At 43.9% G+C, this 72,089-nt stretch overlaps 1 protein-coding gene and 1 pseudogene across 1 annotated transcript; both read left to right on the top strand.

The window, feature by feature from the left end:
• Window positions 1-27,239: 27,239 nt before the first annotated feature.
• On the top strand, window positions 27,240-28,424 carry LOC140065268 (protein BTG4-like). The gene is made up of 3 exons (XM_072112866.1): window positions 27,240-27,412; window positions 27,926-28,060; window positions 28,154-28,424. The coding sequence occupies exons 1-3, from the start codon at window positions 27,240-27,242 to the stop codon at window positions 28,422-28,424; spliced, it is 579 nt and encodes a 192-aa protein (XP_071968967.1).
• Window positions 28,425-36,524: 8,100 nt separating this feature from the next.
• Window positions 36,525-43,447, top strand: LOC140065267 (protein BTG4-like; annotated as a pseudogene).
• Window positions 43,448-72,089: the final 28,642 nt, after the last annotated feature.

Raw genomic sequence — 72,089 nt, 5'->3', positions numbered from 1 at the left:
TATTGTTTCCATAGGATTAGGTTTTACCTGCGGTTCGGTTTTGTACAACTGAGGAAGACACCAAATAATTTGTAACATCTACAACATTTTACACCAATTGTCTTTATACAATTCCAGTAACTTTATCCGGCGCATCGGCTCTGAACACTGAGATTTTATTTCATTTACAGCCACAAACCGGGTCAGTCTAGTTTTATACTAGATCACTCATTGTCACATTTGTTCCACCCCATGAGAGCCGCTTACTTATACTTATACTAATAATTCCTTTATACAGGGCGGCACAGAGTTTGCCAGATCGGTCCCAGTTCCCAATGGGGCTCACAATCGAATCACCTACCAGTATGTTTTGGAGTGTGGGAGGAAACCGGAGAAGAAAACCCACACAAACACGGAGAGAACATACAAACTGAGATTTAGCCAAGATGAGATGTGTGTATATGATAGATCTCATACCATCTAAGAAATTTCTATCCCTTGCCTATATTTTTAGCCCCTTTGTTTAGACATGAATGTAAATATTTCATTCCCAAAAACGAGTTGTCCGCCTACAACTTCAATAAAGCCAAATATGCACCAAATACAACGTTGCCGTCTCAATCAGGAGGAGCGCACCAAACCACCGGGTTATTTTACTTTCTCCTGCATCAGATTTTGCTGCTGTTCTTTCCATATTTTAACCTAAATCCCCCCCCCCTCCGCCAGTATGTTAATCTTTACTTTTTAAAACTTGAAATGTTCTGGTTTTCTCCAGTAGATAAGATGGCCGCTTACAGCTTTAACCCCCCCCCCCTTCCCAGTGAAGGTCAAAATATTCGGAGACAAAATCTTAGAAATACTCTCCAAAAAATTCACCAGACACTGGTCCCCCGAGAAGCCAATGAGAGGCCGGGCCTACAGGTAACTGCTCTGGATTATATGGGGTAAAATAATTCATCAGCTTCTCCAAACATTCCTGGATAAGTCATTTCCTGATCATTTCTGTAGCGATACTTGGATCTAATTGGGAATTTATAAATAGTTTGCCCAATGGTTTCCTTCACTTGTCTCAAAAATTAGATTTCCTTTTGCTCCATTGACAACCAATAGACACAACTACAAATCTTTTCATAAGTGACCTCAGATGAAGGCAAAGGAGCAGTGTGACATTAGACTAAGCTCTTGTGATCAGGGCCCTCACTCCTGTTATCTCCATAGGATTAGGTTTTACTTGCATTGTGTTATTTGGATACGCCCCCCGATATGTAAAGCGCTATGGACTATGATGGTGCCAAGTCACTGTAGTTTACCCAAAAGTTTCTTACTTGGTCATTCTTGAAATTCTGTATATTTGTCCCTCCTAGATAAAAAAAAAAATAAACATTTTTGGTGGCAGCTTATTGGTTTGATAATAAGGGTTGCGATTTATTATTTCGCCATATCCGAAAGGTTCTGTGGACACAGGTAGGCGTCTGTGCGATCTCGCTGATCGGGCCGGGCTAAAGGTCACACAAATACAAAGAAAATCAGCAGCTCTCCTCCAGAAAAACCTTCTAAGAAACCATCCTCTTTATTCCACGCCGGTAACAACTGGTTCTGGAATAAAGAGGATGGATTCTATGAAGCTTTTCTGGAGGCGGCTGCTGGTTGGATGAAATCTGGATCGATCGATATCCATCTATAGGCAAGGGATAAAAATGAGATCTGTTTATTCTTTATGCATCCAATAAACACTTGTTTTTATAGCACCTTTGTTTAGACCTGAAGGGAATATTCCCTTCCCGAAATGACTTGTCCCCCTACAACTTCAATAAAGCCAAATATCCACCAGATACAACTGTTCCGTCTCATCAGGAGAAGCACCAAACCCCCCGGTTATTTGTCTACATTTTACTTCCTCCTGTATCAGGCCTCGCTGCTGCTCTCCTTACCACATCTTATCCTTTCTAAATCCATCCCCTCCCCCTTTAACAGATTCTAAAATTTAAAAAAAAAAAAAAAAAAAAAAAGATCTTTTTTTAGTTCTCCCATAGATGTAATGGCCTCATACACATTCGTCCCCCTGGAGATGAGAGGAGCTGTTGGCCGGGGTTAGTTATATTAAAACTCTGGACAACAGATTCCAAAAACTGGACCCAATGAAGGTCAAAATATTCAGAGACAAGGTCTTAGAAATACTCTCCAAAAAATACACCGGACACTGGTCCCCGGAGAAGCCAATGAGAGGCCGGGCCTACAGGTAACGCACTGCTCTGATATGTGGTAACATCATTCCAACATCCATCAGCATCTCCAAACATTCCTGCATCAGGGACTTTCTGATAATTTCTGCAGCGATACTTTGGTCTAATTGGGAATTTATAAAAAAAAAAAATTCCACCAATAGTTTGCCCAAAGGTTTCCTTCACTTGTGTCTATTGGTTGTCAATATAGCAAAAGGAAATCTGATTTTTGAGACTACAAATCTTTCATAAGTGACCTCTGATGAAGGCAAAGGAGCAGTGTGACAGACTGTAAGCTCTTGTGATCAGGGCCCTCACTCCTGTTATCTCCATAGGATTAGGTTTTACTTGCATTGTGTTATTTGAATACGCCCCCCCCCCCCTGATATGTAAAGTGCCACCACCAGCTCTTTTGTCAACATTTTACTTTCTCCTGCATCAGGTCTCGCTGCTGTTCTCCTTAATCTTAACCTTTATAAATCCGCCCCCTCCCCTTTCAAAGATTAAATTTATAAAAAAAAAAAAAAAAAAAAAAAAAAAAAAAAAAAAAAAAATTAACCTTTTCTAGTTCTCCCGTAGATATAATGGCCTCTTACACCTTCGTCCCCCTGGAGATGAGAGGAGTTGTAGTCCGGGGTAAGTTATATAAAGACTCTGCACAACAGATTCCAAAAACTGGACCCGGTGAAGGTCAAAATATTCAGTGACAAAATCTTGGAAATTCTTATGAAAAAATACACCGGACACTGGTCCCCGGAGAAGCCAATGAGAGGCCGGGCCTACAGGTAACGCACTGCTCTGATATGTGGTCCAATAATTCCTACATCCATCAGCATCTCCAAACATTCCTGCATCAGGGACTTTCTGATAATTTCTATATTCATCCTTGGATTTAGTTGGGAATTTATATAAAGGTCATTCAATTTAAGAATTTTGGTAACCAAGTCGTTTGCCCAAAAGTTTCCTTCTCTTGCTCATTGGCCACTTCCAAAACTCCCTGTATTTCCCCTCCCAGTTAGTATAAATCTCTATATCCCCATTGCTCCAGTGACGGCTCCATCACTACAGACGTCTTCATGAATGGTCTCCGGTCATATTGCTCCAGGGTCAGTCCTAGAGAATTTCCTACATGGGGTATTGGCATCTTCCAAAAACCCAAATGCTTTTATATTGTGCGATTATAATTCTTTAATAAATCGGTTTTGTCCATCGGCAAAAGTGAAAAGAAATCTCCAATATTGTTCCATAACTTCTCAGATACGACTATTCTAAAAGAATATGAAAAACCTTCACGTTTTCTATGTATTGGCCAAAATAGCAGAATAATAATCCCCCCCCCCCCCCTGGACTATTATACATGGTCTCATCCCTTGTTTGGGTTTGTAAAACTGAGGAAAACACCAAATACTTTGACATCTACAACATTTTACACCAATTGTCTTCATACAACTCCAGTAACTTTATCCGGCGCATCGGCTCTGAACACTGAGATTTGTAATTTCATTTACACCCACAAACCGGGTCAGTCTAGTTTTATACTATATCACTCATTGTCACATTTGTTCCACCCCATGAGAGAACCTTACTAATACTTATACTAAGAATTCCTTTATATAGCGCACACAGATTCCGCAGCGCTGCACAGAGCTTGTCACATCAGTCCCTGCCCCCATGAGGCTCACAATCTAATCACCTACCAGTATGTTTTGGAGTGTGGGAGGAAACCCGAGGACCCGGAGATAACCCACACAAACACGGAGAGAACATACAAATTTAGCCAAGATGGGATGTGTGTATATGATAGATCTCATACAATCTCAGAAATTTTTATCCCTGGCTTATATTTTTTTATGCATAGAATTAGGCCCGGTAACCCATCACTGCTTGCTGTTACATCCCTGCAATTTTCATCTGTGTGTCCTGATCTGCTGTCTTTAATGGTAACCCAAATTCTTCTTCCTAAAGTTTACAATCCTGTTTGATCTTTATATCTAGAAACTTTGTTTTTCTTTGGAAGAGAAACTGTCCCTCATGTGTCCTGCATTTGGGGCTAATGATTTTACAACCCAAGTAAGGCTCTGCCCCTTCCCTTTACATTTAGTTTCCTCTAGGCTGCAGACCGTCCTATAGATTGAGTGTCCTATAGCTCGAGTGTCACACAATACTTTGGGAATGGCAATTATAAAAGCGGCAATTAGAAAGGGCAAGAGAAAGGTAAACTTGCAAACAAATCATCGATGTTCATATCTGTTATGTCCGTCTACCTCTTCAATGGCTTTGTACTATTGCTACCTGTTCTCCTCTCCTTTCGTCCGTCTATCCCATCAGTGTCTTCCGTTCACATCTGTTCCTCAATCCTTCCTTCACCATCGTTCTCCTCCCATGTTCTCTATACTTTATCCAACCCCCCATACTCCATCTGGTTCTGCCGTGACGCAGAGTTCACCTTCTCATAAATCACTTAATCATCTTCTTTCCTTGTCTATTCTCTTCCTACGTGTAGCAGGTGATCTCTCTCCAAACCCTGGTCCTCCCTCCAGCTCAAAACTTTCCACCCCTCACAGGAACCCTACTAACCTCATCAATATCCAATGCATCCCCTCTACTATCTCCCCTTCCCGTCTTACAACTCCTTTCACATGTGCCCTCTGGAACGCCCGCTCTGTGTGCAATAAACTGGAGTCCATTCACAACCTGTTTCTTTCCAAGTCCTTTGACTTGCTGGCCATCACCGAAACATGGATCCAGCAGGATCTGCTGCACTGGGCTATGATGGTTTGCACTTCTCTCACTCCTCCAGACCTGAGAATAGGCAGGGAGCAGGGGTAGGCATACTCTCTCCATGATGCACTTTCCAGGTCATTCCTCCTGTCCCCTCTCTTACTTTCCAATCTTTTGAGGTCCACACCCTCAGACTTTTCCGCCCATTCTCTCCGTGTAGCTGTAGTATACCGTCCTCCCGGCTCACCCTTCCAGTTCCTTGATCACTTAGCTTCCTGGCTCCCTCACTTTTTATCTTGTGACATCCAACATTCATCATGGGAGACTTTAACATCCCTATGAACACCCCCATCTCCTCTTCAGCATCAGCTTTTATCACTTACTACCTCTCTGGAATTTGTACAACTGATTCTCCTACCCACCAAGAGGGAAACATCCTTGACTTGGTCTTCGCCGGACCCTTCTGTCTCTGACTTTACTAACAATAACTTTCCACTTTCAGACCATAACCTTCTCTCCATCACTGTAAATAGTCCATTTATCACACATACCGGAACCCACGTGCCAGTGTTCCCCACCTCGCAGAGACTGTGCAGCCATCGCTGTCCCCCATCTCCTCTCCTGTCCTAACCTTGCCACTAATCATTATAATGATGTTCTCAAAAGTGCCCTAGATAAGATGGCACCACCATCCGTTCGAGCCTTTCAACACAAAATGTAGGCAACCTTGGCACACGGCACAAACCCGTTTCCTGCGTAAGTGCTACAGGAGTGCCGAACGCCTGGAGAAAAATCGGGCACTTCCTCCGACTTTCTTCACTTTAAATTTATGCTCCAATCCTATAACTCTGCCCTTCACCTCGCTAAACAGGTCTATTTTACTAATCTATCAGCTATCAGGGTTTGAGTAAGAAGAGATATCTTCAGATCTGTGGTTACATAGTGCCCAGAAATGGTAAAAACTGATTCCAAACATTTCTACTAATACAATTCCCAGTCCCGTTAGTCCCCGTCCCCCCCATAAAGAGCATCACAGGGGACTAATGCCATAAGTCTATCACAAGCTGTTAGAAGGGGAAACTATACAATACTAGGATTTTACTAGTCTTTGTTTTGTTATCACAGGGATAAAGCTCCGTCCTGTGGGTCATCCGCTCATCATTTATGGCAATTTTAGTTACATCAAAAGTTACTTTGGCATTTCTATAGTTATGGTTCATCCACCAAGAGACTTGTTCTTCTGAACCGTTTTAGTAAGTCTTTCTACCGTACTCAGAGTTACATTTTATTGATAACAGTGACTCAACTTGAAACCCACCAAGGATCACACAGTAAATAAAAACATTTTTTGTAGCTGCTTTACAGCCGCCTGCACCAGACTACAAGTGCACAAGCTTCTGGATAGACTGCAGGAGAGAGGCCTTTATGATACAGATTCGGTCATTTTTGTGCACCGAGAGGGTGATTGGATCCTGCCTTTAGGCGATTACCTGGGGGAATTAACAAGAGATTCCTGACGACACGTACAACACTGTTTATATCCAAAAACTTACATATAAAAACTGAACACAGGCAAAACAGTCTTAAGGGTTAAGGGCAAACACTTAGTTCCATTAACACCCAGATTATTCATTTTGATAGCCTTAAGGACTTGGTTTTGGATTACCCCCACAACTCCACCTCAAACCCAAAAATGAATAAAAGTGACACATCGGGCATTGTATGAAATAAGAAGTCCTGGAATATTGAAACGAGACGCCTGCAAAAGACACAAAGGTGCGTTATACAAAGACAATTGTTAGAAGATTTTACAACGTTGCCTTTTGGATTCTAATATTCTGGACACTCGGCTACAAAACCCTTTATCCTGTATTTAGCAGGACCGTCCAATTCTGGGAAAAGTTATTATGTAAAACAGTTACAGAACGCGGCTCCTCATTTATCACACAAACCCCAGAACATTGTTTGGTTTTATGCATTGGCAGAAGTTATACGATGACGTCTCATTCTTTTCCTGACATCAGGGTTATTGAGGGGCGGCCGCAGACATTCATAGAGGAATTATTTCCACCTGACAAGGTAAATGTGACTATTGCTGACCTCATGGAGAGCGCTGGTGACAATAGTGACATAGAGAAAGCATTTACCAGGTGCGTCCATCATAGAAATCCAAGTATATTAATATTTTGTCAGGGTAAAAAGAGTCGAACATAAAACTGCAAATTCTAACATTAGTGCGACAAATGTACCCAGGAAAACACGTTTCTACTTAGACAAGATGTCAGAGATTAAGACGTAAGTGGCCTCGAAAAACACTGGTGGTAAAGGAAAATCTATACTGCGCCAGGCGAGTGATGACTTAGACTCAGCCATAGGGGAAACACCTCTAAAGGAAAGGCAGAAAAACCAAACTAAAAGAAGTGGCGTGAAGCCATCAGGAAACAATCCGTATATACTTAAATTTATATCTCTGCACATTACATCCTCTGCACCCCCATGCATTACATTCATGTCACCCCAAAAAAACAGGGGAGGGAAGGGGAAATAGTGCAGAATCAAAAGGGGCGTGGCATCTGTCACTGTACAGGAAGTGGGCATGGCATCTGTTACTTTACAGGAAGTGGGCGGTTTGACGAAAGGTATGTATTCATCACTACTTGTATCATGTGGACCTGGTCCTGTCACTTCCTCCACGTCCCCACCACAAGATGGCGGCTCCACAGTCCCATCATCACCCAAGTCTAAACGGGGAAGACAGCGGTATAGAGGATTGGACTACTACCCCCACCAGACCATGAAGCTGCAATGTGGAGAAAATATGGGAGAACTCATACTGATAAGAAATTATTTACCTTCACTACTCTACAGTGAGATGCTTGGGGGTGCAGGGTGATGGTGCTCTTAATGTCCTATGATCAAATTCCCATTCAAGCCTTGTAAAAAGACCAAGATGGGAAGTTTATGGATATCCTTAGATCTAAACGGAGTTCTGGATATGTAGAAAAAACCATCATTAATCATCTCTAGACGACCTCCTGCAGGTCCATCAGGATCTTCTCTCTAACCTGTAATATTTGCCTATTTCAGGTGTATCCGGGTGAACAGGAATGACCGGGAGGAGACCATCCTGGAGGCCTGTGCCCATAGTGGCCTCAGCTACCAGGACCTGTCCCTCCCCAAGGAGATGACCCTGTGGATCGAACCCTATGAGGTCTCCTGCCAGCAAGCTGTCCCTTTTCCTACAATGTTCAGTATGGTTTGTGGATGGTTTCCAGTGGCAGTGTGCCAAATTTTATGGTCAGATTGGGAGAAGAGAATTCTATTATCTAGAAGACTCCATCATGGATCCTCGTCTCTAGACGACCTCATGCAGGTCCATCAGGATCTTCTCTCTAACCTGTAATATTTGCCTATTTCAGGTGTATCCGGGTGAACAGGAATGACTGGGAGGAGACCATCCTGGAGGCCTGTGCCCATAATGGCCTAAGCTACCAGGACCTGGCCCTATCCAAGGAGATGACCCAATGGATCGATCCCTATGAAGTCTGACAATAGTCCCTTTTCTTATAGGACCCAAAAGGGTTGGCGGATGGTTTCCGGTACTAATGACTGTCTCACATTTCTTTCTATGGACAGATTGGGTGAGGATAATTATCCTTATATGGTAGCGAGCTTCCATCCAAAGAAGCCGCGTCTTCCGGATCGAGTAGAAGAGGAGCAAATGTCATCTGGATCTAGTCCCATCACCAAGTCTGAGTGGAGAAGAAACAGACAGGTATAGATGGCAACAGTGATGGGACTACTATCCCCACAAGACCATGGAGCCGGAGTGGAGAGGAAATATGGGAGAACCCTGTACTAATACAGGTGAGGAATGCTTTACCCTCCCTCTGCTACATAGTGACCCTCTGGGGTGCTCTTAATGTCCTATGATTAAATGTAAATTTTTCCTCTTAAAGATCACACCCCCCTCTGGACCCCCAGGTGGAGGGCCCACTATTCTATGACAATTTTCCTGATGACCCCCAGCAAGGCTTCTGCACTACTCTAGGGTGCAGATCTAGGGCTGATTATTAGTTTGGTTTTTTAAAAACTAATTGTAAATATTTATATTATAATAAAGATAAAGATATTTGCGCCTGGTCTTACACATGAGCCCAGCCCCTTGTATACATAACAGGGTGCTGAGGGCAGGAGGTCAAATGTCACCAAATTGGGCAATTACCATAACTACTCAGATCAAGTCACTTACCATTTGTGCAATGAGAAATTGTTAGAAGTCTGAAGGACCTTCCGACAGGATCATTTCACCATCGTTCACAGAATGAATTTTGTTAGCGTGTGTACGGTGATATGAAGAGCTTAAAGAATGACATAATCCGCTTTATATAATTGTGAGGAAGTTTTGGGTTCATTGACTAGGGACAGGCTGCAGCTATATGGAAAGAGGTGGGGGGGGGGGGCAGATTTAGCCGGGTAGGTTCGGTATTTCACATGAAAGTGTGACCAGCTTTAACCCAGGAATCAATCATTTTTAGATCTCTTCTAGATTCTTACTACAAGTACCCAGCTCCAGGCTGGTCAGCTACTCCACCAGAAGTAGTCAACATCTTCATACCAGACTACCACTTCCATCATCTGATAAGACCCTGACCAGGTGGTATGTGCCAGCTGGGGGTCTACATCCCCCACCACCAGTATCATGGGATACGGCTTCAATACAGCTTTGTAATACTGCAACTTCCATTCTGTGGTCTAAAGCAGGACCCCAAAACACTAGGGGCACAGGAGGAGGCTTAGAATTTTTTTAGGTTTGGAAGGTACAAAGAAGCAGAAGGAAGAACATAGTCTGGTATTTCTGAAGCCTCCAACAGCTACAGACGCGGCCTCTTCCAGCACTAGGATTAGGTTTGTTTGATGCCTAAACTGACCTACATGGGTAATCCCGAGTCGGACCTCAGCCCTAGGAGGGATAATTGCTCCTTAATTCAGTATATTTCACCTCTACAGGAGCCTTTCCCCGGCACAGACACATTAGTGGCCCCAGCACATGCCGCCTTGTCAGGTTCCTCGTACAATATCACCAAAATAAATCTGAATCACAGGAAAGTTATTGAGCATCAAGAGTTGGATACAATGCCCTCACCTGGGGGTCTCCAAGCAAAAGGGAAAAATAACTTGTCCAAAATGACCAAGGCCTCAACCAAAAATAAAGCTTAAAATATACCCCAGAGAGGAGGAACCTCACCCCTCCAGACACACTATTGGATAGAGACTCGGGTAAATTTGCTGTAGGTTTCATTATGGACAAAAAAAAAAAAAAAAAAAAGAAGAGGTGCTGTTCCCCTGTTTCTGCAGCAGTACACATCACCACCTGAACCAGAAACTGCACCTGACTGAACGATGCATCTGTGGCCTCCATACTAGTGTAGGGTGATGTTCTGTTGTGCTAGGAGTGAAAGTGAGCCCTGAGCTTCCCACAACCCCTCTCCCTACCTACTTGCCAGGCCCTGCGCTAAATCACAGGCGGCAACTGGGCGACAGTCCCTACACTGGTAAGTGCACAGCAAAAGAGGAATACAGACACACAAGACAAACAGCTAAAGGAGAGGTCATACTAACTGGGTCAGAACCAAGATGGCCGTAAAGTACAATTACTGCCAGTCACCGACACAGGGACTCAATATAGATACCCAGCTATATACTGCTGCACTAGGACAGGGGTGAGGAGTGCAGAACATCAGTGATGGTCCCTGCCATCTCCAACCTAAAGCACCAAAAACTTAATCCAAAAGACTGAACTTGTCAAAAAAGGAAAAAAAAAAAAAAAATATCCAAAGCTCCAGCTCCAAATAGTAGGTAAAGATCAAAAAGATAAAAATACAGACTGGAGCAGAGTTTAGAACTGACAACCCTAATCTTTCCATCCATCTGTGGAAACGCCATAACCCTCAGGCAGAAGACAACTCCCCCCCCCCCCCCCCCCGCAACGTGCGGTTCTGCTGGACATCTCCTTTGCTCTTCCTGCATCTCATAAGCATTTCTAGAAACCAACAATTTCCTACAAAATTTCATTTTAAAAATTCCAATTTATATTAGTTTCCAAATTGTCTAAATTGGCCTAATTAGTAGTTTGCCCCAGAGTTCAACATTTGACAACTTGCCCCATATTTTCCCTCCCATCTGGAATCAAATTCCTATATGTGACCAGCAGCAGCTCCAAAAAAAATTAGCAAAATTTCCCATTGCTCCATTAACCAGTAAACTACTAGAAACAATTTCCCAAGTGATCTCTAAAAACTTTGTATTGGCATCTGCAAACATTTGTATTTTATTTTATTTTATATTGTTCCATTATTCGGAAACAATTTAAAAAAATTCTAACATGGATTTATCAGCATCTCAGATGACTACATTGTTCTATAAGGATCTGAAAACCTTCACCATTGGTTCTATTGGGCCTATAGAAACCAAAATATTTCAGGTGCACGAAATGCAAATTGAAAAATCCCATCAGAACACATTACGGATATCACATCCAAACAAGAACTCGCCCTCTGCCAGGATTTATCCAAACGCTTCAGATTTGTACATCACGGAGATGTATCTAGCTTACGAGTTCTGCCCATTGAGCGAGTGCCCCGCCCACAGAGAGGCGGAGATTGGACCAGAAGCCTCCGTATGAGAGATGCTTTCAGGAAGCCATGTACCGGTTGGTATGAATTATAGAAGAGACTTGTAATGATATCTTGTGTGTATGGTAATACTAATAACCAGTACACGTCACCATTTCTTTATAGCGAGGATGTATATGGCTTTGTATTAGTTATTTATGCTACAGGAGGCGATAGCCCCATTCCCATAATCCCTAGCTCTTACCCTCCATATACTTTGCAATTAGTCTTTGCTTTTAGGCTACGACTAAGGACACATGGCGTCCGAAACGCGTCAGTTTATGGATATATATCGTATTTAACATTTGTTTGTTTTGCATACAGAATTTTATATACATCTCTCTGACCATTGTTGCTGGAGTTTCAGAGGAATCTCAGATGGGAATAGTTCAGGAGTTATGTAATTTGTTTCCATTAAAATCTTCATGCATAGTATGTGGAGACAGGAGGGAAAAGCTGGAATTACAACCAAGTGTATAGGATGTCCACAGGGCAAGATATCAGCCAAGAAGAGTGAGGTTTACACCTAGTGACAAGGCAATTATCCTCAGCCCGGCCTCCTGGCGTCACCACAAGCAGGGGGCGCTAAGGGGATATTACCACTTTTAAGATTAAAGTCTCAATCTCCATAGCTTCTTATTCTTTGGGGGTCCCAGGTGGACAGTGTCATCAGGCCTTTCCGCTTCCCGGGCACCAGAATAAAAACATCAAATAATGTATTAAGCTCTGTTTTCAATATTTTTGATTTTAACAAACTGTTACTTTTTGCATTGTAGGTTTGTGTTTATTGTGTGACCCTTTTTGTACAATAACCCTTATTAAATGGACATTTAATATAAAAAGGACAGTGCATACAATTAAAAAAGCTTCTTGTGTTCTAATGATTCCATAACTTGGAGATGTTACCTACATTGATTAATTTGTGACTAATCCAATATTGGTGCATAAATGTATCTTAGGAGTCTTGTCAGCCGATATATGACTAGTGGTGGCAGCTGCATCACTCAGGTTATTAGAGGGTGGAAAGCTGTCAGAGCACAGTCCAGAGAGACCCAACAGGCTCCTTCCTGAACCTACATCCAGTCATTGAGCAGCCAGGTTCATGACAATCCCTATGAAGTCTCCTGCAGGTGAGTAGTCCCTCTAATACTCCAGGTCAGTAGTGGATGGTTTTCAGCACTAATGACCGTGTCTCATATCTTTCTATGGACAGATTGGGAGAAGACAACTATCCATACACGGTGGTGAGCTTCGACCCAAGGAAGCCGCATCCAGACCCTATAGTAGAGCAGCAAGTGTCATCTGGTTCCAGTCCCATCACTTGCTCCACAGTCCCGGCCATCACTGGGGGCAGACAGCAGTATAGATATTAATAGTCCTGGGACTACTACCCCCACAAGACCATGGAGCCGCAATGTATAGGACATATGGGAGAACCCTGTACCAATTCAGGTGAGGAATCATTTACCCTCCCTTTACAGTCTGATGCTCAGGGTGCAGGGTGATGGTGCTCTTAAGGACCTACGAGCAATTTAGATTTTTTTCTTCCTTTATCTCTTCAGGCCGCCCCAGCAGTTTTCAGGGCTGTGTCCCCCATTTCTCAGACAATGACCACCAGCGAGGCTTCTGGCTACAGACACTGAGGTGGTTGGTCAATTAATATTTCCCAGCTCCCCAATGTATTGTGGGACCATGAGAAGTTCCATCTGTGATAAATCCATCTAAATAACAGCCCAGAATGTGGTGAATATAATGATCATGAACAGAACTGGACTTTGAGGAACAGTGTCCAATGCCTTTGCATTTGTAATTGGATTGAGAACCGACTGAAGGATCCGGAGTTGTGGTCAATGATCCCTACTCGGAATGGTCACCAGTTATTAGTGGTGTCCCCCAGGGTTCCAGCTTAAAGTTAAAAATGTATTGAATCTGATCAAAGAGGTTCCCACAGAATGTAAAAATCCATGTGCGCAGGAATCAGGAAATCTGAGAGTTTTGTGGAGAAATTTGATTTATCTAATGAACAGAAAAATCAGTTTAAAATTTAGCAAGGGAGGGGAAGATTTTGCTTTACACACACCAAGCTCACACTCACAGGCTTACACAGATTGAGGAGACTTAGGCTTCATTCACACACAGTATGCCTGCCGTGCGGACATACCGCCATGTGCTGGAGAGGAGGTGACCCCTCCTCCCTCCATAGGAAATAGCTGCGCACGGCCGCACTCAGGAAAAGAGCATGTTCTATCCTTTCCTGGTGTGCGGTGGGTACCGCGCAGGGTGGCCATTGCTGTCTGTGGGGATGCCTCGCCGACGGCTGTGGAAATTGTGAATTAGATTACTCACCGGTAATTCTATTTCCGTTAGTCCACCATGACGGCCCAACCTGGAGGATGCCCCTTGACCTCTGCAGGGACAGGAAGAAGAGAGGTTAAATGCTCCCCCCCTTGCATCCTCCCGCCAGTGATTACAAAATAACCATGCTGAGGAAGATACAACCAGATTTATTTAGTATGTTTGCTCCACATACAAAGGAAAATTATCTGGAAATAACAACACAAAGAAAGGAATAAATCCAGCTGGGAGGGAAAATATATAGGCCGTCATGGTGGACTAACGGAAATAGAATTACCGGTGAGTAATCTAATTCACAATTTCCGCTTCGTCCCCCATGACGGCCCAACCTGGAGACTTACAAAATTAGTAAGCTTTTTTAGGGAGGGATTACAGCCTGTAACACCTTGCGTCCAAATGATAGGTCTTTTGACAAGTGCAAGTCCAGCCTATAATGCTTGGAGAATGTCGTGGATGAAGACCACGTTGCAGCTCTGCAAATCTGATCTAGTGACGCTCCTCTTCTTTCCGCCCAAGAAGTGGACATAGCCCTGGTCGAGTGAGCTCGGATTCCTGCTGGTATCGGGCTTTTCTGTAGGTCGTAACATGAGGCAATTGCCAGTCTCAGCCATCTTGCAATAGTCGCCTTCGACGCCTTCCTCCCCTTATTTTTCCCCTGAAATTGGATGAAAAGGTTAGAGTCAATACGCCAGGCCTCTAATCTGTAGGTATTTTAGGACAGAACGTCTTACATCCAAAGAACTCCATTCGCGTTCTCTTGCCGAAGAAGGGTTCTCACAGAAGGAGGGTAGGATAATCTCCTGATTCCTATGAAAATCGGAAACCACCTTGGGAACAAAATTTGGATCCAACATCAAAACAATTCTATCATCTAGAATTTTCATGTAGGGTTCCCTAATTGATATAGCCTGAAGTTCACCTAACCTTCTAGCAGAAGTGATGGCTATCAGGAAAACTGTCTTAAGTGTCAGGTTTTTAACACTGGAGGAATCAATAGGTTCAAATGGTTCCTTCATTAAGGCATTCAAAACTATAGTTAAGTCCCATGCTGATGATTTTTTGACAGTCTGAGGCTTTAACCTAGAGGCAGCTTTAATAAATCTCTTGACCCACCTGTGCTCGATGAGAGGCTGGTCGAAGAAGACACTAAGCGCCGACACCTGGACCTTCAGGGTGCTGGTAGACAAACTCAACTCCAAACCCTTCTGAAGAAATTCAAGCACCTGCAAAATATTAAGGTTAGCTTGGGAAGGTGGACTGTCCTTACAGAAGGAACAGAACCTCTTCCATATCTTATGATAGATGGCAAAGGTGACTGGTTTTCTACTTGCCTTCAGGGTCTTGATGACTTCGGATGAGAGTCCCTGAGAGCTTAAGAAGCTGGATTCAGGATCCAGGCAGACAGCTGTAATTTCCCTGGGTTTGGATGATGGATTGGACCCTGATGTAGAAGGTCCTCTGATGGCGGAAGAATGACTGGATTCTCTGGTGACATCTTCTTCAAGAGTGGGTACCAGCTTTTCTTCGGCCAGTTCGGGCAGATGAAGATGGCTCTGGTATTTTCCTGAAATATTTTCCTCAGGACCCTGGCGATCAGGGGAATTGGGGGGAAGGCGTAGACTAGTGGAATGTCCCAGGAGTGAGAGAAGGCGTCCAGCCGTTCCCTGTTCTCCCCTTTTTCCAGAGAAAAATAATGCAGGCATTTGGTATTCTCCCTTGTTGCGAACAAGTCCACTAGAGGATAACCCCACAAAGATGTTAGCCCCTGGAAGATCTCCTCCTTGAGGCTCCACTCGTTTGGTAGGATCTTTCTTCTGCTTAGAAAGTCTGCCCTTGAATTCTCCGTGCCCTTTAGATGAGTGGCAGAAATTGACAGAGTGTGTTGTTCTGCCCACGAAAATATTTTCCGAGCTAGGGTACTCAGGAGAGGAGACCTGGTTCCTCCTTGTCTTTTTATGTAGGAGACCGTAGTTGTATTGTCTGATAGAATTAGGAGGTGTTGGTGGGCAAGAAGATGAGTGTTCGCGCTGAGTGCTTCCCATACTGCTTGCAACTCTCGGAAATTTGAGGATCTTCTTGTAATCTCCTCTGTCCAGGTACCCTGGGAAAATTGCTGAGGCATCACTGCCCCCCAGCCCCTCTGGCTCGCGTCTGTCTGGATTGGGATGTAAGGGCTGTTTGACCAGAAGATCCCTTTCCTCAGATTTCCGTCTTCCAACCACCATAGCAGGTCCTCCTTGACGGCAGGTGGGATTGGGATTTTCCTGTCCAGATCCTCCTGTTTTCTGTTCCAGGATCTTAAGATCCATCCCTGGAGTATTCTGGAATGGGCCTGACACCAGGCTACCGAGGAGATGCAGGCTGTTAGGGAGCCCAGAATCTTCATAGCTTCTCTGATAGAGATCACTGACTTTCTCCTGAACCTTGTTATCAGATCCTTGATGTGGTCTCCCTTGTCCTGTGGAAGGAACGACATTTGGTAAACTGAGTTCAGGTTTACACCCAGGAATTTCCTCACAGTAGCTGGGGAAAGTTCTGACTTCTGGTAGTTTACTATCCATCCCAGTCTTTTTAAGTTTTCTAGGGTGAGATCTCTGGAGAAGAGTAAGCTCCCCCTGTCTTGGCCAACAATAAGCAGGTCGTCTAGGTACGGGACGATCAGTACGTCCTGTAGTCTGAGAGACGCCACCACCTCTGCCATCACCTTTGTAAAGGTCCTTGGTGCAGAAGATATTCCGAAGGGGAGTGCACAGAATTGAAAGTGTAGTGTAGCACCCTCTGGAGACAAGACAGAAAACCTTAAAAACCTTTGTGAGAAATGGTGTATAGGGATGTGATAATATGCATCCTTTAAGTCTATAGTGCACATTAATGCATCTTGGTGAATAATGTGTATGGCTGATCTTACCGACTCCATCCTGAATTTCCGGTAGATGATGAACTCGTTGAGACCTCTCAGGTTGATGATTAGTCGGTTTGTGCCATTCGGTTTCTTTACCAAAAAAAGAGAAGAGTAAAAACCGGATTTCTCTTGATCCTGTGGAACAGGTATAATCACTCCAGAAGACAAAAGAGAAGCTACTTCTTGCCATATTAAGCTGTGGGATGTAAGTGACATGGAAGGTGAAGGTGGCATATATTTCGTAGGGGGAAGTCTGAGGAATTCGATGTTGTAACCATGCAGTAATATATCTAAGACCCAGGGATTTGAAGTGACCTTTGTCCATTCTCCTCTGAATCTTAGCAACCTTCCCCCTACTATGGCATCATTGTTTTTTGTTTCTATTAGGGTCTGTTGGGGTGGAGAACAGAAACCCTCTCCCTTTACCTCCTTTCGGGTAGCTCCAGCGTCCCCTTTTCCCTTTATCCTTGTAGGAATCCTTTTTGAAGTCCCGAAAGGGCTGCTTCTTGGGTAACGATCTCTCAGGGAAGCCCTTTTTCTTATCTGATGCTCTCTCAAGTATAGCATCCAACTCTGGGCCAAACACAAACTCCCCTGAGAAGGGAAGACTGCACAGCTTTGCCTTGGATCTGATGTCCCCGTTCCACTGTTTTAGCCACAGCGCCCGTCGGGTAGAGTTAGTAAGTGCTCCCTCCTTTGAAGCGAAACGAATTCCCTCGGCGGCAGAATCTGCGAGGAAGGCTGTTGCAGATTTCAGCAAAGGAAAGTTCTCCAAGATAGTTGATCTCGGAGTCCCCTCCTTGATGTGGGATTCCAACTCATTCAGCCAGTACAGCAAGTTCCTTGCGACTGAGGTGGAAGCTAAGTTAGTTTTCAGACTGAGCATAGAGGTCTCCCAGGCCTTTCTTAAAAGGGAGTCAGACTTCCTGTCCATAGGGTCCTTTAATTGGGCCGCGTCCTCAAAAGGAAGGTCAGTCTTCTTTACTATTTTGGTAACTTGCACATCCATCTTTGGACAAGTGTCCCATACTTTAGACTCCTCGGGCTCGAAAACAAGTCTCTTTTTAAAGTTTTTGGACACGATAACCCTTTTTTCTGGCTCTTGCCACTCCTCAGAAACCAGCTCCTTTAACGTGTCATTCAGGGGAAACACCCTCTGGCGTTTTGCCTTCAGTCCCCCAAATAGTTCCTCCTCTTTAGATCTAGGGGGAAGAATCTCCTCGATTTCCAAGGTCTGTCTAATTGCTTTTAAGAGACCATCGAGTTCCTCAAACTGAAACAGATGACGTGAATCTTCTGTTTTTTGTGAATCCGTAGGATCATCATCTTCTACGTATGAGCAAGAGGGAGCTTCAGAATCATCCCCCCCCTCAGATATAGAAGAATCCGGCTCCACTCTAGGTTTCTTACTCGGTGGAGGCCTGGACGTAGCAGCGGCCACTGAAGAGCTTATTTTCTCCTCGATAAACCCCTTTAATTCATCTAAGAATGATGTCTTTTCCTCTCTCATAAAATTGTCGATGCAAGACTTGCAAATCGGCTTTTTGTATGAGTCGGACATAGAGTGGGCACACATGTTACACTTTCTAAGCCGGCTTTTCTCGGGTTTTTCAGACCTGCTCGTCTTATCCCCTTTATCCTCCTTGCCTTTCGCTTTAGACCCTTGGTCTTTCTCCTGAAAGGGCAAGCGGAGGATAATAAATGACCCACTATTTTACACACAGTAAAAAACCCAAACCTGCACAAGAATCCCACTTACAGAAACCGGAGGATGCAGGAGGGTAGGGTCTGCCTCGTCAGCCATCATAAGAGCCGTGGAAGCGCACAGGAAAATTTCAGAAATACACAGCACAGGAAACCAGCACCGCAGCGTCACGCACAGATCTTAGACCTGAGATCAGCGTGACTACCTGCTCCAGGTGACGTTAAATACCTTAATGGGGAGCCCATCCCCCTGTAGAATTCGTCTGCGCCGCGCTCCCGTTCCCAGGGATGCATTGCGGTCCTGTGAGCCGCCACTTCCGGTCGCGACCGGAAGTCGTCATCGGACCTCGGGGGACGCCGGGAAATGTAGTTTTTTCGGCCGCCGCGCGCTCACACACGGATCGCGGAGCGGCGGCCAGGACGAACGGACTGGAAGGGCGGCGAAAGGGAGGACACAAGGTCGACCGAACGCCCCAGCCCGCCGGGATTTAGCCAGCCAGGACTACCCGTAAGTTTACTTCGTCCCCCCCCCCCCCCCTGGAGGAGAGAGGGCACCTCTCTTGTCCTGCCTCGGCAGGGACAGGAAGAACACTGGCGGGAGGATGCAAGGGGGGGAGCATTTAACCTCTCTTCTTCCTGTCCCTGCAGAGGTCAAGGGGCATCCTCCAGGTTGGGCCGTCATGGGGGACGAAGCGGAAATGAGCCCTTAAGGACACGAGATGTGGATGAATGGATGGAAGAAGAATCAACATAAGATGATGAAACCTTCACCAGAACATCATTTCAAGGACTGACTAACACAGGACTAATAATCTGCACAAGTTTTCTGTATTCTACAACCTGGACGACAGCAATAAACATAAAACTATTTATAATAATTACCCCGAGTCCTTCTGATGTCACCCAAGTAAGGAATGTTTGGAAGAACATATTAAAGGACACGGAAATGAATTAATATGCGATCATAAAATATTTCATAGTTTTCTACCCGTTAGACCCAGTACATTTATAGAATTTATAATTCTGGTGTCTAAGAAATGTATGTGACACTTATTCTTGTCTAGAAGCAGCGAGAGATTTTATCTGGTGTTCCTTCATTATTCTATAACCCAGATTGGCTGAGGACATCTATCCCTACACGGTGGGGAGCTTCTACCCAAGGAAACCTCATCATCCAGATCCCACAGAAGAGCAGCAAGTGTCATCTGGCTCCAGTCCGATCACTTGCTCCACAGTCCCATCATCTGAGACGGAGCGGTATAGATTATGAGACTACTACCCCCACCAGACCATGGAGCCGCAATGTGGAGAAAATCCGGGAGAACCCAGTACCATTACACATGAGGAATGATTTACCTTCCCTCTGCACTGACACTCGGGGGTGCAGGGCGATGGCGCTCTTAATGTCCCATGATCAAAATTTACATATGTAATTGCACCTGATGAAGGTTCCCGTTCGGAGCCGAAACGCGTTGTGTTGTACCCATCTGTCGTTTTGCATGATGGTCAAGTGTCTTCAGCCGTATAAACTAAAACTGATATGATCATATATAAAGTATATGCAGAGATCTATACATTCAAGAGCATCACACGGGATTTCATGTGCAGTACAAGAGTGGCCGGCTTCAACCCAAGAAAGGAACATTTTCACCTTCTCAGTAGAAGCAGCGAGCTCCAAGCCCGTCTACTACTCCAGCAGAAGAAGTAGTCATCATCCTCACACCAGACTTACCACTCCCATCTGTGGAGACACTGACCAGGGGATAGGTGGCATCTAAACACTAGACCACCCCCCAGCACCAGTATCATGGGATATGGCTTCAGTACAGCTTTGTACTACTACAACTCCTATTATGTACATAAAGCAGGACACTAACACTTGGGGCACAGGATGAGGGCTTAGGATTTTTTTTTGGAGTGGAAGGTACAAAATGAGGAAGAGAGGATAGTCTGGCTGTTGGATGAGGCTTCAAAAAATCCCAGAGACGCTGCCTCTTCCAGCACTAGGATTAAGATTATGGATTTACATCAGTTAGGGCAACAAACTAATATGAACTGCGCCCTAGGAGTGATAATTGCACCCAAATTCAGTACATTAATCCTGTACAGGAGCCTTTCCCCGGCACAGACACATTCGTGGCCTCGGCACGTGCCGCCTTGTCAGGGTCCTTATACAATATCCCCAAAATCAAAGGTTTAACATCAGAAATTGTTGAGGGTGTCCAAGAAAAAAAAAAAAAAGTTGATAAAATGACTGGGGCCCAAACCAAAAATATAAAGCTCAATTTCTCTAAAGGGGAAGGAACAAAAGACAACCTGCTTTCTGTCAAAAACTCTGGTAAATTAGCTGTAGGTTAATGTGCACCATACAGAACGATGCATCTGTGGCCTCCATACTAGTGTAGGGTTTGATGTTCTGTTGTGCTAGGAGTGGAAAAGTGACCCCCTGAGCTTCCCACAACCCCTGTCCCTACCTACTTGCCAGACCCTACGCTAAGTCACAGGCGGCAACTGGGCGGCGGTCTCTACACTGGTAAGTGCACAGCAAAAGAGAGAAATACAGACAAGACAAAGACAAACAGCTAAAGGCAAAGTCATACTAACTGGGTCAGAACCAAGATGGCCATGAAATACAAAACCTTCCAGACACTGACACAGGAACTTAATGTAAATACTGAGCTATATACTTCTGCAGTAGGAGAGGGGTGAAGTGTGCAGACCACCAGTGATCATCACTGCCATCTCCATAAAGTTCTCTCAGTCTTTGATTAAGTTTTTGGTAGAACTTCTTGCTAAAGCAAAAATAAAATATCCAAAACTCCAGCTCTGAATAGTAGGTAAAAGATCAAAATTAAATATATAAACCCCTACGATAGAAGTGGAAGAGGGTTGAGAACTGACCCAACCCTGAGGGAGTGTCCCAACCCTGGGGGTGACCCCCCCCCCCCCACACACACACACACACACACACACCTTGGGGTTCTGCTGGACATGTCCTTTACTCTCCTTGCATCTGATAAGCATTTCTAGAAAACAGACATTTCCTACAATGGAAACCTTTAATTCCTTGGAGCAACTATGGAGAATGAATATAAAAATTTATCAATCCCTGAATATGACCCGTAAATTACCAGTAAATTACTACAAACGACTTCCTGGTGATCTCCACTGATGTTGTACTGGTCCGTGGTCAGTTGTAATCGTATTGTGTTCCAACATACAATGCAGGAAATTCTCTACAAGTGTTGCAGATGCCATTATAATCAGAATTTTTAGAATTTCCAATAGACAGAACTAACATGGATTCATCAGCATCTCAGATGACTATATTGTTCTATAAGGAGCTGAAAACCTTCACCATTTGTTCTATTGGCCCTAAAGAAACCTAGGAGTCTTGTCAGCCTATATATGACATATGGTGGCAGCTCTATCACTTTGGACCGTGCTCTGGTTCATGGAGGACGGAAAACAGACCCGGCAGGCTCCTTCCTGAACCTACATCCAGTCATTGAGCAGCAAAGTCCATGACAATCCCTATGAAGTCTCCTGCAGGTGAGTAGTCCCTCCAATAGTCAAAAGCTAGTGGACATTTTTCAGCACTGATAACCGTGTCTATCTTTCAATGGACAGATTGGGTGAAGACCACTATCCATACACGGTAGTGAGCTTCGACCTAAGGAACCCGCATCATCCAGATCCTATAGAAGAGAAAGAATGATCAGGTTCCAGTCCAATCACCAAGTCCGACAATGGTAGAGATACTAACAGTGATGGGACCACTACCCCCCTAAGACCATGGAGCCGGAGTGTGGAGGAAATATGGGAGAACCCTGAAGCAATATAGGTGAGGGACGCTTTACCCAATGGTGGGGATACTTTGTAAGAAAAAAATAAAAATGCCTGATATCTTAGTGATTACAATCAGTTGACTTGTTTTCTCCAGTAGATAAGATGGCCGCTTACGCCTTGGTTACTGTTTTGTCTATTGGAAACCATTCTAAAAATTCCAACATTGATTCATCAGCTTCTCAAATCACTATATTCTATAAGGAAGCTGAAAACATTCACCATTTGTTCTATTGGATCTATAGAAACCAAAATAAATCTCCCACTGATCCACGTCCAGTTCTAAAATATTTCTACATTAGTTGATAGGCAATTCGCCATTTTCATGCGTTGTCCATAAGTTTCCCCATCTTGGTCCTCCACATAATTAGATATCATGATAGAAATATATGGAGATTCTTGAAAACCCATCATGGATCCTCATCTCTAGACGAACCCATGCAGGTTCATCCTCTCCAACTTGTAATATTTGCCCAATCCAGGCGTATAAGGATCAACAGGAATGACCGGGAGGAGACCATCCTGGAGGCCTGTGTCCATAGTGGCCTCAGCTACCAGGACCTGTCCCTCCCCAATGAGATGACCCTGTGGATCGATCCCTACGAGGTCTCCTGCCGGTGAGTAGTCCCTCCTCCTGTAATACTCAGTAGGGCTGGTGGTGGATGTTTCCGGTACTAATGGCCGTGTCTCACATTTGTTTCTATGGACAGATTGGGTGAGGATAATTATCCTTATACGGTAGCGAGCTTCCATCCAAAGAAGCCGCGTCTTCCGGATCCAGTAGAAGAGGAGAAGGTGTCATCTGGTTCCAGTCCCATCACTTGCTCCACATCGAGCTTCACAGTCCCATTATCAGCGAGTGGGGAAGAAACAGACAGCGGTAGAGATACTAATAGTGATGGGACTACAACCCCCACAAGACCATGGAGCCAGAGTGTGGAGGAAATATGGGAGAACCCGGTAGCAGCACAGATGTATCAGGATCGACAGGCATGAGCGGGAGGAGACCATCCTGGAGGCCTGTGTCCATAGTGGCCTAAGCTACCAGGACCTGTCCCTCCCCAAGGAGATGACCCTGTGGATTAATCCTCATGATATCTGCCAGTAAGGAATCCCTCTTCCTATAATACTCCATATGGTTACTGGTGGATGGTTTGCAGGACTAATGACCCGGTCCCACATATCTTTCTATGAACAGGTTGAGTGAGGACTGCGGTGCAGTACCTGAGGTATCCAACATGTGGGGGAACACTGAAGTACCCCTGAGTAGGAAGCTCCTACCGGAGGAGGTGGCCTTTGCCTCCACAATAACAGTATGTCAGACCATTCTCAGGGCCTTACTGAAACTGCAGCTGCTGAGGGGGGGGGGGGGGGGGGGGGGGGGGGAGTCTTGCCCTACAGGAGTATAGCTTCACCATCCAGCACAATTGTGCCATCTACCAATAAAAAGTTATGGGGTTCTAACAAACCCCAGACCCAAAAGTACCTCACTGATGGGAGGGGGATGGAAAACCCCCCAAGTATAGCCATTCAGGTAAAGTAGGAAGAGCGGGAGGAAATTTGCTTTTAAACCCAAAATTATGGCAACTATAGATCCATCAAATCTTCCTATTACAGGAAGAGATCATGAAGACTGGGAATCAAATTAACCGGTTCCCTTAAAATTTAGGTAGTCCAGAGTTGACATTTCCATAAGCTTTACAGTCACAAATACCATTAACCCTCAAGTTAAGATTCCCTCGTATGATAAATATGGAGAAAACAGAGCCACTAGTTTTAGAAGGCAACACAAGGTTAGATCTTCCATTAGATTCCACCTTAACATGGACAAAAGGAGAGATATTTTGGGGAAGTTTTAACAAATAGTCTAAAGAGATTCTCAAAGGACAATATGGGAACGTGATTCTGCCAACTTGGTGAAAATCTTCCATATTCGCATACACTCTGATATTGAGACCCGAACCCTGGAAAAAGGTTTAGCTTTTGTCCCTCAGACAACTTCGATCTCCTTGTCGAATTAAATAGGTTCATCCACAAATTAACACTCGAGACTTTTTAATATTTTGAATTTAAATAAAAACTCCAGTAATAGTGAACTGACAGCTCCAGAACCAGCGGACCCAAAATCACTCTACTAGCACATCCATACCAATAACCCATACTAACCTCAACCCAAATCAGTCTTACCCAACCCAGCACAAAGGGATTTACATTGAAACATTTTATACGTTATTATGCTCCGATTTTCAAAATCTTAGAAGTGATTCCAAACACGTAAATAGGAACAATCTGCGAGATTGAGAGGAAAGCTCAAACTACTAAGCCACAACGACATAGTAATAAAGTCCATGGACAGAGGTGGAGGAATAGTCATCTTCAACAAAGCAGACTATTACAGAATCTCTGCGACTGCTATCCGACACTACTTTTTACTCCAAATTAGATAAAAATTCTACCCTTTAGTTAAATCCAAACTCTATACCCTCCTGGACCAGGGTCACAAATCCGGAAAAATTTAAAACGAATTACATTCCCTCAAAATAGAAGAAGAAGAACTGGCCACTGCAATCTTCTATTACTTACCCAAAATACACAAGAACAGCAATAACCCTCCTAGACGCAAGGCCGGCTCCAGGTTTCAGTGGGCCCCTGGGCGATCGAGCCTCAGTGGGCCCCTTAACAGTGAGGTGGACAGCCCTGTGAGGCGGGCGGACGGGCCACGACGGACATGAGGCACACAGGCCGGCCAGACACGAGTTGTGCAAGCCGGACGCGAGGTGTGCAGCCCGGTAAAACTCGAAGCGCAAAGACCGGGCCTGACGCGAGGCGCGGAATGCGCCGCTTCTCAGGAGAGGTGGGTAGGGCAGGGAGCCTGTCCCACCTCTCCAGCCACCTGCTATGCGGCCTGCATTCAGGGGAGGTAGTGGGACGGCCGTGGGCAAGTAATAGATAGTGGTTGGGCCCCTTTGGAGCTCTGGGGCCCCGGCACTTGCCCGGGTCAGCCGGGTGCTGATGCCGGGCCTGCCTGGACGCCCTACAATTTCCGGTATCAACTCCCTTTACTGCAGATTTATCCCATTACGTAGATGTCTGCCTACAGAAAATGTCAGAAAACTTCCATCTTTCACCCTGGACACTTCCGCATTGATTAAACATATTTTACCACTCACATAGGAAATGTCCATGGTCAGAAACGAGTGTGAATCATCCTCTTTATACTGTGACCCCTCATGACCTCGGTATTCATGCAACAGTACAATATCCAAGACAAGATCCCACAATGTCCGATACGCAAACCACGTTCATCCTCGCAGCCGTCTCCTTCATATTGAACCATTATTTTTCCTTTCAAGAACGGATTTTTATCCAGAGAAGAGGCACGGCCATGGGCAGGAAATTTGCCCCGAGCTACGCAAACCTCTATGTGGGCTGATTTGAAGAACAAAACATCTTTACACATCCATCCTCCAACAAATGCCTCACCGACAAACGTTACATAGATGATTTTATTATTTGTAGAGGGACAAAAGATGAGGCCATCAATTTCATTCAAGATATTAATAACAACTGGGGCCTGGAATTCACTTCCAACATTACTAAAGAAGAAATTGAATTCCTAGATAACGATTCCCCGTTTCAATGACAAAATCCTCACCAAAACCTACTTCAAGGCGGTAGATAGTAATGGTTACCTCGATTTTACTAGTAGTCACTATGAAAATAAAAAAAAAAAAAGGGGAAGACCAACATCACGTTTGGGCAATTTAAGAGAATTAGGCGTAATTGCACGGCGGATGAAGATTACACCACCCAAAGCAAGCTTCTGTGCAACAGGCACCTCCTGTCTCTTCGGCATGTGCCAGGGCCGGGGCCACCAGTCAAGCTGATTGCCCTCTTTTGGGTTCAAAGCAAAGTACCCTCCCGAAAAACTAATATTAATTTCATTACCACATATTCCAATGATGGCAGTCAGATTGGAATCTCCTCTTGCACGACCCCACATCTCAGGAGCTCCGTTCCCTGTGCCCCCCCCCAGTCACCTTCAAGAGGTCTCGTACCCTTAAGAATCCGTCAGCCTCGAGCGGTTTACTTGCGCCCAAAACCAATAAACCGATGTCAAATATACTGTTATGTTACATACAATATTAGTAGTCTCTTCATTCGATTTATTTGCTCAACCAGTCACTTTGAAAATGTTCTATATATAATTTACTCTATTTTATTATCCCATTTATAACATTGCATCCACTTATTTATGGTTTTAATCATGGCGGCGATATGTACTCGTCTCTTATGTGCCCTCCTCAAAAGGGATTCACTAGCTTATTAAGCCATAGTATTCACTATACTTGGTGATATACTTCTCTCATATAGCGCCCCCTGTCTATTGCCGAGGGAGTGCCGTTCTTTTTACGGACCCCTCAGCGCGATACATCTTTTTTCAGTAGAATTGTTGCCCACTCCTTAATGCGCAGGCGCCGACTCCCCCAGACCTTCTGCGCATGCGCGCCAATAACCTCCTTACTCCTCGGGCACATCACATCAGCATTTATCTATCCATCTCCTATCTCTCCATTTCTCTCTCTGTATCTCAGTCTTGGTGCGGCTCTAGTATCGGGTTTGGGCTCTCGCTCTCTGGCTGCCTATTTCTCTTTGTACAGAGGAGCTCGGGGTCTTTCCTGTATCCGGTCTTGTTGCTGCTCTTCCCATATCTCCTCCATCTTTCTACCCCAACACCCCCCAATATCTTATAGAGATTTATTTTTACAAAAAGTTGACCTGTTCTTGTTTCCTCCCATAGATATAATGGCCTCTTACACCTTCGTCCCCCTGGAGATGAGAGAGGAGCTGTTGGCCGGGGTTAGTTATATAAAGACTCTGGCCAACAGATTCCAAAAACTGGACCTGGTGAAGGTCAAACTATTTGGAGACAAGGTCTTAGAAATACTTTCCAAAAAACACACCGGACACTGGTCCCCGGAGAAGCCAATGAGAGGCCGGGCCTACAGGTAACGCACTGCTCTGATATGTGGTAACATCCCAACATCCATCAGCATCTCCAAACATTCCTGCATCAGGGACTTTCTATCAGTTACCAAAATTAAATCAGTAATTTGCCTAAAAGTTTCCCGCACTTATTGAATAAATGGAATAATTCCCATGTCATCCTGCTCCATAGTCGGTTCTAAAGAATTTCCTACATCCCAGTTTTGTCTTCTGGCAATAATTTTAAATATTCCAACATTGATCCATCAGCTTCTCACATAAATGACTCCATTGTTCTATTGGGAGATGTTTTATATCCATGTCCAGGTGTAGAATATTTCTGTATTTCAGCATTTTGCCATTTATTTTCCTTATTACTTTGTATGTCCATAAATTTCCCACCATCACATCTTTAGATAACTCCATATAGATGTATCCGGATATCTAGAAAACCCATCCTGGATCCTCATCTCTAGACGACCTCATGCAGGTCCATCAGGATCTTCTCTCTAACGTGTAATATTTGCCTATTTCAGGTGTATCCGGGTGAACAGGAATGACCGGGAGGAGACCATCCTGGAGGCCTGTGCCCATAGTGGCCTCAGCTTCCAGGACCTGTCCCTCCCCAAGGAGATGACCCTGTGGATCGATCCCTACGAGGTCTCCTGCCGGTGAGTTGTCCCTCCTCCTGTAATACTCAGTAGGGCTGGTGGTGGATGTTTCCGGTACTAATGACCGTGTCTCACATTTCTTTCTATGGACAGATTGGGTGAGGATAATTATCCTTATACGGTAGCGAGCTTCCATCCAAAGAAGCCGCGTCTTCCGGATCCAGTAGAAGAGGAGAAGGTGCCATCTGGACCCGGTCCCGTCACTTCCTCCACCCCACCACCAGAAGATGGCGGCTCCACAGTCCCATCATCCCCGAGTCTGAGTGGGGGAGACAGCGGTATAGAGGATGGGACTACTACCCCCACCAGACCAGGGAGCCGCAATGTGGAGGACCCAGTCCCTATACCGGTGAGGAATGATTAACCTGACACTTGTAGCTGAGGGGTGATGATGCTCGGGGGAGTGCAGGGTGATGATGCTGTGGGGGTGCAGAGTGATGACACTCAAGGGTAATGACCGGGAGGTGGGGTGTGGGGTGATGACGATCTTGGGGGTGCAGGGTGATGACTGTCTCCTCAGGCCTCCCCGAGCTGTCTTCAGGACCGTGGTCCCCCCTGGATCCCCGGGTGGAGGGCCCCACAGTTTTATCAAAATTCCACAGAAAACCATCAGCAAGGATTCTGGGTACAGGCCCAGTGGGGGGCAGATCCTCTTGTCTGAAGATTGGGGGTCCAGGAGATTTATTTTAATTGTATTTATTTTTTTTTATTGAAAACAAGAAATTGTAAATATTTATATTGTAATAAAGATCTGGAGATAAATCGGCTGCTATGTCTTTAATGAAGGTGAGACCACACCCCCTGGGTCTGGGGAGACCACACCCCCTCATATACATACACAAGGGGGCGCTGTGGTCAGTGGGTCTAGGGACCCAGCTTTGCCCAATGCACGTGTGTACCTGGATTGGGGGAGTGGTAACGGATAACCTTCCCAAAGTTTTGGAGACTGATTTAGGATAATTAGTGTCTAGATATGTGCCCATGGGTGCCAAGGAGCACTTGGCACCCATTGGTGCCACGTATGAGTTGGAGACTGCCCGATATGAACGGTGATAGTTATAGGTCCAATGATAAGAGAACTGTCTACTGATTATCTGCATAATCCTAGTGTAACTTTTACCAGCCGTGCTAGATGTCTGCATGCATAGTCCTGATATAACTATAGCCAGCGGTGATGTATCAGCAGGCTCTGTGGACTGTAATGTGTTATCCAATGCTGTAGATAGTAAGCACCTACCTAGTGATAGCATGATCGTCACTTCATGTGCTGTAGGGATTTCATGTATAACTGATGTGGGAACTACAGATACCATAGCGTCAGACACGGCTGTTACACCGGTTTCATTTCTTCACAGAGGGGAGGAATACGTCCTTTCCAGACTTCCATAAGGGGTTCATTTAAGGCCATTAATATTCCATTGGGCGTCCTAACATTTTCCAGACCCGATTGCCTGCTCCAATATGTCGATTTATGATTGGCTACTGAAGACAAGGACCTCCATCTTTGTTAGCAGAACTGTTCACATTGCTGCATGAAGCAGGTTTGAAACTGAACATCGAAAAGGTCAAGTCATTGCAAACTGAGGTCAAACGGTATTTCATAGAGGGCTTTGCAGAAATAGCCAATGATCCAATTGGACCATGGGGAGAGGAACAGGAAGCTTTTTTAAAAGAGAAACTTGCAAACCAAACCAGGAGGATGAGACTGTGGAACATTCAGGTTCTTGCCTCTGAACCTCTGCAGTGTCAGCAGTACTGTTGCCGGTGGGAGAGTGGAGAATTTGGGGAGATTTTCCAAGCTTCCGACGTTCCGGGTTTGAAATTTGTGCAACATCTTGTGGGGGCGCATTTTACAGTTAAATCAACTGAACAGGGGAAGTCTGCAAAATGATTTTGTTGAAATCCAATTTCACACCTAAACTTCACCTCCGGGGGTCCCAGGTGTCGCATCAGATTTGCACATTGGTTGTTTGTCACCAAAGGAAATTTAAATTTATCAAAGCCAAGTCTGTGCTTCCTCAGTTGATGCAGTATGAGGGAGAAATGTCTGGACACATTTCAGGAGCCTTGTCCATCTCTTTAGGAGAGAGGACGAGAAAACAGAGGAGGCAGTTTATATAGACTGGTCCAGATATCATTCAGAAGGACCACACTACACAGGCTTTGGTACCCAGAAGGGGGATGTGCAGTTCAGTGCAGACTACCAGGACATTACAGGTTCAATCTCTGCCCTTTGTGCTGAGTAGAGATGGAATTGGATGAGGAAGAGAACAGGAGCCACTGGTTATTTATAGTGACAGCTCATAAGTTGTGAGATCTTACAGATCACTTGGAAGTGTGGAAGATGAGGTTATATAGACTTCCCAACAAAGTCCTGATGCACAGCGAGACAAATATATCTAAGTAACCATCCAAAAATGCCAACATCCATGTAGTAGTGAAGGTCTCAGCACATCAGAAAGGTGCACATCAGCCAACCGTAGGAACCACTGCCGCAGAGGAATTAGCAAAAGCAGCTAGAAGTGGAGAATTGCTGGAAAACATTGAGTCTTTGGAGGCATCTCCAGTCAAGAAAACCGACACATTGCCTTTTGCAGAGGATCCACCCATTGCTGCGCCTCAGGTTGATCCAAAACCTCCCTTTGTTTGTGATAACAGGGTTGTGTGTCATGACTCCAATGGGCGAGCTCAATTTGCAAATGATTTGGTAGAAGATCCCAAGTACAACCATAAAAGTTTGTCATTTGGTAAAAAAAAAAAAAAAAAGTTAAGTCCGTCCAAGATGCAGGTCAGTCAGGTCTCATCTGTGCTCAAGTAAATCCACGACCTACAGGACAGACGCCTCCACTCTTACGAATTGCACCTGCCTGCAAGATTACATAGGTCCTTTACCTACGAGTAAATATGGACTCCGGCACTTGGGTGGTTGACACATTTTCAAGATGGCTGTGGAGAGAGCATCATCTCTTACAGTGAAGATTTCGACTTCAGGCATTAAGGAATCATGTGTCTGTACTTGGGGAATTCCAAAAATGATCACTTCAGACAGAGGAAGTCACTTAATTTTCCCAATAAAGTAAAATCTAGGGATACAACAGTTCCATGTACCCTACAATCCATAATCTGCAGGGATGGTGGAAAGGATGAACAGAACCATAAAGACAAGAATTACCAAACTGTTGCTTGACAAAAGGAAATACCTGGGTAGATTCAGTCCCTTTTGTTCTGATGAGTATAAGGATCAGATTCCTCAATAACACAATTTACTCCTTTTGAACGAAGGACAGAAGAAAAATGCCATTGTTTCTCCAACTGAGCCATTGTCCACTCCTCATAAGGACGCTATAGTCAGGTCATAGATACTGCAGGAGAAGGCAAGTACAATTCTTCCACATGCAGAATCTAATATGCAACATATGATATCACATCACTCTCCAGGTTTGTGAAGGAAGCTTCAGTGATTAACACGTTGAGGATTAGATCTTGAAGATTTCTTGGAGGAACGTATCCAGGATTATTCTCTTGACATCTCAGGAGCCTTTGCATGGACCATGGTGCCAAATGTTGTATTGAAATGCACGATACACATATTGAACTTGTTGCAAAAGCAGAACCCAAAAAAAGATCCACACAAGGAACATTCAATAATAGGACTGGTACCTGGGAGTGTAAATTACAAGATGCATTATCCTGGGGTGTAACTATAAGGAAAGGAGAGCCACTGGGTCTGGAGAAGTCACAAATCACATGATATCTTCAGGAAAAGTAGGAAATCAGGTGTTAAACCCAAAATGCTGTTAACTATAGATCCGTCAATTCTTCCCATTACAGGAAGAGATCATGAAGATTGGGAATCAAATTTACCGGTTCCCTTAAAATTTAGTTAGTCCAGAGTTGACATTTCCATAAGCTTTACAGTCACAAATACCATTAACCCTCAAGTTAAGATTCCCTCGTATGATAAATATGGAGAAAACAGAGCCACTAGTTTTAGAAGGCAACACAAGGTTAGATCTTCCGTTAGATTCCACCTTCACATGGACAGAAGGAGAGAGATTTTTAGGAAGTTTTACAAATAGTCTAAAGAGATTCTTAAAGGACAATATGGGAATGTGAAATGGTTAAATAAGAAATTAGGGTTTAATCAACACCAACCATCCCCCAAAGCCTCAGGAATATATCTAATAACCAAGAGAAATTATAAACTGGGAATCTGAAGGTCACTATGGTCACCCATACACAGGGCTTGTGCTGGGGTTACATTTAGTCCATCTAATCCCTTTCAGGTTAATAATTTCCAGTCTAAACCTCTATTAAGAAATGGTAAATTTGTTACTATAATGTGGACATAAAATATTTATGATTGGAAAGTATCCACTGGATGTGCTCAGTGTAGGCAATATCTACCCAACATGGAGGAAGGGTTAGAGTTGGGTTAGAAAAAGCCTTTCAAACAAGGACCAAGAGAAGAATAATGAAATATCTTGGAGGATTGGGGACAATTGGGAGTGTAGTTACTGCAATGGATATTAACACAGCACTCAGACCTAAAGTCCATAGGTTATCTGGGAGAAAGGAGTCTGAACCAACTTCTAGAGACAATGATTGTCTACTCTGGTCGTATTGGGGTCATCTGTAAGACAGGACATTAGAATGGAGATCACTGAAGAGATGGAGGTAGCCAGAGCTTGTATGGAGACGTAGAAGATTCCACTCATCTATAAGGTTCCAGGTATTACTCTGCTTGGAATATTATAAAATATAATTATACTACCAAATAAGTGGCTGGGATGAAAACACGAGTCTAGACACTTCATGGATTCCAATAGCTGGAGGAGGACAAATGATTGTTCCTGTAACCGTGTGAGGGGGTTGTGGTCAGTAACGTGATAAATCAGAGTATAGAGTGCACCGAATCTGCATATGATGGTTCTCACCTGGAACAATTGGATCTTTCAGGTTTGTATTTTCCGTGTAAGATCACATGCTTGTCCGATCAAGATGCAGTAATTTTGCCAGGCACAGATTGAAGTGTCCACTCAATCCATGACGTGGTGGTCACAATAAGACTTCAGATGGATGAAAAGGAAAATGTGTTGACCGTCTTTCCTTCTTACATTCAGAAAGCTTAAGGACCGTATTGTATGGAAGGAAATATGGAAGCCATTTCTAGGGCTATGGGAAGGCCAAATATCTTTCCCATAAGCACCAATCAATTAAGATCCTTCCTAGACAAGAACCTCAAAGATTAATACATTTCCTTGGGATATTTGGACAGAAGTGATGATGTATAAAAGATCTTTTGAAAACTGAACAATTAAGGAGCAGAAGTTGTATTTAGAGATGAACAAGGTCAATTATCAGAAATGGAACATGAATGAAACGTGATGTCGGGAAGATCTCGTGGGGGAGTCTCTAGAAATCCGTAAACATCTGGTCAAAATCCTCCCCACAAACTGCTGTGCAGACACTTTGTCACATCCCATTGTTATTTTTATCATTCTGCTTTTGTGTTACAATTCAAATTTTCATAATGTGTAAATTCATAAAGGTCTATAGAAATTAACACCTTCATTACAGAAATATACAAAAGATGGTGGGTTTAATTATTAATCTAGAACTAGAAGAGTCATCCAGGAAGGAGTGTGATACCAATGGTGACTGGAAGGTTAGGATTGGAATTGTTCCAAGTCATAATCAGGGCGAATTGTTAAATATTAATTCATATAAACCAACTCCTGTACACCAATGTATTTTGGGACCATGTTTAGCAGCATCTGTGGTAAATCCATCAAATGGAGGCAGGTCTCACATTGGACTGCCCACCCACCCACGTGGTCTGATGGACTCGGCGGCCATCTTGCAAGCTGCCTGGGCCAGTTTACAGGCAGGGAACCATGCTGCATACAAGACCCTCATGGCTGCTACAGAACGGCGAGAGGGAGCACAGGCTACAGGATGGAGGGAGCACTCCCAACGGGATCGTGAGCACCAGCTGCAGATGCTCCAGCTAGTCCAGGGTTACCAGAGAACCATGTGCCAAAGCTGCGGACTGAGGACGTTCCCCTGCTGGATGAAGGTAATGACTTGGACACTTTGCTGGCTTAAGAAAAAAAAAAAAAAAAAAAACACACACTCGTCAACAGTACCATGTGCCTGCGGACCAGTAGGTTGGGAACCTTGCCCCTCGTCTCATAGGAAAGGCCCTGGAAATATATTAAATATATATCTATTAGTACAGCCACAAGTACAATAACCATCGACAGTACCTTGACACATCACTAGTTCCTTCAGCCTGGCTACAACTATGAGAATGCATGACACTGTTTTTAATTACTATGTTAGTTTGAGCATATAAATCTGCCATTAATTTTGGCATTATTAATAGCCACAAAAATAAAAGTTACGTTTTAAACACACAAATATGTGTCTGGATATGGGTAATCTAGTTTGCCAGTGGCAAATTTGTAAATAATATCATTGGGGAGGGGAGCACCAAACCCCCGGGTTATTCATCTATATTTTACTTCCTCCTGTATCAGGTCTCGCTGTTGTTCTCCTTTCCATATCTTAACCTTTCTAAATCCATCCCCTCCCCCAATATCTATAAAAATGAAAAAAAAATAAAATGTTGACATAAGACGGCCGCATATTCTTTCGTCCCCCTGGAGATGAGAGGAGCTGTTGGCCGGGGTTAGTTATATAAAAACTTTGGCCAACAGATTCCAAAAACTGGACCCGGTGAAGGTGGAAATAAGAGAACCTTACTAATACTTCTACTAATAATTCCTTTATACAGCGCCTACAGATTACACAGCGCTGCACAGAGCCGTCACATCTGTCCCTGTCCCCCTGGGGCTCACAATCAAATCAACCTACCAGTAGGTTTTGGAGTGTGGGAGGAAACCCACGCAAACACAGAGAACATATAAACTCAGATTTAGCCAAGATGAGATGTGTCTATATGATACATCTCATACCATCTAAGAAATTTTTAGCCCTTGCCTATATTTTTATAGCCCCTTTGCTTAGACCTGAATGTAAATATTTCATTCCCAAAACGAGTTTTCCGCCTACAAATTCAATTAAGCCAAATATACACCAAATACAACGTTGCCGTCTCAATCAGGAGGAGAGCACCAAACCACCGGGTTATTTTACTTCCTCCTGTATCCGATTTTGCGGCTTTTCTTTCCATTTAACCTAAATCCCCCCTCCCCCCCCCCCAGTATGTTAAGACTAATAAAATCTTTACTTTTTAAAACTTGAAATGTTCTGGTTTTCTCCAGTAGATAAGATGGCCACTTACAGCTTTAAACTCCCCCCCAGTGAAGGTCAAAATATTCAGAGACAAAATCTTAGAAATACTTTCCAAAAAAGTCCCCGGAGAAGCCAATGAGAGGCCGGGCCTACAGGTAACTGCTCTGGATTATACGGGGTAAAATAATTCATCAGAGTCTCCAAACATTCCCGGATAAGTCATTTCCTGATCATTTCTGTAGCGATACTTGGATCTAATTGGGAATTTATAAAAAAAATATAAATTCCACCAATAGTTTGCCCAAAGGTTTTCTTCACTTGTCTCAAAAATTACATTTCCTTTTACTCCATTGACAACCAATAGACACAACTACAAATCTTTTCATTAGTGACCTCTAATGTCACACTGCTCCTTTGCCTTCATCAGACTGTAAGCTCTTTTGATCAGGGCCCTCACTCCTGTCATCTCCATATGATTAGGTCTTACTTGCATTGTGTGATTTGGATACGCCCCCCGATATGTAAAGCGCTATGGACTATGATGGTGCCAAGTCACACAGTAGTTTACCCAAAAGTTTCTCACTTGGACATTCTTGAAATTCCCTCCTATTTTTGTCCCTCCTAGATAAAAAAACAAAAAAATTTTTGGTGGCAGCTTATTGGTTTGATAAGGGTTGCGATTTATTGTGTGGACACCTCAATCATTTCCCGAAATGAAATCGCAAATTTTCATATTCAAACAGGGTCCGTCTAGTGTTATACAAAATAGTGAGATGGAAGATGAAAAGTGAAAATGAGTGATTTAGTGTATATCAATATTGTCCAGATGAAATCTGCTAGCAGAGAAGTCCGTGCAGCACAGGGGTGCAGGGGGGCACAGCACAGGCGTCTGGGGGTGCTCGCTGATCGGGCCGGGCAAAAGGTCACACAAATACAAAAGAAAATCAGCAGCTCTCCTCCAGAAAAACCTTCTAAGAAACCATCCTCTTTATTCCACGCCGGTAACAACTGGTTCTGGAATAAAGAGGATGGATTCTATGAAGTTTTTCTGGAGGCGGCTGCTGGGTGGATGAAATCTGGATCAATCGATATCCATCTATAGGCAAGGGATAAAAATGAGATCTGTTTATTCTTTATGCATCCAATAAACACTTGTTTTTATAGCCCCTTTGTTTAGACCTGAAGGGAATATTCCCTTCCCGAAATGACTTGTCCACCTACAACTTCAATAAAGCCAAATATCCACCAGATACAACTGTTCCGTCTCATCAGGAGAAGCACCAAACCACCCGGTTATTTGTCTACATTTTACTTCCTCCTGCATCAGGCCTCGCTGCTGTTCTCCTTACCACATCGTAACCTTTATATATCCATCCCCTCCCCCTTTATCAGATTACCTTTTCTAGTTCTCCCATAGATATAATGGCGTCTTACACCCTCGCCCCACTGGAGATGAGAGGAGCTGATGGCCGGGGTAAGTTATATTAAGACTCTGGACAACAGATTCCATACACAGGACCCAGTGAAGGTGCAAATATTTGGGGACAAAATCTTGGAAATTCTTATGAAAAAAATACACCGGACACTGGTCCCTGGAGAAGCCAATGAGAGGCCGGGCCTACAGGTAATGCACTGCTCTGATATGTGGTAACATCATCCCAACATCCATCAGCGTCTCCAAACATTCCTGCATCAGGGACTTTGTTATTTCTATATCCATCCTTGGATTTAATTGGGAATTTATATAAAGGTCGTTCAATTAAGAATTTTTGGTAAAGTAGTTTGCTGGTTATATAGAGATTTATACCAACTGCGGGGGGAAATACGGGGAGTTTTGGAAGTGGCCAATGAGCAAGAGAAGGAAACTTTTGGGCAGAGTCTCCAAAAATGTGATAAATTTCCCATGGCTCCAGTGACGGCTCCATCACTACAGACGTCTTCATGAATGGTCTCCGGTCATATTGCTCCAGGGTCAGTCCTAGAGAATTTCCTACATGGGGTATTGGCATCTTCCAAAAAACCCAAATGCCTTTATATTGTGCGATTATAATTCTTTAATAAATCGGTTTTGTCCATCGGCAAAAATGAAAAGAAATCTCCAATATTGTTCCATAACTTCTCAGATACGACTATTCTAAAAAGAATATGAAAAACCTTCGTTTTCTATGTATTGGCCAAAATCGCAAAAGAAAAATTCTCCCCTCAGGACTATTATACGTGGTCTCATCCCTTGTCCCCCCCCTTCCTCAGACTGTAAGCTCTTGTGAGCAGGACCCGCACTCCTATTGTTCCCATAGGATTAGGTTTTACCTGAGGTTTGGGTTTGTACAAATGAGGAAAACACCAATTGTCTTTATACTCCAGTAACTTTATCCGGCGCATCGGCTCTGAACCCTGAGATTTGTAATTTCATTTACAGCCACAAACCGGGTCAGTCTAGTTTTATACTATATCACTCATTGTCACATTTGTTCCACCCCATGAGAGAACCTCACTAATACTTATACTAATAATTCCTTTATATAGCGCCTACAGATACCGCAGCGCTGCACAGAGTTTGTGAGCCTCATGGGGACAGGGACTGATTTGGCAATCACCTACCAGTATGTTTTTGAGTGTGGGAGAAAACCAGAGGACCCGGAGATAACCCCACCACATACACGGAGAGAACATACAAATTTAGCCAAGATGGGATGTGTGTATATGATAGATCTCATAAAATCTCAGAAATTTTTATCCCTTGCTTATATTTTTTATGCATAGAATTAGGCCCAGTAACCCATCCCTGCAATTTTCATCTGTGTGTCCTGATCTGCTGTCTTTAATGGTAACCCAAATTCTTCTTCCTAAAGTTTACAATCCTGTTTGATCTTTATATCTAGAACTTTGTTTTTCTTTGGAAGAGAAACTGTCCCTCATGTGTCCTGCATTTGGGGGCTAATGATTTTACAACCCAAGTATGGCTCTGCCCCTTCCCTTTACATTTAGTTTCCTCTAGGCTGCAGACCGTCCTATAGCGAGTGTCCTATAGCTCGAGTGTCACACAATACTTTGAGAATGGCAATTATAAAAGCGACAATTAGAAAGGGCAAGAGAAATGCAAACAAATCAATTTTCATATCTGTTATGTCTGTCTCTTCAATGGCTTTGTACTATTGCTACCTGTTTTTCTCCTCTCCTTTCGTCAGTCTATCCCATCAGTGTCCTCCGTTCACATCTGTTCTTCAATCCTTCCTTCACCATCGTTCTCTTCCCAAGTTCTCTATACTGTATCCAACCCCCATACTCCATCTGGTTCTGCTGTGACGCAGAGTTCACCTTCTCATAAATTGCTTAATCTTCTTTCCTTGTCTATTCTCTTCCTACTTGTAGCAGGTGATCTCTCCAAACCCTGGTCCTCCTTCAAGCTCAAAACTTTCCACCTCTCATAGGAACCCTACTAACCTCATCAATATCCAATGCATCCCCTCTACCATCTCCCCTTCCCGTCTTACAACTTCTTTCACATGTGCCCTCTGGAACGCCCGCTCTGTGTGCAATAAACTGGAGTCCATTCACGACCTGTTTCTTTCCAAGTCCTTTGACCTGCTGGCTATACCCGAAACATGGATCCAGCAGGATGACACTGCCTCCCCCGCTGCACTGGGCTATGATGGTTTGCACTTCTCACTCCTCCAGACCTGAGAATAGGCAGGGAGGAGGGGTAGGCATACTCTCTCCATGATGCACTTTCCAGGTCATTGCTCCTGTCCCCTCTTACCTTCCCATCTTTTGAGGTTCACACCCCGAGACTTTTCCACCCATTCTCTCTTCGTGTGACTGTAGTATACCGTCCTCCTGGTTCACCCCATCAGTTCCTTGATCACTTTGCTTCCTGGCTCCCTCACTTTCTATCCTGTGATATCCCAACACTCATCATGAGAGACTTTAACATCCTTATGAACACCCCCCCCCCCCCCCCCATCTCCTCTTCAGCCTCAGCTTTTATCACTTACTACCTCTCTGGAATTTGTACAACTGATTCCCCTACCCACCAAGAGGGAAACATCCTTGACTTGGACTTTGCCAGACTCTCTTCTGTCTCTGACTTTACTAACAATGACTTTCCACTTTCAGACCATAACCTTCTCTATCACTGTAAATAGTTCTTTCCTGTACAGAATAAGTCCATTTATCACACATACCGGAACCCACGTGCCATTAGTGTTCCCTACCTCGCAGAGACTGCAGCCATCTCGGTTCTCAAAAGTGCCCTAGATAAGATGGCACCACCGTCAGTTCGAGCCTTTCAACACAAATGTAGGGAACCTTGGCACACGGCACAAACCCGTTTCCTTCGTAAGTGCTACAGGAGTGCCGAACGTCTGGAGTAAATTGGGCACTTCTGCAGACTTTCTTCACTTAAAATTTATGCTCAAATCCTATAACTCTGCCCTTCACCTCGCTAAACAGGTCTATAATACTAATCTAATATCTTCTCTTCACAGATGCCTCCAGCTCATGCCAGTCTCCTTTTGAATACAGTTTAAAATAAAATTCTCTATTTGCAGTTTCAAGTTTTGCCTAATATACAGGAAATGGTAATATCAAATATTTTATTATATTTATACGTTTGCACATAAGTGAAATATTTTGATGCAAAATTTGCTGAAAAAAAGCTGGATATACATTTTTTCTGGTAAATTATCATTTGTCTACTTATAGGGGTGTCAATATTCACATTTAACTATCATATCATTATATTCAAATGTTCAATTTAACTGTGGACAATTCAGTACTAGGCTACAAGGACTTTACCTCTTATGCGGGGGGGCAGCATTTTAATTTCCGCCTCAGGCGGCAAAAAGGCTAGAATCGGCCGTGGATGAGGGGACACTGTCTCCATCTGGAGAAAACAAGGTTTAATCACCAGAGGCGACAGGCTTTTTTTACTATGAGAACTGTCAATCTGTGGAATAGCCGAGCTCAGGCACTGGTCACAGCAGGGACAGCAGAGAGCTTCAAGAAGGGTCTAGATGCCTTTTTACACCTACACAACATTGATGGTTATGTTATATAGAATTGTTACCCCCAAATCCCTTCATCCAATCCCTTCCCTGGTTGAACTTGATGGACAAGTGTCTTTTCAACCGTATAAACTATAAAACTGATTCTATGATAATATATAATGTATATGCAGAGATCTATATATTTCACGAAGATTATCACACAGGATTTCATGTGCAATACAAGAGTGGCCGGCTTCAACCCAAAACCTGGTCATTTTCACCTTCTCAGTAGAAGCAGTGAGCTCCAAGCCCGTCTACTACTCCAGCAGAAGAAGTAGTCATCATCTTCATACCAGACTTACCACTCCCATCATCCGTGGAGACACTGACCAGGGGACACGCAGCATCTGGAGACTACCCCCCCCCCCCCCCCCAGCACCAATATCATGGGATACGGCTTCAGTACAGCTTTGTACTACTACAACTCCCATTATCTACATAGTCTAATAATTACACCAACACTTGGGGTACAGGATGAAGGTTTAGGATTTTTTTTTTGGGAGTGGTGCTGTTCCCCTGTTCCTGGAGCAGTACACATCACCGTCTCATCCAGAATCTGCAGCAGACAGGACAATGCACCTGTGGCCTCCATACTACTGTAGGGTTTGATGTTCTGTTGTGGTAGGAGGAGTGAAAGACCATAAAGAGCATCACAGGAGACTAATGCCATAAATCTCCATCACAAGCTGTTAGAAGGGGAAACGATACATTACTAGGATTTTACTAGTCTTTGTTTTGTTATCACAGGGATAAAGCTCCGTCCTGTGGGTCATCCGCGCATCATTTATGGCAATTTTAGTTACATCAAAAGTTACTTTGGCATTTCTATAGTTATGGTTCATCCAGCAAGAGACTTGTTCTTCTGAACGGTTTTAGTAAGTCTTTCTGCCGTACTCCAAATTACATTTTACTGATGACAACATTAACTCAACTTGAAACCCACCAAGGATCACACAGTAAACAAAAACAATTTTCTGTAGCCGCTTTACAGCCGCCTGCACCAGACTACAAGTGCACAAGCTTCTGGATAGACTGCAGGAGAGAGGCCTTTACGATACAGATTCGGTCATTTTTGTGCACAGAGAGGGTGATTGGATCCTGCCTTTAGGCGATTACCTGGGGGAATTAACAAGAGATTCCTGACGACACGTACAACACTGTTTATATCCAAAAACTTACATATAACAACTGAACACAGGCAAAACAGTCTTAAGGGTTAAGGGCAAACACTTAGTTGCATTAACACCCAGATTATTCATTTTGATAGCCTTAAGGACTTGGTTTTGGATTACCCCCACAACTCCACCTCAAACCCAAAAACGAATAAAAGTGACACATCGGGCATTGTATGAAATAAGAAGTCCTGGAATATTGAAACGAGACGTCTGCAAAAGACACAAAGGTGCGTTATACAAAGACAATTGTTAGAAGATTTTACAACGTTGCCTTTTGGATTCTAATATTCTGGACACTCGGCTACAAAACCCTTTATCCTGTATTTAGCAGGACCGTCCAATTCTGGGAAAAGTTATTAATGTAAAACAGTTACAGAACGCGGCTCCTCATTTATCACACAAACCCCAGAACATTGTTTGGTTTTATGCATTGGCAGAAGTTATACGATGACGTCTCATTCTTTTCCTGACATCAGGGTTATTGAGGGGCGGCCGCAGACATTCATAGAGGAATTATTTCCACCTGACAAGGTAAATGTGACTATTGCTGACCTCATGGAGAGCGCTGGTGACAATAGTGACAGAGAACGCATTTACCAAGTGCGTCCATCATAGAAATCCAAGTATATTAATATTTTTTCAGGGTAAAAAGAGTCGAACATAAAACTGCAAATTCTAACATTAGTGCGACAAATGTACCCGGGAAAACACGTTTCTACTTAGACAAGATGTCAGAGATTAAGACGTAAGTGGCCTCGAAAAACACTGGTGGTAAAGGAAAATCTATACTGCGCCAGGCGAGTGATGACTTAGACTCAGCCATAGGGGAAACACCTCTAAAGGAAAGGCAGAAAAACCAAACTAAAAGAAGTGGCGTGAAGCCATCAGGAAGCTAAGACACTGGGCATAAGGAAACAATCCGTATATACTTAAATTTATATCTCTGCACATTACATCCTCCCTGCACCCCCATGCATTACATCCATGTCGCCCCAAAAAAAAGGGAGGGAAGGGGAAATAGTGCAGAATCAAAGGGGGCGTGGCATCTGTCACTTTACAGGGAGTGGGCGGTTTGACGAAAGGTATGTATTCATCACTACTTGTATCATGTGGACACGGTCCAGTCACTTCCTCCACGTCCCCACCACAAGATGGCGGCTCCGCAGTCCCATCATCACCCAAGTCTAAATGGGGAAGACAGCGATATAGAGGATTGGACTACTACCCCCACCAGACCATGAAGCTGCAATGTGGAGGAAGTATGGGAGAACGCATACTGATAAGAAATTATTTACCTTCACTACTCTACAGTGAGATGCTTGGGGGTGCGCAGGGTGATGGTGCTCTTAATGTCCTAGGATCAAATTCCCATTCAAGCCTTGTAAAAAGACCAAGATGGGAAGTTTATGGATATCCTTAGATCTAACCGGAGTTCTGATATGTAGGAAAACCCATCATTGATCATCTCTAGACGACCTCATGCAGGTCCATCAGGATCTTCTATCTAACGTGTAATATTTGTCTATTTCAGGTGTATCCGGGTGAACAGGAATGACCGGGAGGAGACCATCCTGGAGGCCTGTGCCCATAGTGGCCTCAGCTACCAGGACCTGTCCCTCCCCAAGGAAATGACCCTATGGATCGATCCCTACGAGGTCTCCTGCCGGTGAGTTGTCCCTCCTCCTGTAATACTCAGTAGGGCTGGTGGTGGATGTTTCCGGTACTAATGACCGTGTCTCACATTTCTTTCTATGGACAGATTGGGTGAGGATAATTATCCTTATACGGTAGCGAGCTTCCATCCAAAGAAGCCACGTCTTCCGGATCCAGTAGAAGAGGAGAAGGTGTCATCTGGATCTAGTCCCATCACCAAGTCTGAGTGGAGAAGAAACAGACAGGTGTAGATGGCAACAGTGATGGGACTACTACCCCCACAAGATCATGAAGCCGGAGTGGAGGGGAAATATGGGAGAACCCTGTACTAATACAGGTGAGGAATGTTTTACCCTCCCTCTGCTACACAGGGACCCTCTGGGGTGCTCTTAATGTCCTATGATTAAATGTAAATTTTGATTTTTCCTCTTAAAGATCACATCCCCCTCTGGACCCCCAGGTGGAGGATCCCACTATTCTATGACAATTTTCCTGATCACCCCCAGCAAGGCTTCTGCGCTACTCTAGGGTGCAGATCTAGGGCTGATTATTAGTTTGTTTTCTTTTTTTAACTAATTGTAAATATTTATATTGTAATAAAGATCCAAAGATTAATGTACTGCAGCGTCTTACACATGAGCCCAGCCCCTTGTATACATAACAGGGTGCTGAGGGCAAGGGGTCAAATGTCACCAAATTGGGCAATAACCATAACTACTCAGATCAAGTCACTTACCATTTGTGCAATGAGAAATTGTTAGAAGTCTGAAGGACCTTCCGCCAGGAGCATATGTCCATCGTTCACAGAATGAATTTTGTTAGCGTGTGTACGGTGATATGAAGAGCTTAAAGAATTACATAATCCGCTTTACATAATTGTGAGGAAGTTTGGGGTTCATTGACTAGGGACAGGCTGCAGCTATATGGAAAGAGGTGGGGGGGGGGGGGGTCAGATTTAGCCCGGTAGGTTTTGTATTTCACATGAAAGTGTGACCAGATTTAACCCAGGAATCAATAATTTTCAAGATCTCTTCTAGATTCTTACTACAAGTACCCAGCTCCAGGCTGGTCAACTGCTCCACCAGAAGTAGTCAGCATCTTCATACCAGACTACCACTTCCATCATCTGATAAGACCCTGACCAGGTGGTATGTGCCAGCTGGGGGTCTACATCCCCCACCACCAGTATCATGGGATACGGTTTCAATACAGCCTTGTAATACTACAACTTCCATTCTATAGTCTAAAGCACGGCACCAAAACACCAGGGGCACAGGAGGAGGCTTAGAATTTATTTAGGTTTGGAAGGTAAAAAGAAGGAAGAACATAGTCTGACATTTCTGAAGCCTCCAACAGCTACAGACGCGGCCTCTTCCAGCACTAGGATTAGGTTTGTTTGATGCCTAAACTGACCTACATGGGTAATCCCGAGTCTGACCTCAGCCCTAGTTGTAATAATTGCTCCTTAATTCAGTATATTTCACCTCTACAGGAGCCTTTCCCTGGCACAGACACATTAGTGGCCCCAGCACATGCCGCCTTGTCAGGGTCCTCGTACAATATCACCAAAACAAATCTGAATCACAGGAAAGTTATGGAGCATCACGAGTTGGATACAATGCCCTCACCTGGGGGTCTCCAAGCAAAAGGGAAAAATAACTTGTCCAAAAAGACCAAGGCCTCAACCAAAAATAAAGCTTAAAATATTCCCCAGAGAGGAGGAACCTCACCCCTCCAGACACTATTGGATAAAGACTCGGGTAAATTTGCTGTAGGTTTCAAAAAAAGGTGCTGTTCCCCTGTTTCTGCAGCAGTACACATCACCACCTGGACCAGAAACTGCACCTGACTGAACGATGCATCTGTGGCCTCCATACTAGTGTAGGGTGATGTTCTGTTGTGCTAGTAGTGAAAGTGAGCCCTGAGCTTCCCACAACCCCTCTCCCTACCTACTTGCCAGGCCCTGCGCTAAATCACAGGCGGCAACTGGGCGACAGTCCCTACACTGGTAAGTGCACAGCAAAAGAAATGAATACAGACAGACAAGACAAACAGCTAAAGGAGAGGTCATACTAACTGGGTCAGAACCAAGATGGCCATAAAGTACAATTACTGCCAGTCACCGACACAGGGACTCAATATAGATACCCAGCTATATACTGCTGCACTAGGACAGGGGTGAGGAGTGCAGAACATCAGTGATGGTCCCTGCCATCTCCAACCTAAAGCACCAAAAACTTAATCCAAAAGACTGAACTTGTCAAAAAAGGAAAAAAAAAAAAAATATCCAAAGCTCCAGCTCCAAATAGTAGGTAAAGATCAAAAAGATAAAAATACAGACTGGAGCAGAGTTTAGAACTGACACAACCCTGATCTTTCCATCCATCTGTGGAAACGCCATAACCCTGAGGCAGAAGACGACATCCCTCCACCCCCCCACCCCCCCCTGCAACTTGCGGTTCTGCTGGACATCTCCTTTGCTCTTCCTGCATCTCATAAGCATTTCTAGAAACCAACAATTTCCTACAAAATTTCATTTTAAAAATTCCAATTTATATTAGTTTCCAAATTGTCTAAATTGGCCTAATCAGTAGTTTGCCCCAGAGTTCAACATTTGACAACTTGCCCCATATTTTCCCTTGCAACTGGAATCAAATTCCTATATGTGACCAGCAGCAGCTCCAAAAAAAATTAGCAAAATTTCCCATTGCTCCATTAACCAGTAAACTACTAGAAACTATTTCCCAAGTGATCTTTGTATTGGCATCTGCAAACATTTGTATTTTATTTTATATGGTTCCATTATTCAGAAACAATTAAAAAAAATTCCAGCATGGATTTATCAGCATCTCAGATGACTACATTGTTCTATAAGGATCTGAAAACCTTCACCATTGGTTCTATTGGGCCTATAGAAACCAAAATATTTCAGGTGCATGATAAGCAAATTGAAAAATCCCATCAGAACACATTACGGACATCACATCCAAACCAGAACTCGCCCTCTGCCAGGGTTTATCCAAACACTTCAGATTTGTACATCACGGAGATGTATCTGGCTTATGAGTTCTGCCCATTGAGCGAGTGCCCCGTCCACAGAGAGGCGGAGATTGGACCAGAAGCCTCCGTATGCGAGATGCTTTCAGGAACCCATGTACTGGTTGGTATGAATTATAGAAGAGACTTGTATTGATATCTTGTGTGTACGGTAATACTAATAACCAGTACACGTCACTATTTCTTTATAGCGAGGATGTATATGGCTTTGTATTAGTTATTTATGCTACAGGAGGCGATAGCCCCATTCCCATAATCCCTAGCTCTTACCCTCCATATACTTTGCAATTAGTCTTTGCTTTTAGGCTACGACTAAGGACACATGGCGCCCGAAACGCGTCAGTTTATGGATAATATAAAGTATTTAACATTTGTTTGTTTTGCATAGAGAATTTTATATATCTCTCTGACCATTGTTGCTGGAGTTTCAGAGGAATCTCTGATGGGAATAGTTCAGGGGTTATGTAATTTGTTTCCATTAAAATCTTCATGCATAGTATGTGGAGACCGGAGGGAGAAGCTGGAATTACAACCAAGTGTATATGATGCCCACAGGGCAAGATATCAGCCAAGAAGAGTCTGAGGTTTACACCTAATGACAAGGCAATTATCCTCAGCCCGGCCTCCTGGTGTCACCACAAGCAGGGGGTGCTAAGGGGATATTACCATTTTTTTTTTTAAGATTAAAGTCAATCTCCATAGCTTCTTATTCTTTGGGGGTCCCAGGTGGACAGTGTCATCAGGCCTTTCCGCTTCCCGGGCACCAGAATAAAAACGTCAGATAATTTATTAAGCTCAGTTTTCTATATTTTTGATTTTAACTGATATTTTTTGAACTGTATGTTTGTTTATTGTGTGACCCTTTTTGTACAATAACCCTTAAACGGACATTTAATATCAAAAAGACAGTGCATACAATTAAAAAAGCTTCTTGTGTTCCAATGATTCCATAACTTGGAGATTTTACCTACATTGATTAATCTATTATTGGTGCATAAATGTATCTTAGGAGTCTTGTCAGCCGATATATGACTAGTGGTGGCAGCTGCATCACTCAGGTTATTAGAGGGTGGAAAGCTGTCAGAGCACGGTCCAGAGAGACCCAACAGGCTCCTTCTTGAACCTACATCCAGTCATTGAGCAGCAAGGTTCATGACAATCCCTATGAAGTCTCCTGCAGGCGAGTAGCCACTCCAATACTCCAGGTCGGTAGGGGATGTTTTCACTACCAATGACCGTGTCTCATATCTTTCTATGGACAGATTGGAAGAAGACAACTATCCATACACGGTAGTGAGCTTCGACCCAAAGAAGCCTCATCATCCAGACCCTATACAAGAGCAGCAAGTGTCATGTTCCAGTCCCATCACCAAGTCCGAGTGGGGAAGAAACAGACAGCAGTAGAGATACTAACAGTGATGGGACCACTACCCCCACAAGACCATGGAGCCAGAGTGTGGAGGAAATATGGGAAAACCCTGTAGCAACACAGATGTATCAGGATCAACAGGAATGACCGGGAGGAGACCATCCTGGAGGCCTGTGTCCATAGTGGCCTAAGCTACCAGGACCTGTCCCTCCCCAAGGAGATGACCCTGTGGATCGATCCCCATGATATCTGCCAGTAAGGAATCCCTCTTCCTATAATACTCCATATGGTTACTGGTGGATGGTTTGCAGGACTAATGGCCGTGTCTCAAATCTTTCTATGGACAGATTGGGAGAAGACAACTATCCATACACGGTGGCGAGCTTCGACCCAAGGAAACCTCATTATCCAGATCCCATAGAAGAGCAGCAAGTGTCATCTGGTTCCAGTCCCATCACTTGCTCCACACTGCCGACGATCCTGCCGTCTGCGCATGCGCAGACGGCAGGATCGTCAGACGAGGGCGCACAGCTACGAGCCGAAGATTGTAAGTAGGAGGAGAAAAGAGGCTACCGGGGCGTGGAGTAGCCGCCTCGTGTAACCTCAGATGCAGCTACTCCACGCCCCAGTAGCCGCAAAAGTTTCCAAAAAAGTGCGGGGACGTGAGGATTAGTCCACACACACACACTCTTTTTCCATGTTATTTGTGGTCAGAAAATGAAGATCTTCATGTCTAAAGTTAAATTGTGGTTAAATACAATGGAAAGTGGTAAATTATATAAGAGCTCATTAATGGACAATGATCAAGTCCATATACATGAGGAATGGGTGAAGAATCTGAGGGATAATAAATAAAATAAATAATGTTCTATTTGTTATAACAAAATGAATGATAGGGTTCACTGATCGTTAGAAGTCAGGAATAGTCACAGATTTTGGTGCAGATTTAGGGCAGAAGAAGTCGTCTTCTATCATGTAGTGAATATTGTTGGTGTACTTTGAGGGATTGAACAGATGCATCTCACCCTCACAAGGAGGAAAATGTTAAATATTAAGGATTTATAATATTCTAATTAGGGTGTGACTGTGCTTGATCAACTCTTGAGTACAATGTGGGCAATGAGATACAAATGTGATAGAATAAGAATTAATCAGGATCGTGTATGGGCAGCACTGGAGTTTTATGAATATCCTTTACACATACATCAAACATAATGGAAGGAAACAACCCCCTACCACATCCACATCATTACACAGCCATATGGGGAGAATTATCCTTTCCTTTATAGCTGTTAATACAACTTTATACGGTAATGTTACTAATATATATATGTGAACAAGCCTAATGGATGAATTTGGTTTACAATACAAGTCTATGCAAGTTCAGGGTTTAAAAGTGATTGTCTGAAAGGGGGGGCGGGGGGGGGGGGGGGGAGATTTTGCTTTACACACACCAACCTCACACTCACAGGCCGACACACAGATTGAGGAGACTTCGGCTTCATTCACACACAGTATGCCTGCCGTGCGGACATACCGCCATGTGCTGGAGAGGAGGAGGTGACCCCTCCTCCCTCCATAGGAAATAGCTGCACACGGCCGCACTCAGGAAAAGAGCATGTTCTATCCTTTCCTGGTGTGCGGTGAGTACCGCGCAGGGTGGCCATTGCCGTCTGTAGGGACGCCTCGCCGACGGCTGTGGAAATGAGCCCTTAAGGACACGAGATGTGGATGAATGCATGGAAGAAGAATCAACAGAAGATGATGAATCCTTCACCAGAACATCATTTCAAGGACTGACTGACACAGGACTAATGATCTGCGTAAGTTTCCTGTATTCTGCAACCTGGACGACAGCAATAAACATAAAACTATTTATAATAATTACCCCGAGTCCTTCTGATGTCACCCAAGGAATGTTTGGAAGAAATGAATGAATATGGGATCATAAAATATTTAATAGTTTTATACCCATTAGTCCCAGTACATTTATAGAATTTATAATTCTGGTGTCTAAGAAATGTATGTGACACTTACGCTGCTTCTAGACAATGAGATTTTATCTGGTGTTCCTTTATTATTCTATGGACACATTGGGGTGAGGACAACTATCCATACACAGTGAGGAGCTTCTACCCAAGGAAGCCTCATCATCCAGTACCTATAGAAGAGCAGAAGTGTCATCTGGTTCCAGTCCCATCATCTCCGAGTCTGAGTGGGGAAGACCGCGGTATAGATGATGGGACTACTACCCCCACAAGATCATGGAGCCGCAGTGTGGAGAAAATCCGGGAGAACCCAGTACCAATACACATGAGGAATGATTTACCTTCCCTCTGCACTGACACTCGGGGGTGCAGGGTGATGGCGCTCTTAATGTCCCATGATCAAAATTTACATATGTAATTGCACCTGATGAAGGTTCCCGTTCGGAGCCGAAACGCGTTGTGTTGTACCCATCTGTCGTTTTGCATGATGGTCAAGTGTCTTCAGCCGTATAAACTATAAAACTGATATGATCATATATAATGTATATGCAGAGATCTATACATTCAAGAGCATCACATGGGATTTCATGTGCAATACAAGAGTGGCCGGCTTCAACCCAAGAAAGGAACATTTTCAACTTCTCAGTAGAAGCAGCGAGCTCCAAGCCCGTCTACTACTCCAGCAGAAGAAGTAGTCATCATCTTCATACCAGACTTACCACTCCCATCTGTGGAGACACTGACCAGGGGATAGGTGGCATCTAAACACTAGACCACCCCCCAGCACCAGTATCATGGGATACGGCTTCAGTACAGCTTTGTACTACTTCTACTACAACTCCCATTATGTACATAAAGCAAGACACTAACACTTGGGGCACAGGATGAGGGCTTAGCATTTTTTCGAGTGGAAGGTACAAAATGAGGAAGAGAGGATAGTCTGGCTGTTGGATGAGGCTTCAAAAAATCCCAGAGACGCGGCCTCTTCCAGCACTAGGATTAAGATTATGGATTTACATCAGTTAGAGCAACAAACTAATATGAACTGCGCCCTAAGAGTGATAATTGCACCTAAATTCAGTACATTAATCCTCTACAGGAGCCTTTCCCCGGTAGACACAGTGGCCTCGGCACGTGCCGCCTTGTCAGGGTCCTTATACAATATCCCCAAAATCAAAGATTTAACATCAGAAATTGTTGAGGGTCTCCAAGAAAAAAAAAAAAGAAAAAGTTGATAAAATGACTGGGGCCCAAACCTAAAATAAAGCTCAATTTCCCCTAAAGGGGGAAGGAACAAAAGACAACCTGCTTTCTGTCAAAAACTCAGGTAAATTAGCTGTAGGTTAATGTGCACCAGACAGAACGATGCATCTGTGGCCTCCATACTGGTGTAGGATTTGATGTTCTGTTCTGTTGTGCTAGGAGTGAAAGAGTGACCCCCTGAGCTTCCCACAACCCCTGTCCCTACCTACTTGCCAGGCCCTGCGCTAAATCACAGGTGGCAACTGGGCGGCAGTCCCTACACTGGTAAGTGCACAGCAAAAGAGATGAATACAGACAAGACAAAGACAAACTGCTAAAGGCAAAGTCATACTAACTGGGTCAGAACCAAGATGGCCATGAAATACAAAACCTTCCAGACACTGACACAGGAACTTAATGTAAATACTGAGCTATATACTTCTGCAGTAGGAGAGGGGTGAAGTGTGCAGATCACCAGTGATTGTCCCTGCCATCTCCATAAAGTTCTCTCAGTCTTTGATTAAGTTTTTGGTAGAACTTCTTGCTAAAGCAAAAATAAATATCCAAAACTCCAGCTCTGCATAGTAGGTAAAAGATCAAAATTAAAAATATATAAACCCTACGATAGAAGTGGAAGAGAGTTGAGAACTGACCCAACCCTGAGGGAGCAGATTACCCCCCACCCCCTTCCCCAACCTTGGGGTTCTGCTGGACATCTCCTTTGCTCTCCTTGCATCTGATAAGCATTTCTAGAAAACAGCCATTTCCTACAATGGAAACCTTTCATTCCTTGGAGCAACTATGGAGAATGAATATAAAAATGTATCAATCCCTGAATATGACCCGTAAATTACTACAAACGACTTCCTGGTGATCTCCACTGATGTTGTACTGGTCCGTGGTCAGTTGTAATCGTATTGTGTTCCAACACACAATGCAGGAAATTCTCTACAAGTGTTGCAGATGCCATAATAATCAGAATTTTTAGAATTTCCAATAGACAGAAGTAACATGGATTCATCAGCATCTCAGACGACTATATTGTTCTATAAGGAGCTGAAAACCGTCACCATTTGTTCTATTGGCCTAAAGAAACCTAGGGGTCTTGTCAGCCTATATATGACATATGGTGGCAGCGCTATCACTTTGGAACGTGCTCTGGTTCTTGGAGGACGGAAAACTGAGACCCGGCAGGCTCCTTCCTGAACATACATCCAGTCATTGAGCAGCAAAGTCCATGACAATCCCTATGAAGTCTCCTGCAGGTGAGTAGTGCCTCCAATAGACAAAAGCTAGTGGACATTTTTCAGCACTGATAACAGTGTCTCATATCTTTCTATGGACAGATTGGGTGAAGACAACTATCCATACACGGTGGTCAGCTTCAACCCAAGGAACCCGCATCATCCAGACCCTATAGAAGAGCAAGAATGATCAGGTTCCAGTCCCATCACCAAGTCCGAGCGGGGAAGAAACAGACAGACAGTGGTAGAGATACTAACAGTGATGGGACTACTACCCCCATAAGACCATGGAGCCGGAGTGTGGAGGAAATATGGGAGAACCCTGAAGCAATACAGGTGAGGGACGCTTTACCCAATGGTGGGGATACTTTGTAAGAAAAAATAAAAATGCCTGATATCTTAGTGATTACAATCAGTTGACTTGTTTTCTCCAGTAGATACGATGGCCGCTTACGCCTTGGTTACTGTTTTGTCTATTGGAAACCATTCTAAAACTTCCAACATTGATTCATCAGCTTCTCAAATGACTATATTCTATAAGGAAGCTGAAAACATTCACCATTTGTTCTATTGGATCTATAGAAACCAAAATAAATCTCCCACTGATCCACATCCAGTTCTAAAATATTTCTACATTAGTTGATAGGCAATTCGCCATTTTCATGCGTTGTCCATAAGTTTCCCCATCTTGGTCCTCCACATAATTAGATATCCTGATAGATCTATATGGAGATTCTTGAAAACCCATCCTGGATCCTCATCTCTAGACGACCTCATGCAGGTCCATCAGGATCTTCTCTCCAAACTTATAATATTTGCCCAATCCAGACGTATAAGGATCAACAGGAATGACCGGGAGGAGACCATCCTGGAGGCCTGTGCCCATAGTGGCCTCAACTACCAGGACCTGGACCTACCCAAGGAGAGGACCCTGTGGATCGATCCCTATGAGGTCTCCTGCCGGTGAGTTGTCCCTCCTCCTGTAATACTCAGTAGGGCTGGTGGTGGATGTTTCCGGTACTAATGGCCGTGTCTCACATTTCTTTCTATGGACAGATTGGGTGAGGATAATTATCCTTATACGGTAGCGAGCTTCGATCCTAAGAAGCCGCGTCTTCTGGATCCAGTAGAAGAGCAGCAAGTGTCATCTGGTTCCAGTCCCATCACTTGCTCCACAGTCCCATTATCAGCGAGTGTGGAACAAACCGCAGTAGATACTAATAGTGATGGGACTACTACCCCCACAAGACCATGGAGCCAGAGTGTGGAGGAAATATGGGAGAACTCGGTAGCAGCACAGATGTATCAGGATCGACAGGCATGAGCGGGAGGAGACCATCCTGGAGGCCTGTGCCCATAGTGGCCTCAGCTACCAGGACCTGTCCCTCCCCAAGGAGATGACCCTGTGGATTAATCCTCATGATATCTGCCAGTAAGGAATCCCTCTTCCTATAATACTCCATATGGTTAGTGGTGGGTGGTTTGCAGGACTAGTGACCCGGTCCCACATATCTTTCTATGGACAGGTTGAGAGGACTGCGGTGCAGTACCTGAGGTATCCAACATGTGGGGGAACACTGAAGTACCCCTGAGTAGGAAGCTACTACGGGAAGAGGTGGCCTTTGCCACCACAATAACAGTATGTCAGACCATTCTCAGGGCCTTACTGAAACTGCAGCTGCTGAGGGGGGGGGGGGGGGGGGGAAGTCTTGCCCTACAGGAGTATAACTTCACCATCCAGCACAATTGTGCCATCTACCAATAAAAAGTTATGGGGTTCTAATAAACCTTAGACCCAAAAGTACCTCACCGATGGGAGGGGGGATGGAAAAACTCCCCCCTCCCCCTGTTGTATTGAAATGCACGATACACATATTGAACTGGTTGCAAAAGCAGAACCCAAACCAAGATCCACACAAGGAACACTCAATAATAGGACTGGTACCTGGGAGTGTAAATTACAAGATGCATTATCCTGGGGTGTAACTATAAGGAAAGGAGAGCCACTGGGTCTGGAGAAGTCACAAATCACATGATATCTTCAGGTAAAGTAGGAAGAGCGAGAGGAAACTTGCTTTTAAACCCCAAATTATGGCAACTATAGATCCATCAAATCTTCCTATTACAGGAAGAGATCATGAAGATTGGAGTTTCCAAATTTTAAGGGAACCGGTTAATTTGATTCCCAGAGTTGACATTTCCATAAGCTTTACAGTCACAAATACCATTAACCCTCAAGTTAAGATTCCCTCGTATGATAAATATGGAGAAAACAGAGCCACTAGTTTTAGAAGGCAACACAAGGTTAGATCTTCCATTAGATTCCACCTTCACATGGACAAAAGGAGAGATTTTTGGGAAGTTTTAACAAATAGTCTAAAGAGATTCTCAAAGGACAATAAGGGAACGTGATTCTGCCAACTTGGGGAAAATCTTCAGTATTCACATACACTCTGATATTGAGACCAGAACCCTGGAAAAAGGTTTAGCCTTTTGTCCCTCAGGCAACTTCGATCTCCTTGTCGAATTAAGTAGGTTCATCCGCAAATTAAATCTCGAGACATTTTAATATTTTGAATTTAAATAAAAACTCCAGTAATAGTGAACTGACAGCTCCAGAACCAGCGGACCCAAAATCACTACTAGCACATCCATACCAACAACCCATACTAACCTCAAACCCAAATCAGTCTTACCCAACCCAGCACAAAGGGATTTACATTGAAACATTTTATATGTTAGAATCCTCAGATTTTCAAAATCTTAGATGTGATTCCAAACACGTAAATAGGAACAATCTGCGAGTTGGAGATGAAAGCTCTCAAATTACTGAGCCACAACGACATAGTAATAAAGTCCACGGACAGAGGTGGAGGAATAGTCATCTTCAACAAAGCAGACTATATTACAGAATCTCTGATTGCTATCCGACACTACCTATTACTCCAAATTAGATAAAAATCCTACCCCTCAGTTAAATCCAAACTCTATGCCCTCCTGGACCAGGGTCACAAATCCGGAAAAATTTAAAACGAATTACATTCCCTCAAAATAGAAGAACTGGCCACTGCAATCTTCTATTACTTACCCAAAATACACAAGAACAGCAATAACCCTCCTAGATGCAAGGCCAGCTCCAGGTTTCAGTGGGCCCCTGGGCTATCGAGCCTCAGTGGGCCCCTTAACAGTGAGGTGGACAGCCCTGTGAGGCGGGCGGACGGGCCAGGACGGACATGAGGCACACAGGCCGGCCAGACACGAGTTGTGCAAGCCGGACGCGAGGTACGCAGCCCGGTAGGACTCGAAGCGCAAAGACCGGGCCTGACGCGAGGCGCGGAATGCACCGCTTCTCAGGAGAGGTGGGAAGGGCAGGGAGCCGTGGGCAAGTAATAGATAGTGGTTGGGCCCCTTTGGAGCTCTGGGGCCCCGGCAATTGCCCGGGTCAGCCAGGCCTGCCTGGACGCCCTACAATTTCCGGTATCAACTCCCTTTACTGCAGATTTATCCCATTACGTAGATCTCTGCCTACAAAAAATGTCAGAAAACTTCCATCTTTCACCCTGGACACTTCCGCATTGATTAAACATATTTTACCACTCACATAGGAAATGTCCATGGTCAGAAACAAGTGTGAATCATCCTCTTTATACTGCGATACCTCATGACTCGGTATTCATGCAACAGTACAATATCCAAGACAAGATCCCACAATGTCCGATACACAAACCACGTTCATCCTCGCAGCCGTCTCCTTCATATTTAACCATAATTATTTTTCCTTTCAAGAATGGATTTTTATCCAAAGAAGAGGCACGGCCATGGGCAGGAAATTTGCCCCGAGCTACGCAAACCTCTATGTGGGCTGATTTGAAGAACAAAACATCTTTACACATCCATCCTCCAACAAATGCCTCACCTACAAACGCTACATAGATGATATTATTATTTGTAGAGGGACAAGAGGAGATGAGGCCAACAATTTCATTCAAGATATTAACAACAACTGGGGCCTGGAATTCACTTCCAACATTACCAAAGAAGAAATTGAATTCCTAGATAACGATTCCCCGTTTCAATGACAAAATCCTCACCAAAACCTACTTCAAGGCGGTAGATAGTAATGGTTACCTTGATTTTACTAGTAGTCACTATAAAAAATAAAAAAAAATGGAAGACCAACATCCCGTTCGGGCAATTTAAGAGAATTAGGCGTAATTGCATGACGGATGAAGATTACACCACCCAAAGCAAGCTTCTGTGCAACAGGTTCCTCGCCAAAGGATATCCACCTCCTGTCTCTCCGGCATGTGCCAGGGCAGGGGCCACCAGTCAAGCTGATTGCTTTGAACCCAGAAGAGAGCAAAGTACCCTCCCGAAAAACTAATATTAATTTCATTACCACATATTCCAATGATGACAGGCTCTTCATTCGATTTATTTGCTCAACCAGTCACTTTGAAAATGTTCTATATATAATTTACTCTATTTTATTATCCCATTTATAACATTGCATCCACTTATTTATGGTTTTAATCATGGCGGCGATATGTACTCGTCTCTTATGTGCCCTCCTCAAAAGGGATTCACTAGCTTACTAAGCTATAGTATTCACTATACTTGGTGATATACTGCTCTCTCATATAGCGCCCCCTGTCTATTGCCGAGGGAGTGCCGTTCTTTTTACGGACCCCTCAGCGCGATACACATCTTTTTTCAGTAGTATTGTTGCCCACTCCTTAATGCGCAGGCACAGACTTCCCCAGACCTTCTGCGCTTGCGCGCCAATAACCTCCTTATACCTCGAGCACATCACCACATCAGCATTTACCGGGGTCTTTCCTGTATCCGGTCTTGTTGCTGCTCTTCCCATATCTCCATCTTTCTATCCCTCCCCCCCCCCCCAATATCTTAGAAATTTATTTTTCTTCCAAAAAGTTTCCCTGTTCTTGTTTCCTCCCATAGATATAATGGCATCTTACACCTTCGTCCCCCTGGAGATGAGAGAGGAGCTGTTGGCCGGGGTAAGTTATATTAAGACTCTGGCCAACAGATTCCAAAAACTGGACCCAATGAAGGTCAAAATATTCGGATACAAGGTCTTAGAAATACTGTCCAAAAAATACACTGGACACTGGTCCCGGAGAAGCCAATGAGAGGCCGGGCCTACAGGTAACGCACTGCTCTTATATGTGGTAACATCATTCCTACATCCATCAGCATCTCCAAACATTCCCGCATCAGGGACTTTATAGCAGTTCCCAAAATTCCTAAATCAGTAATTTGCCTAAAAGTTTCCCGCACTTATTGAATAAATGGAATAATTCCCATGTCATCCTGCTCCATAGTCGGTTCTAGAGAATTTCCTACATCTCCAATGTCTTCATATTGTTCCATTCTAATTCTTTTTAGTAATCCCAGTTTTGTCTTCTGGCAATAATTCTAAATATTCCAATATTGATCCATCCGCTTCTCACATAAATGACTCCATTGTTCTATTGGGAGATGTTTTATATCCATGTCCAGATGTAGAATATTTCTGTATTTCAGCATTTTGCCATTTTTTTCCTTATTACTTTGTATGTCCATAAATTTCCCACCATCACATCTTTCGATAACTCCATATAGATCCATCCGGATATCTAGAAAACCCATCATGGATCCTCATCTCTGGACGACCTCATGCAGGGCCATCAGGATCTTCTCTCTGACGTGTAATATTTGCCTATTTCAGGTGTATCCGGGTGAACAGGAATGACCGGGAGGAGACCATCCTGGAGGCCTGTGCCCATAGTGGCCTCAGCTACCAGGACCTGGCCCTCCCCAAGGAGATGACCCTGTGGATCGATCCCTACGAGGTCTCCTGCCGATGAGTAGTCCCTCCTCCTGTAATACTCAGTAGGGCTGGTGGTGGATGTTTCCAGTACTAATGGCCGTGTCTCATTTCTTTCTATGGACAGATTGGGTGAGGATAATTATCCTTATACGGTAGCGAGCTTCCATCCAAAGAAGCCGCGTCTTCCGGATCCAGTAGAAGAGGCGAAGGTGTCATCTGGGACTACTACCCCCACAAGATCATGGAGCCGGAATAGAGGAAATATGGGAGAACCCTGTACCACTACAGGTGAGGAATGATTTATCTTCCTTCTACACAGTGACCCTCTGGGGTGCAGGGGGATTACACTCTTCCTGTTCTAGGATTAATGTAGGATTTTTATTTTTCCTCTTAAAGATCACATCCCCCTCTGGACCCCCAGCTGGAGGGTCCCACAATTTTATGACAATTTCCTGATTACCACCAGCATCAGGAGGGGCAGATCCCCAGGGCTGATTTTTATTTTTTTTTTCCCCTCACAGAAACCAATTGTAAATATTTATATTGTAATAAAGATCCAGAGATATTTGCATCTGGTCTTACACATAAGCCCAGCCCCTTGTATACATAACAGGGTGCGGAGGGCAAGAGGTCAAATGTCACCAAATTGGGCAATTACCATAACTACTCAGATCAAGTCACTTACCATTTGTGCAATGAGAAATTGTTAGAAGTCTGAAGGACCTTCCGACAGGATCATTTCACCATCGTTCACAGAATGAATTTTGTTAGTATTTGTATGGTGCCAACAAGTTCCGGTGGAGGACCCCAGGTAGCATAGTTACAAATCACTGCTAAGATATGAAGAGCTGGAAGAATTACATAATCCACTTTACATAAATGTGAGGAAGTTTTGGGTTCATTGACTAGGGACAGGCTGCAGCTATATGGAAAGAGGGGGGGGGGTCAGATTTAGCCCGGTAGGTTTTGTATTTCACATGAAAGTGTGACCAGCTCCAGGCTGGTCAGCTACTCCACCAGAAGTAGTCAACATCTTCATACCAGACTACCACTTCCATCATCTGATAAGACCCTGACCAGGTGGTATGTGCCAGCTGGGGGTCTACATCCCCCACCACCAGTATCATGGGATACGACTTAAATGCAGCCTTGTAATGCTACAACTTCCATTCTGTAGTCTAAAGCACGGCACCAAAACACCAGGGGCACAGGAGGAGGCTTAGAATTTATTTAGGTTTGGAAGGTACAAAGAAGCAGAAGGAAGAACATAGTCTGACATTTCTGAAGCCTCCAAACAGCTACAGACGCAGCCTCTTCCAGCACTAGGATTAGGTTTGTTTGATGCCTAAACTGACCTACATGGGTAATCCCGAGTCTGACCTCAGCCCTAGGAGTGATAATTGCTCCTTAATTTAGTATATTTCACCTCTACAGGAGCCTTTCCCCGGCACAGACACATTAGTGGCCCCAGCACAGACACATTAGTGGCCCCAGCACAGACACATTAGTGGCCCCAGCACAGACACATTAGTGGCCCCAGCACATGCCGCCTTGTCAGGTTCCTCGTACAATATCACCAAAATAAATCTGAATCACAGGAAAGTTATGGAGCATCAAGAGTTGGATTCAATGCCCTCACCTGGGGGTCTCCAAGCAAAAGGGAAAAATAACTTGTCCAAAATGACCATGGCCTCAACCAAAAATAAAGCTTAAAATATTCCCCAGAGGAGGAACCTCACCCCTCCCGACACACTATTGCATAAAGACTCAGGTAAATTAGGTTTCATTACGGGCAAAAAAAAAAAAAAAAAAAAAAGCACTGTTCCCTGGTTCCTGCAGCAGCACACACCACCTGAATAATGCATCTGTGGCCTCCATACTGGTGTAAGGATTGATTTTCTGTTATGGTAGAAGTGAAAGAGTGAGCCCTGAGCTTCCCACAACCCCTGTCCCTACCTACTTGCCAGACCCTGCGCTAAATCACAGGCGGCAACTGGTCGGCGGTCCCTACACTGGTAAGTGCACAGCAAAAGAGGAATACAGACAGGAAGACAAACAGCTAAAGGCAAAGTCATACTAACTGGGTCAGAACCAAGATGGCGGTAAAGTACAATTACTGCCAGTCACCGACACAGGGACTCAATATAGATACTCAGCTATATACTGCTGCACTAGGACAGGGGTGAAGTGTGCAGAACACCAGTGATTGCTGCCATCCCCAACCTAAAGCACCAAAAACTTAATCCAAAAGACTGAACTTGTCAAAAAAGGAAAAAAAAAATATATATATATATCCAAAGCTCCAGCTCCAAATAGTAGGTAAAGATCAAAAAGATAAAATACAGACTGGAGCAGAGTTTAGTACTGACACAACCCTGATCTTTCCATCTGTGGCATCGACATAACCCTCAGGCAGAAGACAACTCCCTCCCCCCCACACAACTTGCGGTTCTGCCGGACATCTCATAAGCATTTCTAGAAACCAACAATTTCCTCCCAAAAAAAATGAGCATTTTAAAAATTCCAATTTAGATCAGTTTCCAAAATGTCTAAAATTGGCCTAATCAGTAGTTTGTCCAAAAGTTCCTCATTTGACAACTTGCCCCATATTTTCCCTCCCATCTGGAATCAAATTCCTATATGTGACCAGCAGCAGCTCCAAAAAAAATTAGCAAAATTTCCCATTGCTCCATTAACCAGTAAACTACTAGAAACTATTTCCCAAGTGATCTTTGTATTGGCATCTGCAAACATTTGTAATTTTTTTATATTGTTCCATTATTTCAGTTTTGTCTATCGGAAACAATTAAAATTCCAGCATGGATTTATCAGCATCTCAGATGACTACATTGTTCTATAAACATTCACCATTGGTTCTATTGGGCCTATAGAAACCAAAATATTTCAGGTGCACGAAATGCAAATTGAAAAATCCCATCAGAACACATTACTGACATCACATCCAAACCAGAACTCTCCCTCTGCCAGGGTTTATCCAAACACTTCAGATTTGTACATCACGGAGATGTATCTAGCTTATGAGTTCTGCCCATTGAGCGAGTGCCCCGCCCACAGAGAGGCGGAGATTGGACCAGAAGCCTCCGTATGCGAGATGCTTTCAGGAAGCCATGTACCGGTTGGTATGAATTATAGAAGAGACTTGTATTGATATCTTGTGTGTACGGTAATACTAATAACCAGTACACGTCACTATTTCTTTATAGCGAGGATGTATATGGCTTTGTATTAGTTATTTATGCTACAGGAGGCGATAGCCCCATTCCCATAATCCCTAGATCTTCCCCTCCATATACTTTGCAATTAGTCTTTGCTTTTAGGCTACGACTAAGGACACATGGCGTCCGAAACGCGTCAGTTTTTATGGATATATATCGTATTTAACATTTGTTTGTTTTGCATAGAGATTTTTATATATTCCTGAGCATTGTTGCTGGAGTTTCAGAGGAATCTCAGATGGGAATAGTTCAGGGGTTATGCAATTTGTTTCCATTAAAATCTTCATGCATAGTATGTGGAGACCGGAGGGAAAAGCTGGAATTACAACCAAGTGTATAGGATGTCCACAGGGCAAGATATCAGCCAAGAAGAGTCTGAGGTTTACACCAAGTGACGAGGCAATTATCCTCAGCCCGGCCTCCTGGTGTCACCACAATCAGGGGGTTCTAAGAGGATATTACCATTGTTTTTAAGATTAAAGTCTCAATCTCCATAGCTTCTTATTCTTTGGGGGTCCCAGGTGGATGGTGTCATCAGGCCTTTCCGCTTCCCGGGCACCAGAATAAAAACGTCAGATAATTTATTAACCCCTAGGCGCACCAGGACGTTATAGTACGTCCCGGTGGCTAGATACTTAGCGCACCAGGACGCACTATAACGTCCTGCTTCTGGCACCGGCTCACGAACGGAGCCGGTACCAGAAGCAGCGGCTGTCAGCTGTCTAGTACAGCTGACAGCCTGCGCTAACACCCGCAATCGGAGCCGACTCCGATCGCGGGTGTTAACCCCTTACACGCCGCGGTCAAGCATGACCGCGGCGTGTAAGGGTCTTCCCCCTATGGATCGGATCCCCCGTGCCGCTTACCGGGGGATCCGATCCTCTCCTGGGCAGCTCCGAGGACTGGCATGTGCCCCGGAGCTGCCCGGTTTCCATGGCAGCCAGAACCCTTCCGGGTCTGACTGCAAACTCTCTGAGCATGCGCAAGCTTGCTCAGACAGTTTACACTGCTCTACAATAAAATAGTATTGTAGAGCAGTGTATTGAACTTAAACCAGTGATCAGAGTATCACTGGTTTAAGTTCAAGTATGTAGAAGTAAAATTATGCAAAAACACTTAACACTACACATTATAATAAATAAAAAATAAATACATAAAAATATAAGCCCCTAAAATGTCACTTTCCCATAAAAACACTTAATAAAGTATAAAAAACATATAAACACAAAAAACCCCCGCATGTTTGGTATTGCCGCGTCCGTAACAATCTGCATAATAAAACAGAATCATTACTGGACCCGCACGGTAAACGCCGGAGGAAAAAAAACGCAAAAAACGTTCTGAAAAAAAGATAATTTTTAATTAATACCCTATAAAAAATGCTCTAAAAAGTGATTTAAAAAATTTTATGCACTCTAAAATAAGCCCACTAAAAAGAACAACTGTTCTCGCAAAAAATAAGCCCCTAACCAGATTTGTCAGCCAAAAAATAAAAAAGTTATGCATATGAATAGATGGTGATGCTAAAATGAATACGATTTTCTCCAAATTAGTTTTTATTCAGTACAATTGAATAAAATACACAAAACCCCCACATATTTGGTCTCCCTGCGTCCGTAACAATCTGCATAATAAAACAAAATCGTTATTAGATCCGCAGAGTGAACCCCGTAAAAAACAACCTCAAAAAACTCTGAAAAAATGATGATTTTTTATTAATGCCCTTTAAAAATGCTCTAAAAAGTGATTTAAAAAAGTTACGCAATCTAAAATAAGACCACTAAAAAGAACAATCCTTCTCGCAAAAAATAAGCCCTTAAACAGATTTGTGAGGTGAAAAATAAAAAAGTTATGCATATGAAAGACGGTGATGCTAAAATTAACAACAATTTTGCCAAATTACTTTTTATTCAGTAAAAATGGAAAAAAATAAAAAATATATATAAATGAAGTATTTTTGTAATCGTGGCGACCCATAGAATAAAAATAATATACTATTTTTATGGTATGGTTAACGGCCAAAAAAAAAAACACATAAAAATGTTCCTAAAAATTGACGATTTTCATTTCCTCGACCAACAAAGCTTTAATTAAATCTCACCAATTAGCTATAGATGCCCCAAAATTATGTACCAGAAAAGTGCATCTCATGTGGCAAAAGAAATAAGCCCCTATAGGTCCTCAATAAAAAAAGAAAAAAATTATAGCCTGTACAATGTGACATAGCAAATCTGATCTGGATGGCGCCTCCTTCCCTTCTATGCCCGGCCGTGCGCCCATACAGCAGGTTACCACCACATATAGAGTATCCGTGTACTCGGGAGAAATTGGGTATCAAACTTTGTGGAGCCTTTTTTCATTTAATCCATTGTATATGTTTAATTTTCCACCCAAAATGAGTGTATTGTGAAAAAAATATTACAATTTTCAGACTGCACCTCCGTTTTGTTTTAACCCCTATAAAACACCTAAAGGGTTAACAAACTTCTTAAAAGTGGTTTTTCATACGTTGAGGGGTGTAGTTTCCACAATGGGGTAATTTATGAGTCTAGCTATTATTTAGGCCTCTCAGTGTCAATTAGAAGTTGAGCAGGTCCATCTAAATACGGGTTTTGGTGATTTTACAAAAAATGTGAAAAATGATACCTAAATTCTGAGCCTCAGAACATTCTAGTAAAATATGTGGAATCTTAAAAAAAACCATGCCAACATAAAGCAGACATTTGGGAAATGTAAGTTATGAATTTATTTGGGTGCTATGACTATCTGCATCAAAAGTAGAGAATTTAGAACGTTGAAAATATAGAATTTTTCCAATTTTTTGCCAAATTTTGTTTTTTTTCATAACTAAACGCAAAAGATTTCATCCAAATTTTTAAACTAATTTGAAGTACAATGTGTCACGAGAAAACAATCTCAAAATCCCCTGGATATCTCATAGCATTCCCACGCTATAACCACTTATAGTGACACAGGGCAGATTTGAAAAATGGGTCCGCGTCCTTTAGGCCAAAAGATGCTGTGTCCCGTAGGGGTTAAGCTCAGTTTTCTATATTTTTGATTTTAACTGATATTTTTTGAACTGTATGTTTGTTTATTGTGTGACCCTTTTTGTACAATAACCCTTAGACATTTAATATCAAAAAGACAGTGCATACAATTAAAAAAGCTTCTTGTGTTCCAATGATTCCATAACTTGGAGATTTTACCTACATTGATTAATCTATTATTGGTGCATAAATGTATCTTAGGAGTCTTGTCAGCCGATATATGACTAGTGGTGGCAGCTGCATCACATTAGAGGGTGGAAAGCTGTCAGAGCACAGTCCAGAGAGACCCAACAGGCTCCTTCTTGAACCTACATCCAGTCATTGAGCAGCAAGGTTCATGACAATCCCTATGAAGTCTCCTGCAGGCGAGTAGCCACTCCAATACTCCAGGTCGGTAGGGGATGTTTTCACTACCAATGACCGTGTCTCATATCTTTCTATGGACAGATTGGAAGAAGACAACTATCCATACACGGTAGTGAGCTTCGACCCAAAGAAGCCTCATCATCCAGACCCTATACAAGAGCAGCAAGTGTCATGTTCCAGTCCCATCACCAAGTCCGAGTGGGGAAGAAACAGACAGCAGTAGAGATACTAACAGTGATGGGACCACTACCCCCACAAGACCATGGAGCCAGAGTGTGGAGGAAATATGGGAAAACCCTGTAGCAACACAGATGTATCAGGATCAACAGGAATGACCGGGAGGAGACCATCCTGGAGGCCTGTGCCCATAGTGGCCTAAGCTACCAGGACCTGGCCCTACCCAAGGAGATGACCCTGTGGATCGATCCCCATGATATCTGCCAGTAAGGAATCCCTCTTCCTATAATACTCCATATGGTTACTGGTGGATGGTTTGCAGGACTAATGGCCGTGTCTCAAATCTTTCTATGGACAGATTGGGAGAAGACAACTATCCATACACGGTGGCGAGCTTCGACCCAAGGAAACCTCATCATCCAGATCCCATAGAAGAGCAGCAAGTGTCATCTGGCTCCAGTCCCATCACTTGCTCCACACTGCCGACGATCCTGCCGTCTGCGCATGCTGTTCCAAAGCCGGAACTGCACATGCGCAGACGGCAGGATCGTCAGACGAGGGCGCGCAGCTACGAGCCAAAGATTGTAAGTAGGAGGAGAAAAGAGGCTACCGGGGCGTGGAGTAGCCGCCTCGTGTAACCTCAGATGCAGCTACTCCACGCCCCAGTAGCCGCATAAGTTTCCAAAAAAGTGCGGGGACATGAGGACACACACACACACACACACACACCACACACTTTTTCCATGTTATTTGTGGTCAGAAAATGAAGATCTTCATGTCTAAAGTTAAATTGTGGTTAAATACAATGGAAAGTGGTAAATTATATAAGAGCTCATTAATGGACAATGATCAAGTCCATATACATGAGGAATGGGTGAAGAATCTGAGGGATAATAAATAAAATAAATAATGTTCTATTTGTTATAACAAAATGAATGATAGGGTTCACTGATCGTTAGAAGTCAGGAATAGTCACAGATTTTGGTGCAGATTTAGGGCAGAAGAAGTCGTCTTCTATCATGTAGTGAATATTGTTGGTGTACTTTGAGGGATTGAACAGATGCATCTCACCCTCACAAGGAGGAAAATGTTAAATATTAAGGATTTATAATATTCTAATTAGGGTGTGACTGTGCTTGATCAACTCTTGAGTACAATGTGGGCAATGAGATACAAATGTGATAGAATAAGAATTAATCAGGATCGTGTATGGGCAGCACTGGAGTTTTATGAATATCCTTTACACATACATCAAACATAATGGAAGGAAACAACCCCCTACCACATCCACATCATTACACAGCCATATGGGGAGAATTATCCTTTCCTTTATAGCTGTTAATACAACTTTATACGGTAATGTTACTAATATATATATATGTGAACAAGCCTAATGGATGGGGAGATTTTGCTTTACACACACACACACCAAGCTCACACTCCGGCGGACACAGATTGAGGAGACTTGGGCTTCATTCACACACGGTATGCCTGCCGTGCGGACATACCGCCATGTGCTGGAGAGGAGGAGGTGACCCCTCCTCCCTCCATAGGAAATAGCTGCGCACGGCCGCACTCAGGAAAAGAGCATGTTCTATCCTTTCCTGGTGTGCGGTGGGTACCGCGCAGGGTGGCCATTGCCGTCTGTAGGGACGCCTCGCCGACGGCTGTGGAAATGAGCCCTTAAGGACACGAGATGTGGATGAATGCATGGAAGAAGAATCAACAGAAGATGATGAAACCTTCACCAGAACATAATTTCAAGGACTGACTGACACAGGACTAATAATCTGCACAAATTTCCTGTAGTCTACAACCTGGACGACAGCAATAAACATAACTATTTATAATAATTACCCCGAGTCCTTCTGATGTCACCCAAGTAAGGAATGTTTGGAAGAACAGATTAAAAAGGACACGGAAATGAATTAATATTGGATCATAAAATATTTTACACAGTTTTCTACCCATTAGTCCCAATACATTTATAGAATTTATAATTCTGGCGTCTAAGAAATCTACGTGACACTTATTCTTGTCTAGAAGCAGCGAGAGATTTTATCTGGTGTTCCTTCATTATTCTATAACCCAGATTGGCTGAGGACAACTATCCATACACGGTGATCAGCTTCTACCCAAGGAAACCTCATCATCCAGATCCTATAGAAGAGCAGCAAGTGTCATCTGGACCCGGTCCCATCACTTGCTCCACAGTCCCATCATCTGAGACTGAGCGGTATAGATGATGGGACTACTACCCCCACCAGACCATGGAGCTGCAATGTGGAGAAAATCCGGGAGAACCCAGTACCAATACACATGAGGAATGATTTACCTTCCCTCTGCACTGACACTCGGGGGTGCAGGGCGATGGCGCTCTTAATGTCCCATGATCAAAATTTACATATGTAATTGCACCTGACGAAGGTTCCCGTTCGGAGCCGAAACGCGTTGTGTTGTACCCATCTGTGGTTTTGCATGATGGTCAAGTGTCTTCAGCCGTATAAACTATAAAACTGATATGATCATATATAATGTATATGCAGAGATCTATACATTCAAGAGCATCACATGGGATTTCATGTGCAATACAAGAGTGGCCGGCTTCAACCCAAGGAAGGATCATTTTCACCTTCTCAGAAGCAGCGAGCTCCAAGCCCGTCTACTACTCCAGCAGAAGAAGTAGTCATCATCTTCATAGCAGACTTACCACTCCCATCATCTGGAGACACTGACCAGGGGATAGGTGGCATCTAAAGACTACCCCCCCCCCCCCCAGCACCAGTATCATGGGATAAGGCTTCAGTACAGCTTTGTACTACTAGAACTCCCATTATGTACATAAAGCAAGACACTAACACTTGGGGCACAGGATGAGGGCTTAGGATTTTTTTTTTGGAGTGGAAGGTACAAAATGAGGAAGAGAGGATAGTCTGGCTGTTGGAGAGGAGGCTTCAAAAAATCCCAGAGACGCTGCCTCTTCCAGCACTAGGATTAAGATTCTGGATTTACATCAGTTAGGGCAACAAACTAATATGAACTGTGCCCTAGGAGTGATAATGCACCCAAATTCAGTATATTAATCCTCTACAGGAGCCTTTCCCCGGCACAGACACATCAGTGGCCTCGGCACATGCTGCCTTGTCAGGGTCCTTATACAATATCCCCAAAATCAAAGGTTTAACATCATAAATTGTTGAGGGTGTCCAAGAAAAAAAAAAAAAAAAAAAAAAAAGTTGATAAAATGACTGGGGCCCAAACCTAAAATAAAGCTCAATTTCCCTAAAGGGGAAGGAACAAAAGACAACCTGATTTCTGTCAAAAACTCAGGTAAATTAGCTGTAGGTTAATGTGCACCATACAGAACGATGCATCTGTGGCCTCCATACTAGTGTAGGGTTTGATATTGTTGTGCTAGGAGTAAAAGAGTGACCCCCTGAGCTTCCCACAACCCCTGTCCCTACCTACTTGCCAGGCCCTGCGCTAAGTCACAGGCGGCAACTGGGTGGCGGTCCCTACACTGGTAAGTGCAAAGCAAAAGAAATGAATACAGACAGACAAAGACAAACAGCTAAAGGCAAAGTCATACTAACTGGGTCAGAACCAAGATGGCCATGAAATACAAAACCTTCCAGACACTGACACAGGAACTTAATGTAAATACTGAGATATATACTTCTGCAGTAGGAGAGGGGTGAAGTGTGCAGACCACCAGTGATTGTCACTGCCATCTCCATAAAGTTCTGAGTCTTTGATTAAGTTTTTGGTAGAACTTCTTGCTAAAGCAAAAATAAAATATCCAAAACTCCAGCTCTGAATAGTAGGTAAAAGATCAAAATTAAAAATGTATAAACCCCTACGATAGAAGTGGAAGAGTTGAGAACTGACCCAACCCTGAGGGAGCAGATAAACCCCCACCCCTCTCCCCAACCTTGGGGTTCTGCTGGACATCTCCTTTGCTCTCCTTGCATCTGAAAAGCATTTCTAGAAAACAGACATTTCCTACAATGGAAACCTTTAATTCCTTGGAGCAACTATGGAGAATGAATATAAAAATTTATCAGTCCCTGAATATGACCCGTAAATTACTACAGACGACTTCCTGGTGATCTCCACTGATGTTGTACTGGTCCGTGGTCAGTTGTAATCGTATTGTGTTCCAACACACAATGCAGGAAATTCTCTACAAATGTTGCAGATGCCATTATAATCAGAATTTTTAGAATTTCCAGTAGACAGAACTAACATGGATTCATCAGCATCTCAGACGACTATATTGTTCTATAAGGAGCTGAAAACCTTCACCATTTGTTCTATTGGCCCTAAAGAAACCTAGGAGTCGTGTCAGCCTATATATGACATATGGGGGCAGCTCTATCACTTTGGACCGTGCTCTGGTTCTTGGAGGACGGAAATCTGAGACCCGGCAGGCTCCTTCCTGAACATACATCCAGTCATTGAGCAGCAAAGTCCATGACAATCCCTATGAAGTCTCCTGCAGGTGAGTAGTCCCTCCAATAGACAAAAGCTAGTGGACATTTCAGCACTGATAACCGTGTCTATCTTTCTATGGACAGATTGGGTGAAGACAACTATCCATACACGGTAGTGAGCTTCGACCCAAGGAACCCGCATCATCCAGACCCTATAGAAGAGCAAGAATGATCAGGTTCCAGTCCCATCACCAAGTCCGAGCGGGGAAGAAACAGACAGTGGTAGAGATACTAACAGTGATGGGACTACTACCCCCATAAGACCATGGAGCCGGAGTGTGGAGGAAATATGGGAGAACCCTGAAGCAATATAGGTGAGGGACGCTTTACCCAATGGTGGGGATACTTTGTAAGAAAAAATAAAAATGCCTGATATCTTAGTGATTACAATCAGTTGACTTGTTTTCTCCAGTAGATAAGATGGCCGCTTACGCCTTGGTTACTGTTTTGTCTATTGGAAACCATTCTAAAAATTCCAACATTGATTCATCAGCTTCTCAAATCACTATATTCTATAAGGAAGCTGAAAACATTCACCATTTGTTCTATTGGATCTATAGAAACCAAAATAAATCTCCCACTGATCCACGTCCAGTTCTAAAATATTTCTACATTAGTTGATAGGCAATTCGCCATTTTCATGCGTTGTCCATAAGTTTCCCCATCTTGGTCCTCCACATAATTAGATATCCTGATAGATCTATATGGAGATTCTGGAAAAACCATCATTATTCATAATCTCTAGACAATCCCATGCAGGTCCATCTTCTCCAACTTGTAATATTTGCCCAATCCAGACGTATAAGGATCAACAGGAATGACCGGGAGGAGACCATCCTGGAGGCCTGTGTCCATAGCGGCCTCAGCTACCAGGACCTGTCCCTCCCCAAGGAGATGACCCTGTGGATCGATCCCTATGAGGTCTCCTGCCGGTGAGTTGTCCCTCCTCCTGTAATACTCAGTAGGGCTGGTGGTGGATGTTTCCGGTACTAATGGCCGTGTCTCACATTTCTTTCTATGGACAGATTGGGTGAGGATAATTATCCTTATACGGTAGCGAGCTTCCATCCAAAGAAGCCGCGTCTTCCAGTTCCAGTCCCATCACTTGCTCCACAGTCCCATTATCAGCGAGTGTGGAACAAACCGCAGTAGATACTAATAGTGATGGGACTACTACCCCCACAAGACCATGGAGCCAGAGTGTGGAGGAAATATGGGAGAACTCGGTAGCAGCACAGATGTATCAGGATCGACAGGCATGAGCGGGAGGAGACCATCCTGGAGGCCTGTGCCCATAGTGGCCTAAGCTACCAGGACCTGTCCCTCCCCAAGGAGATGACCCTGTGGATTAATCCTCATGATATCTGCCAGTAAGGAATCCCTCTTCCTATAATACTCCATATGGTTAGTGGTGGATGGTTTGCAGGACTAATGACCCGGTCCCACATATCTTTCTATGGACAGGTTGAGTGAGGACTGCGGTGCAGTACCTGAGGTATCCAACATGTGGGGGAACACTGAAGTAACCCTGAGTAGGAAGGGGGGGGGGGGGGGGGGGGGAGTCTTGCCCTACAGGAGTATAGCTTCACCATCCAGCACAATTGTGCCATCTACCAATAAAAAGTTATGGGGTTCTAATAAACCCCAGACCCAAAAGTACCTCACCGACGGGAGGGGGGATGGAAAAACTCCCCCCTCCCCGTGTTGTATTGAAATTGTGAATTAGACTCACCGGTAATTCGGTTTCCATCTAGTCCTCCATGACGGCCCACTAGGAGGATGACCCTTGACCTCTGTAGGGACAGGAAGCAGAGAGGTTAAAAGCCTCCCCCCACATCCTCCCGCCAGTGTCTACCAAATAACTACACCGGTGGAAGATACAACATATTTTTATTCTGTCTTGTTAGAATCACATACAGAATTTTCAAAGAAGTGAAAGAAACATGGGAGGGAAAAATATATAGGCCGTCATGGAGGACTAGATGGAAACCGAATTACCGGTGAGTCTAATTCACAATTTCCATAACGTCCCCCATGACGGCCCACTAGGAGATCTACAAAATTAGTAGAGTTAGGGTGGGACCACAGCCTGGAGAACCTTCTGACCGAAGGCGAGATCCTGTGAGTTGGGTAAGTCCAGCCGATAGTGTTTTGCAAAGGTGGATGAAGAAACCCAGGTGGCGGCTCTGCAGATTTGTTCAAGAGAAGCGCCCCTCTTCTCTGCCCAGGAGGCGGATATGGCTCTGGTGGAATGGGCTTTAAGGTTAGGAGGAACTTCCTTCCCCTGTTCTGTGTAACAGGAGGCTATGGCAGTCTTTAACCATCTGGCGATCGTGGTTTTGGATGCCTTTACCCCTTTGTTCTTCCCCTGAAACTGAACAAAGAGATTGTGATCTTTGCGCCAAGGTTTCGTAGCTTTTAAGTACTCTAAGACCGAGCGCCTTACATCCAGGGAATGCCACTCCAATTCCTTGCTTGAAGAAGGATTCCCGTAGAATGATGGAAGAATTATTTCTTGGTTCTTGTACTTGAGGGACCGGCACCACCACTCCCATGTGGATTAGATGAAACACTTCCTGCCAAATGAAGGAATGTGTAGAATGAGAGAGAGAGGGTAAGGGAGCGACAAACCTTGGAGAAGGGGGGGGTGATGAGAATTCTATCCTGTAGCCTGATTCCAAGATAGATAGTACCCAGGGATTCGAGGTGACCTTTGTCCACTGGGATAGGAATCCCAGGAGACGCCCCCCCACTCTGGCGTCATTGTTTCTTGTTTCCTGGACCCTCTGGGAGGTTAGAGAAAAGGAAACCCCTTCCCCTTCCTCCTTTGGGATAACT

This window comes from Engystomops pustulosus, chromosome 6, assembly GCF_040894005.1.
Source record: "Engystomops pustulosus chromosome 6, aEngPut4.maternal, whole genome shotgun sequence".
NCBI lineage: Eukaryota > Metazoa > Chordata > Amphibia > Anura > Leptodactylidae > Engystomops > Engystomops pustulosus.
Note: the sequence above shows the minus strand (reverse complement) of the source record. Positions and strands in the feature narration are given on the sequence as shown.

Coding starts and splice junctions, on each gene's coding strand:
- LOC140065268 (XM_072112866.1), top strand. CDS start 27,240: ATGAGAGAGGAGCTGTTGGCCGGGGTTAGTTATATAAAGACTCTGGCC. Junction 27,413..27,925: donor ATGAGAGGCCGGGCCTACAG/GTAACGCACTGC, acceptor TGCCTATTTCAG/GTGTATCCGGGTGAACAGGA. Junction 28,061..28,153: donor CCCTACGAGGTCTCCTGCCG/GTGAGTTGTCCC, acceptor TTCTATGGACAG/ATTGGGTGAGGATAATTATC.